This window comes from Phocoena sinus, chromosome 4 (assembly GCF_008692025.1).
Source record: "Phocoena sinus isolate mPhoSin1 chromosome 4, mPhoSin1.pri, whole genome shotgun sequence".
NCBI lineage: Eukaryota > Metazoa > Chordata > Mammalia > Artiodactyla > Phocoenidae > Phocoena > Phocoena sinus.
This window is the reverse complement of record NC_045766.1, coordinates 11077419-11147087: the sequence shown is the minus strand read 5'-3', so window position 1 is coordinate 11147087 and position 69669 is coordinate 11077419. Positions and strand designations below refer to the sequence as shown.

General features: G+C 40.3%; 1 protein-coding gene across 1 annotated transcript; it reads right to left on the bottom strand.

Annotated features, from left to right (window-relative positions):
- Positions 1-10024: 10024 nt before the first annotated feature.
- On the bottom strand, positions 10025-68063 carry LOC116753180 (collagen alpha-4(VI) chain-like). The gene is given in 18 exon segments (XM_032630704.1): positions 10025-10088; positions 18735-18911; positions 19371-19467; positions 21229-21561; positions 21564-21890; positions 23228-23318; positions 35897-36390; positions 39475-39511; positions 40895-40930; positions 42843-42907; positions 44191-44251; positions 44356-44391; positions 57548-57598; positions 59792-59854; positions 60852-60914; positions 61891-61953; positions 67884-67902; positions 68020-68063. Coding segments are annotated over 18 exon segments (2121 nt in total).
- Between the last annotated feature and the right edge of the window lie 1606 nt (positions 68064-69669).

Here is a 69669-nt window from a genome sequence, read left to right as displayed (position 1 = left end):
AAGAATATTAAACAAAAGAACAAAGTATTGAATATGATTGTCTTTGGAGAGCTTGAATTGAGGAAGTAAGGGGAAAGAAAATTCTATCCTCTGTAGTTACCTTAGTAGAACACATTGATTTCTTAATCTATGTACCAATAAAATATTATTAAAAATTTAAGTTAAATTTTAAGCAAAGAATAAATAAATACTGTGTGGCAGATTTCCAATTCCATTAATATTATGTGCTATATACAGATGTGGGGGGAACCTCTCACTTAAAAACAACTAGAAATATTGGTGAAATACACTAACATTTTAACTCTATACCTGAGTTTAAAGAAAGTGAGGAAATTCCTCCCCCCAATAAAACCAAAAAGAAACTGAAAGCATCATGGCATAATTTGCCAATTACAGAAACTAAGGGACTTAAAATTTAATGACCCCTCAGGGACAGGACAAAGCATTGCATCTATATAAGGCGTTGGAATGAGACCCCTACATAAAACCAAGACTCTCAAAGAGATACTCTCTTGTTGAAAGAGGGTACCAGAAAAGAGGGAGATGACAAGGAACTTATCCTCCTTGCCCTGGGCCCTGAGTGGAAGAACTGTGTCACCTGATAATTTATAGGTAAAAGCCCACTCTCACACAGCACAGGGGTTCAAATGTACTATGCATGAACTTGGATCCCCAAGTTAAGAGATTATCATAAAAAGTGTTGGATTAAAAACAACCCTGGGATTCCTGGCAAAAGCCAACACAAATCCTCTTTGGAGAGATGTATCCTTAACCCAGGGCTCACAGGATTCTGATGGATAAATTTCTGCATTAACATAGCCCAAAACAAAAGTAGAAAATAAAGTATAAAGTGACAAGACAGGAAACAAATATCAATCTACTGTGAACAAGACCCTTCAGAAGCAACATATACTAAAATTAGAGTCTCAAAACTTCAGTTAATGGAATTATAAGCAAAATACTAAGTATACTTGAAATTATTAATTAGTTAAAAGAATGAGAGAAAAAGAATATATATATATGTAAAACAATCACTTTGCTATACATGAGAAACTAACACATTGTAAATTAATTATACTTCAATAAAAAAATTTTAAATTTTTAAAAATTAGAAAAAAGAAAGACTGACAACATGAGATAGAAACAAGATAGCATCACAAATGATAAAGCAAATTTGAAAAATACATGTATAGTACATCTATATCTAAATGTCAGTGAAATTTAAAACTCTGTGAAGGAGTTTTTTTCAATAATACTAATTGAGATCATCACTCCCATCTGGATTGAAAGAATTGTTTCCTGGAATTTAACAGTTATTTAAACTGTCTCAAGAAGAGATAGGAAAAAATGAATTAAGTCCATGAAGGATGTTGACAAAGTTTCCAGAGAAATTCTCTCTTTACACTCTCCCAAACAAACAAACAAGAAAAAAACACAAAACAACAAAAGGTTCATATATCTTAGTCAATTTTTCAAATAGAAGTAAAGTACAAAGAGTTGATACTATTTAAATTGCTTCAGCCCCAGAGAAAGAAAATAAGCTTCCAAATTTCTTTTTAAAATTTTTTATTTTTTGTATTTTTTAATACAGTAGGCCCTTGCTGATTATCTATTTTAAATATAGCAGTGTGTACATGTCAATCCCAAACTCCAAGTCTATCCCTCCTTCTCACCCTTCCCCATCGTAACCATAAGTTTGTTCTCTAAATCTGTGAGTCTGTTTGTTTTGTAACTGAGTTCATTTGTGTCATACTTTAGATTCCACATACAAGTGATATCACATGATATTTGTTTTTCTGTGTTGACTTCACTTAGTATGATAATCTCTAGGTACATCCATGTTGCTGCAAGTGGCATTATTTCATTCTTTTTTGTGACTGAGTAATATTCCATTACATGTATGTATAACACATCCTCTTTACCCATTCATCTGTTGATGAACATTTAGGTTGTTTCCACATCTTGTAAATAAATGGCTATTGTAAGTAGTGCTGCTATGAACAAAGGGGTGTATTTATCTTTTTGAATTTTTGAAGCTTAGATAAATGGAACCATACAGCATGCATGTTTTTGTGTCTTTCCCTTTCTCTCAAAAATATTGTTTTAAGACTCAGCCATGTTACTGAATCTTAATTCAGCTTAATTCATTCATTTGCTTTGTTGTACACCTTGTTTTAATGTACCACAGCATATTCACCCATTCTACTATTAACAGACATGTGGATTGTTCATGACTTTGGGGTTTTAAATTATGCTGCTCTGAACATTGATCCTGAATGTGTATGTATCCCAATGATCACACACTTGAACTTCCAGGGAATATACTTAAGAATAAGATTAATGGTTCAGCATATTTTTGTTTCAATGTTACTAGAAAATGCCAAAATTCTTTCTTGTTTTCACTGTCAGCAGCCACATCTGAGAGTCCCCATTGCCATTTCTCTGTATCATGGAGAACAGGCTTGGTAATGCTGCAGTAACACCCAAATCTCAGTGGCATAAAATAACAAAGGTATTTTTCTCAAGCATGTTTCATGTCCATCACAGGAAGCTGTTGCATGATCATGGCAGAAATCTGGCTGATGGTGCAGGCTCTAACTGTAACATCGCTATGTCATATAACTTTTTACTTTTCTAGATATATATTGATGTCATCTACAAATAGAGATTATATTATTTCTTCCTTTCCAATTATTCTGCTTCTAGATGCTTTCTCTAATCTAACTGCATTGGGCTTTTATATATCTTGAGGCAATATTATTAGATGCATACAAATATAGAACTTTTTCATCATTAAGAAGCAACCCAAGGTCAGCCACCTGCCCCACACTGGCAGCTGCTGGTGGACAAATGAGCAAACTTGGCAACAAATTTTGTCAAATAATAATCACCTCGAACTTAAGGGCTCTGTTAAAACAACAGCCATTTATATAACTCATTGATGTGTGTTGGGCTCATTTGGGTGGGTTCTTTTGTCCTCAGCTGACATTGTTTCTTTTAGCTGCTAAAGATAAGAGATGGGATTTTTTTTTTTAAAAAGGTTTAGTTTGCATGCAAAATTTAGAGAGAATTTAGAGGGGCAAAAGGTGTTTCTTTCATCTCAATTTCCTCAGCCAGAAAAGACTGAGGCTCAGAAAAATGGAATCACTTGTGTAAGGTCACCAGGGAGGCTGGGGAGAGAGCCTGGTGCTGAATTCAAGTGCTTCAGGCTTGGAATTCCCATAACACCATAATGCCAGAACGGAACCCCAAGATGTATTAAAAATATACCTTTGGGATTGTTCAAAATTAAAGGAATAATTCATCATGAGATCACAAGATGGCAAAAACCAAACAAAGGAGAAACATTGGGAAAGTGCTCAGTCAGCATGACCTCCACTCCAGAGTGCTTGGTAAAAATCCTTGGACTCCACTATACACTTTGATAGATAGCTGGGAACTGAGCTCTGAGCCTACAATCCTAAACCCACCAATTTTCTAGGATCAGCAAAATCCCTTATATGATTAAAAGTACAAGCATTAAGGAGAAATTGACAGTAACACAATAATGATGGGGGAATTTAACACCTCACTACACCAATGGACAGATCATCTAGACAGAAAATTAATAAGGAAACACAAGCTTTAAATGACACAATAGACCAGAGAGATTTAATTGATATTTATAGGACATTCCATCCAAAAACAGCAGATTACACTTTCTTCTCAAGTGCACATGGAACATTCTCCAGGATAGATCACATGTTGTGTCACAAATCAAGCCTCGGTAAATTTAAGAAAACTGAAATTGTATTAAGCATCTTTTCGAACCACAGTGCTATGAGACTAGATATGAATTACAGGGAGAAAACTGTAAAAAACACAAACATATGGAGGCTAAACGATACACTACTAAATAACCAGAGATCACTGAAGAAATAAAAAAATACCTAGAAACAAATGACAATGAAAACACGATGATCCAAAACCTATGGTATGCAGCAAAAGCAGTTCTAAGAGGGAAGTTTATAGCAATAAAATTCTAGCTCAAGAAACAAGAAAATTTTCAAATAAACAATCTAACCCTATACCTAAAGCAACTAGAGAAAAAGAACAAAGAAAACACAAAGTCAGTAGAAGGAGAGAAATCATGAAGATCAGAGCAGAAATAAATGAAATACAAACAAAGAAAACAGTAGCAAAGATCAATAAAACTAAAAGCTGGTTCTTTGAGAAGATCAACAGCCTTTAGCCAGTCTCATCAAGAAAGAGAGGGAGAGGAATCAAATCAATAAAATTAGAAATGAAAAAGAAGTAGTTACAACGGACACTGCAGAAATACAAAGCATCATAAGAGACTACTACAACCAACTCTATGACAAAAAAATGGACAACCTGGAAGAAATGGACAAATTCTTAGAAAGGTACAAGCTTCCAAGACTGAAACAGGAAGAAATAGAAAATATGAACAGACCAATCACAAGTAATGAAATTGAAACTGTGATTTAAAATCTTCCAACAAAAGCCCTGGTCCAGATGGCTTCACAGGTAAATTCTACCAAACATTTAGAAGAGCTAACACCCATCCTTCTCAAACTCCTCCAAAAATTTGCAGAAGAAGGAAGACTCCCAAACTCATTCTACACAGCCAAAATCACCCTGATACCAAAACCAGATGAACTTGTCACAAAGAAAGAAAACTACAGGACAATATCATTGATGAATATAAATGCAAAAATCCTCAACAAAATACTAGCAAACAGAATCCAACAACACATTAAAAGGATCATACAACATGATCAAGTGGGGTTTATCCCAGGAATGCAAGGATTCTTCAATGTATGCAAATCAGTCAACGTGATACACCATATTAACAAATTGAAGAATAAAAACCATATGATCATCTCAATAGATGCAGAAAATGCTTTTGACAAAATTCAACACTCATTTATGATAAAAAAAAAACTCTCCAGAAAGTGGGCATAGAGGGAAAGTACCTCAACATAATAAAGGTCATCTATGACAAACCCACAGCAAACATCATTCTCAATAGTGAAAAACTGACAGCATTTTCTCTTAGATCAGGAACAAGACAAGGATGTCCACTCTCGCCACTATTATTCAACATAGATTTGGAAGTCCTAGCCATGGCAATCAGAGAAGAAAAGGAAATAAAAGGAATACAAATCAGAAAAGAAGAAGTAAAACTGTCACTGCTTGCAGATGACATGGTACTATACATAGAGAATCCTAAAAATGCCACCAGAAAACTATTAGAGCTAATCAATGAATTTGGTAAACTTGCAGGATACAAAATTGATGCACAGAAATTTCTTGCATTCCTATACACTAACAACTAAAGATCAGAAAGGGAAATTAAGGAAACAAACTCATTCACCATTGCAACAAAAGGAATAAAGTACCTAGGAATAAACCTACCTAAGGAGGTAAAAGACCTGTACTCAGAAAACTATAAGACACTGATGAAAGAAATCAAAGATGACACAAACAGATGGAGAGATATACCATGTTCTTTGATTGGAAGAATCAATATTGTGAAAATGACTATACTACCCAAAGCAATCTACAGATTCAATGCAATCCCTATCAAATTACCAATGGCAATTTTTACAGAACTAGAATAAAAAAATCTTAAAATTTGTATGGAGACACAAAAGACCCCAAATAGCCAAAGCAATCTTAAGAAAAAACAGAGCTGGAGGAATCAGCCTCCCTGACTTCAGACTATACAACAAAACTACAGTAATCAAGACTATATAAGTGGCACAGCTTCCATCATGAGGGCTTTGTGGCACAATAAATGCTACCAAATTAAAAAAAAAAAAGACAGTATGTTGCTGGCACAAAAACCAAAATATACATCAATGGAACAGGATAGAAAGTCGAGAGATAAACCCACACACATATGGCCACCTTATCTTTGATAAAGGAGGCAAGAATATACAATGGAGAAAAGACAGTCTCTTCAATAAGTGGTGCTGGGAAAACTGGACAGCTACATGTAAAAGAATGAGATTAGAACTTTTCCTAACACCATACACAAAAATAAACTCAAAGTGGATTAAAGACCTAAATTTGAGGCCAGACACTATAAAACTCTTGAGGAAAACGTAGGCAGAGCACTCTATGACATAAATCACAGCAAGATCCTTTTTGACCCACCTCCTAGAGAAATGGAAATGAAAACAAAAATAAACAAATGGGACCTAATGAAATTTAAAAGCTTTTGCACAGGAAAGGAAACCATAAATAAGATGAAAAGACAACCCTCAAAATGGGAGAAAATATTTGCAAACGAATCAATGGACAAAGGATTTACCTCCAAAATATATAAACAGCTCATGCCACTCAATATCAAAAAAAAACAAATCAACCCAATCCCAAAATGGACAGACCTAAATAGACATTTCTCCAAAGAAGACATAGAAATGGCCAACAGGCACATGAAAAGTTGCTCAACATCACTAACTATTAGAGAAATGCAAATCAAAACTACAATGAGACATCACTTCACACCAGTTAGAATGGGCATCATCAGAAAATCTGCAAACAATAAATGCTGGAGAGGATGTGGAGAAAAGGGAACCCTCTTGCACTGTTGGTGGGAATGTCAATTGATACAGCCACTATGGAGAACAGTATGGAGGTTCCTTAAAAAACTAAAATAGAATTACCGTATGACCCAGCAATCCCACTACTAGGCATATACCTAGAGAAAGCCATAATTCCAAAAGACACATGCACCTCAATGTTCATTGCAGCACTGTTTACAATAGCCAAGACATGGAAGCAACCTGAATGTCCATCAACAGACGTATGGATAAAGAAGATGTGGTGCATATATACAATGGAATATTACTCTGCCATATAAAGGAATGAAATTGGGTCATTGTTAGAAATGTGGATGGACCTAGAGACTGTCATACAGAGTGAAGTAAGTCAGAAAGAGAAAAACTAATTTCGCATATTAACATATATATGTGGAATCTAGAAAAATGATATGGATGAACCAGTTTGCAAGGCAGAAATAGAGACACAGATGTAGAGAACAAATGTATGGACACCAAGGGGGGAAAGTGGGGCGTGGGTGGTGGGGGGTTGGGATGAACTGGAAGGTTGGGATTGACATGTATACACTGATATGTATAAAATAGATAACTAATAAAACCTGCTGTAAAGCACAGGGAACTCCACTTCACTGTACAGTAGAAACTAACACAACATTGTAAAACAACTATACCCCAATTTAAAAAAAAGTACAAAGCAGTCAATTCACACAATGATTAAACCCTTAAACAGCAGAGTGAGCCAAGCAGATGCCAAATCACTTCCAACACATTTTAATTCTAGTTTTAGGCCACCAAGTGATTCATTGCATGAGATTTGATGTCACCTGACCTTTCTGTCTTAATACCTTCATCAGAAAAATGAATAACCCCGAAGCAATGCGTGATGATAATTAATGAACTGACAGATCTGAGAGAAATTTAAAACACGTGAAACTTCTTCCACTTGGCTGATGGGTTACTGTTGCCCTGGTGTCTGAAATAAACATCTAAAAAGCAGAGAGTTTTTCTAGAGCAAGAGATACAGAAGGGAAGAAAATGTCAAGTATTGTTGGGGGAGCATTTCTAACACTCTTTGAAGACAGGCAGAGAGTTAAAAAATCAGAACTGTTGGGCTCTACCTCACAGGCCTACAAGTCCTGTACTTGCCCAGCCTTGAGACTTAAGAAAGAGCCCAGAGTCAACAACAGAGACATCAATGGTTTCATGGATGGGGGAGCTTACATGTCTGATGTTCCAAGGTCCTGGAGCAACATCCCCACCTTGTGCGCTGAAGGCAAGCAGGACATGGCTGCAGTCTTCACTCCCTGGAGGAGGGGGTGGTTGCCAGTTATAGGGGGAGGTGACGTCAGGTTGGCTCATCAGTTACCAGGGAAACTAGCAGAGGGGCATGCCTCTCACTACCCCTTTGATAAGCTATCATAGTGGAGATATTCTGGTCTAAAGATTAGATCCATCACTAGCTGGGGCAGGGGCAAGTATGTAAGAAGGTCAGTCATGTGAGTAGGTGTAGGTGAAGCAGGCACTTGTCGAGCAGGGGATGTACAGAGAGCAAGAGAACAGCCATCTTGAGTGGCCTGATCATACAAAAACCAAAAGGAAATGTGTCAGCCCTGTACATGGCAGGCAATTCCAGGGTGAAAAGCCTTATGGTCTAAGGAGATGAATGGGCAGATATTATAAAAATGATGGGAAAGGGGCAAAAAGTGTGTACAGGAAGCCTATAGGATACAATGACTAATTATTTCTTGGAGGGATAATCAGAGAAGTTTTCACAGAGGCAATGAGTGCTGAGCTAGACTTTGACACAGATAATGGACCTGGTACATAGTAGATGCCTATTAAATATTTTTCAAATAAATGAATTAGAGCCATTACCCACAGGAATACCACCAAGGACAAGAGCATGGATGGATGGAATATGGAATTTCCAGGAAACTACAAGTGATTTATTTAGTATTATTGCTCAAGTGAAAATCTGGAGGGAAAGAACAACTTCTATCATTGGTGAGGTTGGAGATGGATGCAAAGCCCAGATCTCTGAGGGCTTTCATGACATACTCAAGTTTTTTGAGTGTGTCCTGTTGGATTTGGTCAGCTGTGGAAATCTGGAAACTGAATGCAAAAGGACATTTCAGGTGGAGGCACTATGATGGGCATGGAGATACACCACCCAGATCCCTCTTCAATGAAGGGCTCATTGTACCAGCTGCTGGTGACAGAGGAAGGGGGCAGGGCACAACCTTTAAAAGAATGATAGCCGTTGAGGATACGACATAAACTGGTTAGAACCAACTAGGTCCAAGATGGCAGATGAGTGACTTCTGCTAGACTTTGAGCCTCAGTATACGCTCATGGTAACACATCAGCACACTACATGACACACCCAAAGGCACCATGACAGTTCCAAGGCTGACCATAAAAGGTCAAAAAGTGGGTGGTGGTCCAATTCCTGGAAATCCCCACCCTTTCCCCAAAATAGCTGGAATACTCCTCCCACTCATTAGCCTATGATATTACCCACCCCTATAAAAACTGAAAACCCCATACCCTGACGCCTCTCACCTCCTGAGATGGCCCATACTCTGTCTGTGTGTTGTGTATCTCCCTGAATAAATCTTTCACTTTACTATGGCTCACTCTTGGATTCTTTCCTGCAGAAAGCCAAGAACCCACACTTCACAGCTGTCCCAGGGACTCAGCTGAGGCCCAGGACATGACTATCTTCTGGCGCCCCACTCTCTTTCCTGCAACACTGGGAGTGCTGTTGGCAGACAGCCTTCAGCTGAGACCCTGCAGTATCTGCCACAGCTGCAGAGCTGCCTCACCCATAAGCATGCCCTTCCTGCGGCAGCCCATATCCAATGGTCATGGGGGCAGGGGATACAGGCCCAACCATTCCACCTTGGGGCAACTGCTCTCTGTGGAGTTGGCCAGGCTGTCATGAGGATTGTCCTGCATCACAGCCCAATTTCCCTGTTTCTCCCCCAGCCTTAGGGCCAGACCAGAATCCCCAGGGGTTGGGGGTGAGGGAGCATCTGAGGCAAGAAAGGAAATTCCATCCTTCTGTCTCAGCCCTCCCTCCTTCCCTGTGGCTCTGACCTTTCAGGATTATCTGATGGAAGCTAATGTTTGGGAATGAATGGAGTAAAGCAAAAGGAGCCCTAGTGTTGGGGTCAAAAGGAGTTCAAGACCGGTTCCTATTATAGGTCTGGGTCAAGCCACTTCACCCCTCTGAGAATGGGAAGAACAAGAGGAAAAATTGGGAAGAATAAGACAAACATCCGAGATTTAGTGGTGGAAGTGAGTAAATTCATGAGATAATATGGGAAAGTGCTTCATAAACTGTATATTCATCATTTCAATGAAAACTATCTAAAACATCTGATAATTGTTTCTTTCCCTTGGTCAGATTGTGTCTGTGCCTCAGGGTTTTTCAGGTAAACTTTCTGCAGGGGTCAGAGGAGCTCCATGGAAGGGTACACCATCGCCTTGTCAACGATGGGAGAACTGCAGTGGCCCCTGTAAGCACGCCAAGGATGGGAACAACCAACATCCTTGAACGTGTCCTCTTACTATTGAAGTTTTGCCTTTGCATCCCCAACCCCAGGACATAAGAACGGCAGGGTACAAGTGAGAAGTGGAAAATAGATCCCAGCTCAAATTACATCCCATCCTCAGGATGGATAAGCTTGGTCCCTTTATGCCCAGGCAGCTGAGGCCATGCTTAAAACAGAAATGCATACACACCTCGGCAGAAGAGCAGCTCTGCTGGGCTAAACGGAACACCTGCTGTTTCTTTCCCATCACATAGATGTTTTAGCCAAAATTGGTTACCATGTAGTATGTTAAGGAAGAAAAAAAAACAGTATCCTAGGCATTAGAAAAAACCTGGGTTATACCAAAATGGTTACCTTTGGGAGAAAAGATGATAGGTGATAGTTATTTCTTCCATGTGCATTTCTGTGTTTTATGAATTTATTACCAGAAACACACAGTTACCCTTTTGTGATCAGATAAAATAATTGTCATAACAATAGATTAAAATTCTCATGTTTCTATGATCAAGCTTGTTCCCACTCCATTTGCAGTGTCAATGGGCTGAAAGGAGGAACAAAGAAATTCTAAAAATCACAGCTTTCATTACTAAACCAGGAACTTGCCAGAAAGCAATCTCCACTCTGGATACCTAGGGGCAACCACAAGCTGCTGGTGATCTGTCATGGACCAGATGTTTGTGTCCTCCCAAAATTTGTATGTTGAAGCCCTAACCTCCAATGTGACTGTATTTGTACTTGGCAATATGGCTTTTAGGAGGTAATTAAGGTTAAATGAGGCCATAATGGTAGGACCCTAATCCTATAGGATTAGTCTCCTTATAAGAAGAGTCAACAGACAATGACTTCTATCTGTGTCTCTGTTTCTCTCTCCACACAGGAAAGGCTATTTGAGGACATAGTGAGAAGGCAGTTATCTGCAACCGAGGAAGAGAGCTCTCACCAGGAACAAAATGGCCAACAGCTTGATCTAGAACTTGTAGTCTCCAGAACTGTGAGTAATAAATTTCTGTCCTTTAAGCCACCCAGTCTATGTATTTTGTCATGGCAGCCTGAGCTAATACATGAATGCTCCAGAGGCCCCGCACAAGGCACCCTCAATACCTGGTAGCTCTAGAATTCAATGTAGTTCAGTTCTGCCCTGAAGCTGAATCCAAGTTCAGAGGCCTGGAGAACTGAACTGTGAGCCAGAAGCTCTTGCAAAATTACAATCATCCTCACTATCTATTGGGTTGGCCAAGAAGTTCATTCAGGCTTTTCCAGACGATGTTATGGAAAAACCCAAATGAATTTTTTGGCCAAGGTGATATTGCAAAATATTTTATCCAGGGTGAACCTAGACCCTTAGTTCCATATATGTATTGACAAGATCAGCCTGAATTGTTGAAGCACCAAGTTTTGGAGGATAAGAGTCATTATAGTTGATGTCAAAGGATCCATCCCATAGCAAACTCACTGCTGTTTCCTCTCCATTAACTGTTACTTCACAAAGTATATCACAGATCACAGTGAGTGGTATCATATATGGTCTCACACCAAGTGATTTAATCTAGAATGCCTTTATTTTTACACTAGGTAGTAAGGATGAACTTCACATTAGATGTCCCCTTTTTTAGACCCCTACTTGACTAATGTTTCCATGTTCTCTTTCTTTTTTTCTTTTTTTTTTCACGGTACACGGGCCTCTTACTGTTGTGGCCTCTCCCGTTGTGGAGCACAGGCTCCGGACACGCAGGCTCAGCGGTCATGGCTCACGGGCCCAGCCACTCCGCGGCATGTGGGATCTTCCCCGACTGGGGCACGAACCCGTGTCCCCTGCATCAGCAAGCGGACTCTCAACCACTGTGCCATCAGGGAAGCCCTTCCATGTTCTCTTAATGATAAAAAAGGAAATCAAGTTTCAACTCATTTCCAAATTAGGTTTTACTTACAATGTCAAGAAAATTTCCTTTTTGCTATAATGCCAAGAAAATTTTTAGGTAAGGTCAAGTTCAAGTTTCTTTTTCATTCAGTTTTAAATCATTGAAATAACTTCCAGGAAAATTTTGGTTCATTTTCGAAACTACTAGAATGCAGTATTTTACAAATCATCTGGCCAAGCTCTCGCTGGCAGGAAAAACTTCACAGGGTGAGGAATCCTACTTCTGAGGTTGTGGCATGGGCTTCATTGCTTATGAGTTGAGTGGCACTGTCTCAGGAAAGTTTATCTCCATTTCATGAACTATTAAAACAGAGGCAGAAGCACTGACACTCTGCCTGCCTGTATAGGGGAGTTGGAACACACCGAGCCTTACATTCTCTCTTGGTCTCGAATTGGTTGGCATTGCCCCTGCAGCCGCTACACCAGAACTGTCAGCAAGCCTGTCCCTTTTCATTATAGGACCATTTCAGGACATAATCCTGGCACTCACTTTCCATTGGATCCAGGGAACAAGGACCTGCAAGAAAATGAATGCAGAGAGAGCTGAATTTCCTGCATGAGCATGACAGAAAAGAAGCAATGGTTTGGCATTCCAGACCTAAAAATGAATCCTAACCTCACCAAAAACTGGCTCTGTGACCTTCAGCAAGTAACTTACCCTCTCTGAGCCTCAATTTCCTCCATCATAAAAGCAATATTAAAAAAAAAAAAGCTACATCACAAGTTTGTTGTAAGGTGTCACAAAACACATATGAAAGGGACAATACGGTTAGAGCTATTATTTTGCACAGTGTCTAGTATATGGCACATACACCAGACAATGTGTAATGAATGAATGAATGAAACAATAAAGCTTTCCTCAATAAAATGCTAGCAAAAACCTAAACAGCACATTAAAATCACCATATACCATGATCAAGTGGGATTTCTCCCTGGGATACAAGGACAGTTCAACATACACAAATCAATAAACATGATCACCACATTAACAGAATGAAGGATAAAAATCATATGATCATCTCAATAGATGAAGAAAAGGCATTTGACAAAATTCCAGAGAACTACTACTCACTTGCTTATTATGCTTATTTCCCTCTTTTTTTCAAACTGTCTCAATCCCTTGCCTAATCCCCAAATGTTCCAGCCTTCTAATGGTCTAATCAAATCCAGCTAATTTATTACTGTACCCTGACAGTAGCCCAAGAAGTTAAGCTATCTATTAAAAGAAAAGCATGATGTTCCTGGAAAATAGCATTGAGAATAAACAAGTTACAACAAGAGCAAGATCTGGAATGCCTATTTTAAATTGTAAATCAGACATGAATTTACCCAGGTCTATAACCTCTGCCTTCTATGGAGAACAGATTTCCTTGGGCACACTCTATATCGGAGGAAAATATTCTTGTCTTGGGTCGGCCCTACAGCACAGAATGATGATATCTTCCAAATAGTTTCCCCTGGGCCTTCTAAGCACTCCCAAATAAAGAGGATATTGTCTTCAGAAAGCAATTCATGGTCCATTTGCAGGAAGTTGCCTACCCATCTCTCATTAGTATAATCAGCACAGACCAGTTTTCTTGAAGGGTTGGCCAGATGTGCTAGACCTCAGAGAATGAGATACATTCATGGGAATTGTCTTCTGCCTTGAACAAGCACATCGGAACTGGCCTGTTTCATGACTCCATGGAGGGTGTAAGACAGCAAGCAGTGAGAGCCCAGGAGAAGAAGCCAGAGCAAATGCTTCTCCAAAAACTTGGTGGGAGTAGGGGGGTGTCAACAGAAAAACACTTCAGTGGTGACCTCTTGACTCTACTCTGTATGTTCAACAAATGGATTTGGGGCTCAGCAATCAGCTGGCACCAACCTCTACCATTACAAACTGATTCCAAATGGACAAGCCAAGGACTAGTTTAAACAAAGCACTCACTTTTCCTAGTGACACTTTATGGCTTTGGTCTTTAGAAGCCCCACCCATGCCTTTAGTCTGAGAGATAATCAAACAGGGGTTGCTTCTTCTAGATTATACTTCTTAGGGCAGCACTGTCCAGTAGAACTTACTGCCATGAGGGAAATGTTCTATATCTGCCCTGTCCAATACAGTAGCCACTGCTCATGTGGCTGCTGGGCATTTGAAGTGTGGCTACTGCAGCCAAGGAACTAAATTTTTCATTTGATACCATTTCAAATTATTGAAATTGAAATGGAAATAGCCAGTGTGGTGCAGCTATAGGTGAGTAAATCCTTACTGCTTTGAACTAATTATCTCTAAGGTGTTCTTTGTAACCTAACACTCAGGAAGCCTCAGACTCAATTTTTTTATCAGTATGATATGGTATCAGGGGACATTTCACCCACGCAATTATTGATAGCCTCCAATCTTACATTTGGTGTTATTTTTACCATGAGTGGTAACTTTTGCCTTTTCAGAAGAACGCTGCAGCAGGGTCAGTTTTACTGAAACAAGTCCATGGAATCCAGGAAGGAAGGAAAGAAAAGGGGGGAGAGAGAGAAGAGAGCTGGAAAGGTATGGAGAGCAGCGACAGGGAAACTGCTGTTTTACCGAGGCCACTTCTCTCTCCTGATGTACGTCTTATAACATAGCCCTATTGGGAGGAGAAAACCACAAAATAGATCTGTGCACTCTGGAGATTACACTGAAATTGAAAATATATCAAGATCAGCCTGGCTGCTGGAAAGAGAGAGGACATTCATTTAATTCTTCACTAATAGATGCAGCAAAATGTGCCAGAGCTCCAGCAGAACTTGGCCTGAGATGCAAGGGCATGGGGTGGCTGTGGGAGCTCAACACTACTTGGGGCCAGAGAGGGCTCCAAGTCTGGGTAACACTGGCCTGAGCAGTAAAAGATGAGCAGATATGGTCCAGATGGGCGCTGTGGAGAGGATGCAGAGACAGGCTGGTGAGGGGAACGATGGCATGGGGACATGGGGTAAATACCAGGGTAGAAAGGCTACTGCAATAGCATGAAAAGTGTATGCAGGTCAGTGGCTGCCAGTGAGACCCTCAGGACCACGCAGAAGCCCTCGTGCTCTACCCAGGCACCCAACCATGATCTCATGACAATGGGGGAACCACAGAAGAAGAGAAATCACATGGCCAGATCTGCATTTTAGAAAAAACAATATGGTCTTCAGAATGCAATTGGGAAAAGGACAAACTGGAAGAAACAAGACCAGTTAGAAGGCACTGCAATTACATTTGAGGTGGATGGCAGGGTATGAAGAGGGAAGATGTGGAGAAGGGGATGGGTCCGAGGGATGCTGAGGAGGGCGCCACGCCAAGATCTTGTTCCCAGTTGGGGGTGCAGGTGGGGAGCAGAGAACAACTAGTGATGTGTGGGCTTGGCTTTCCATTTCTGGGCCAGTGTGGTTCCTTCCAGTAAAGGAATAAAAGAAGAGAAGGTTCCATGGGAAAGTCAAGACCAGTCTGGGTTTGAGATGACTGTGGGCATGTCCAATGATGTAGTCTGGAGGATAGTTGAACATTCTGGTCTGCAGCTCTGGAGAGAGTTAAAGGTGGAAAACATGGATTTCGAGTTGTTTATACAGAGGGGATAGTTGAAGTCACAGTAGGAAAAGTTGCCTGGTAGTGTGTGTTGACGGCTTTGAGACAGGACCGAGGGAAGGCATTGTGGATTTACCATGAAATTAATGAAGCCTAAGCTTCAGGGCCCCTTATGTGCATATACCTCTTCTAAATAAATATTTACTTTCATCCTTAATTTCAATGATTTTGTATTCTTTTTCTTACAGAGGGCCCCCTAAGTTGTATAAACTTCAGGCTCCATAAAAGCTGGATCCTCCTATGAGGATGGACCTGGGGAGAGGAGCTCACAAAGATGGACTGGTCAGAAGTGGAAGAAAAGATAATGATGTTGTCTCTGAAATGCAAATTGAAACTACAGTGAGGTACCACCTCACACTGGTCAGAATGGCCATCATTAAAAAGTCTACAAATAACAAATGCTGGAGAGGGTGTGGAGGAAAGGGAACCCCTCCTACACTGTTAATGGGAATGGAAATTGATGCAGCCACTATGGAGAACAGTATGGAGGTTCCTCAAAAAACTAAAAATAGAGTTGCCATTTGGTTCTGCAATCCCACTCCTGGGCATATATCTGGGCAAAAATATAATTCAAAGAGATACATGCACCCCAATGTTCATAGCAGCACTATTCAGAATAGCCAAGACATGGAAGCAACCTAAATATCCATCAACAGATGAATGGATAAAGAAGATGTGGTACATATATACAATGGAATGCTACCCAGCCAAAAAAAAGAATGAAATAATGCCATTTGCAGCAACATGGATGGACCTAGAGATTATCATGCTAAGTGAAGTCAGTCAGACAAAGACAAATACCACATGATATCACTTATATGTGGAATCTAAAATATGACACAAATGAACTTATCTACAAAACAGAAACAGACTCACAGACGTACAGAACAGACTTGTGGTTGCCAAGGCTGGGTGTGGGGTGTGGGAGAGGGATGGATTGTGAGCTTGGGGTTAGTAGATGCAAACTATTATATATAGAATGGATAAACAACAAGATCCTACTGTATAGCACAGGGAACTATATTCAATATCCTGTGATAAATCATAATGGAAAAGAATATGGATAAGAATATATATATATATACACATTGTATATATATATATATATATATATATATACACATTGTTTTTCATATTCTTTTCCATTATGGTGTGTATATATACACATTCTTTGTGTATGTATATGTGTGTGTGTGTGTGTGTGTGTGTGTGTGTGTGTGTGTGTGTGTGTGTATTGGGTTGGCCAAAAAGTTCGTTCAGGTTTTCCATAAGCTGTTTTGGAAAACTCGAATGAACTTTTTAGCCAACCCTATATATATACATATAACTGAGTCACATTGCTGTACAGCAGAAATTAACAGAACATTGTAAATCAACTATACTTCAATAAAAGAAATAAAAAATAAATTTTAAAAAGGATGTTGTCTCTGAAGCCAAGATAGAAGACAGCTTGAAGAGGAAGGCCGTGGGCAACAGTGGCCCAGGCCCGAGGCACTCCAGTCAGTGAGGTCTGACAGAGCTCTGTGGTCCTTCTTGGCATTCAGTACACCCTTGAAGACAAGAGACAGCTCCTTCCTCTGACTGGAGGGCAGGGAGGAAGGCTGTGGGCAACATAGGGAGTTGCAGGAGCTTGCCCTTGGCTACCTTTATTTGTGAAAAACAAAGTGCTAGAGGAGGAGACGTGAGGAGGTGGTGAAGGCTGAGGATGGCTTCGGGATGCGACCGGAGAGGGAGCTGGCCAGAGCCAAGGAGCAGAGCATGTGGGAAATGCTGGAAACCTTCAAGCCCCCTTGAGTATGATTGGATTCGACCACCTGGAAGCTCTCTTCCATCCCACTGGCCTTGATTAGGAGGGAAAAGATTCCTTCAGGCCGTGCTTCTCACTCTCGGTTGCTCAGTGGAATCACTGGGTCAGTCAGTCCCACACTCGGAGATTCTGATTGAATTGGTCTGGGATGAGGTCTGGGCGTTGAGAATGTTTAAAGATTCCCAGATGATTCTAATTTACAGCCAAAGTATTCCTTAGTATACATGGCATACATTATATACCAAAAACATAACAGTCAACAAGACAAGTTTTTCTGTGTTTAATGTTTAGCCTAAGGAAGTGAAATGTTACTGTCCCTGCTGGGAGTGCCTATTCCTGTGTCTGTCTGGTTTTCTTTCTTTCCTTCGGATATGTGGTTGCTTTGGAATCTAAGAGATAGGACATATCAGCATCTTAACAGCTAACTTGTATGTTTACTATGTGGCAAGCATAAGAATTATCAAGTTTTATTCTCAAAACAACCCCATGAGGTAGGCAGTCACATAATCCCTACTTTACAGATCAGAAAACTGAGCCACAGAGAGATTAAAATTGCTGTTCCATAGCCACCTAGATAAGAGCACGAGAGAGAGAACCATATAAGCACATCCAAAAACCTCTGGGTGGTGACCTCCCATTTAATCTAAGCAGGACTGACCACGCCACTCACTAGAAAGTTTCTCAGCTATCTTTTCCCTACCTTTTAGAAACTTCAGCATCAAATCCAGCCATTTCTCTTTCTAATGTGTTTACTGTTTGGCTTAATTTGTTGATCACACATAAGAGGTGGCAATGGCATTGGCTGTAATCCAAAATCTATGCTACAGTTGTTTTAGATGGATCCAAAATGTTCCTTAAACTTGGTCAGAACACACGTGGCCACTCACAGATGAAGGAGCCTTCTACAAGCTAGAGCATTTTCCCTCAAGGTCAGAAGTGCGTTCACCACTTCTACAATAGGTCATTGCTTCTCCACAAGGAAGTACAGACACTGCATGGGGTGAGACTCTGTAACACTCCCTGAGACAGCTTCCGTTAGCTCCAGTTTTACACTCAGATAAAAGTCAGTCTTCATATGTTTCCTTAAACTAGTTTCTTTAGCTGCATACATGAATCAGCATTTGCAAGGAGAGCTTGTAAAAAGCCAAAGTCTGCATGCTAACACAGTGCACAGGAATTTTTTTTTTATACTAAAAATTTTAGAAAGTAAATACAACCCAAGAAGCAAGGAGTAGTTGGGTTTTTACCAAAGGCAGTGCCTAAATTTCTTTCTTTTCCTGTTTCTTTTGGTTTAGTGGGCTTTTCTTGTTCATTTTCTTCAGCATCGTAGCCACTCTTTTCATAGTTTTTGAGTGCTTCTTGCTGAGTGAAAGATGTCATCATGGCTTTTCTATTCTCCTCTAGAAAAGAGCCTGTTGCTTCGAGTGTTTCCAAATCATCAACAAAGACACATTTGCCAAACTGGTGCTTGGGCAACCTGCATGGAAACAAAAAACATGAGAATGAGGGGGCGAGTCCCACCTGGTGTCCCTGGGCACGGGAGCTTCAGGCTTTGGCATTTCCTGATGACTTCGTTACCACATCACCTAGCTGTTGTCCTAGGTTTGCAGAGGTGTTGGGACAGGTATCAGAATAATATGTTTAGCATTATCAACTTTACTGCTGGGATATGGGTTTAGAGGATAGGTAATGCAGTGGAATCGAAAATCGTTATTGTTTGCTCTTATACACTTACGTGATCTTTGAATTTTTTATTGGCCCTGTATTGCTCTTAATATTGAAAAATAAGAAAAGAAAAACAAAACCATATCAGAGTTGTTGAACACAGGAGCATCTGGGTCCCAATGGTTGGAGTCAAGTCAAGGATTGGCTTGCCTGTGACCTAAGGGAGACAGTTGCCTGCAGGGGACAGAGCCCAGACCTGCCCTCAGCCTACCTCTTGACAGACAGGATGGGTTGCAGCAAGGTGTCCCCTCAGCTTGGGTCTCCACACTCTTCAATGAGCTCTGGGGGTGGGTACCGGTTTGTTCCACCTAAAAATAAAATAAAATATCAAATCAAATCAAATAAAGTGTAAAATAATATGAAACTCAACAGTAAAATGAAGTGAAAAAATGAAGTAAAATAAAACATAGACCATTAAGACGTAAAACTTAAGACACAAAATAAAATCAAGTAAAGCATAAAATAAAGTAAAATACACAATAAAACAAAATAAAGAGTAACAAGATAAAGTACAAAATCAAAAAGAATCCATTGACATAAAATCAAAAAGATGTAAAATCAAACAAAGCATAAAATAAATACAAAAATAAAAGCAAATAAAATACAAGCAAAATAAGAGAATAAAATACATCCTATTGTATAAGCAATATAAAATAAAATAACATAAAAGACTAGAACAATATGAAATACAACCTAATGTAATAAAAAATAAAGTGAAATTAAAACAGACTAAAAAACTAATCCTTTAGCCACCATCTCCCTCAAAGAAGCACTAGGCCGTCAGCCATCTATTACAATTCTCCCCTCCATCTTTTGCAAAGGTAAGGAATCTAAAGTTCAGGGTGGTCCACTGACCTTTCTAGATTCACACAGCCCATTAGTGGCAAAGCTCGGACTAGAACCAATTCATTAACGTCCATACCTCTCAAATTACAGAAGCACAAATGCTATGTCTCTACTTCTAAGATGTCCATCAGACTCCCTTTATTCCTTCACTGACAAATGGACAGATGTTCCTCAAGGATCCTAACAGGGTTGTCACACCCGCTTATAAACTGAGAAACTAATGTCTCCCAGCAAGAAGGGCAAGATGGCCTCCCATGTCACAAGGAGGCACCCCGCACATGAGTTGTTGTGAACTATGCACAGCTGGACAAAGCCCAAGACAAACTCCTGTAAATGTGACCAGGATAATACCCACCCCCAATCCTAACCATCTCCATCATCATGCTAGAGATACAGATTTGGCACCAGTTGCCCATGAACTTGGTTCAACTGGAAGTGAGGCTACTACAACAGGATGCAGGGAAGAATTTTGGCCAAGCTTCACTGTCACCGTGCCCTTCACTGGTGGCTTCATCTAGCCAACCTGAGGTGGGAGACCCCGGACTTCTGTCCTGTCTCCCTCACTTCCTGGCAAGTCCCTGAAGACCCTTGCTACTCAAAGTGTGGTAATCAGCATCAACCAGGAGCCTGTTAAAAATGCAGACTCACCACTTTGCTGCAGCAGAAATTAAACACAACATTGTAAATCAACTGCACTTCAATAAAATTTTTTTAAATGCAGACTCTCAGGCCCCAGCTCAGACCCATTGAGTCAGAATCCAAATTATAACTAGATCCCCAGGAAAGGCATGTGCATGTTCAAATCTGAGAAACACTGTTCTATAGCAATAGATTCTGAATCACTGGATACAGCAATAACAGTAACAATGTCTTATGTGTATACAGCAGTGGTGCTTTCAAGCAGGTATTTGAACGTAGGCTTCACAAATAGAGAAGAGACTGTAATCCTCATTCTGGTAAATGAGAAAATCAAAAGGTTCTGTGGAAACCTGAGGCCTCCCAGCCACCAGACAAGAAACCAACACTAGGCTTGGCACAGTGTCAGGGCAACATAGCTCAGGGTTTTCAGGAAGTGGTGTGCTCTCTGGGGGCTCCCTCAGAGAATTCGGGGCTGCCTACACCTCAGCAAGACTGAAGGTGCAATGGGCACCCATTCGCCCATATACCAGGCTCTGTATGTTCCTCTCCCCACCCAGCATCCCCAGGGCTCCCCAACTGCTCACCTTTTAGGAGGTTCAGGAAGGCCTGCGTGAAGCCCCGGGCATAGGTCACCTCCACGTCCGAGAGCCCCTCAAGGTGCAGCAGGTGCTGTTTGGAGGGGCCGCTGGCCACGCGGGTCCCCACGCCTAGGCCCAAGGCCAGCACAAACAGAGTGATGCCCTTGCACTTGGCCTCCAGGGACAGAGTCCTTAACTTCTCCCAGTCCCAGCTGCTGGTCTCACTGGCCACGATGGTAAAGAGGACCTGCACTTTCCTGGGCAGCAGGGCCACCAGGAGCACCTTCTCTGGCATCCACTCCAAGGTGTGGCCCAGGGCCGGGGCTCCCCGCAGGGCTGGTCCATGGCCTCGCGGACATGCCTCTGCATCTGCATCCGGCGGCCGTACGAGGTCAGGTGGAAGCCCTCGCGCACAGGTGGCCACCCCATGCCCCGCCAGAAGTGGGGGGTCGTGTGTGTCACCAGGGCTGTGGGGGCCCCGCGTGGGGACACGCTCGGCTGCGCAGCCATCTCCAGGTTGTCGAGCATGGTGTCCACCAGAGTCAAGGCTGTGCAGTAGAGGTCGGTGCCCATGCCGACGGAGCTGTCCACCACGAAGGCCACGTCCGCGTCCACCGCCAGTGGCCTAGGCACGCCCAGCCCGCACTTCGGGGCAGGGCTGCACTGATCTGCAGAGGAGAGGCGGGGAGAGGCGGGGTTACCACAAGTCCCTTCCCTTCCCATGGACACACAATTCCAGGTGCTCAGTAGGGAAAGCTGTTGCTGAGGGCTGCCTGCATGGGGTTGACTCTGCTAGTAGATGGGCACTGTCAATAAATGTGCCTGTTTCCCAGAAGGAAAAGTTGAGAGTATCTGACGCCTCGGTTAATGTTTCTAACCACTAGGCCATACGGCTTCCTAATCACTAGGTTCACAGACCCCTGCCTGGTTCAATCAGGCCTGACCTCTTATGGGGCTGTGTGACCTGGGGCAGATTACTCAGCTTTCCCACAGCCTCAGTTTCCTCATGTCAGATGGCGATAATGATAATAATAATAATAGCACCTCCCTTATGAGGTTGTTTGTGAAGTGTAACTTTAAAACTAGTTAATATATGTAAGGGCTCAGAACAACTCCTGGTGTGTAGTAAAAGCTCAGGCTCAATAAACCCCAACTAGATTTTTGCTTCTGCAGGAGGGGGTTGGAGGCCCAGAGAAACCACATGTCAAATAAGACGATGGATGGGAAAGCAGTTCATCGGCTGTAATATACTCTACAAATGACAGTTCCTGTATTTGACCCAACCAAGTTTTCAGAGCCAAATCTCTCATGGCAGTGTTAGGACTTAGTGTGGATCCAGTAAAGGAAACTATTAAGTCCCCTTTTGCTTTTACCTACAGGACTCACTCTGGCCCCGGGTGATGTGGGTGTGGTTGAGAGCTCTTCACACGTGGGCATGTGTGAGTTTCAGCATCACGTTCTTTCTGGCCCAGGCCAGTGTGGGATACAGTGATGAAAGCGGGGACTCTGAGACAGGGAACAACTTGCCAATACCCTGATGATGGCCAAAGGCAGTTCCAGGCCAAAAAACCAGGACTCCTGACCTTAGCTCAGTGGTCTTCCCTTTACACTAAGGTGCCACTGAGGAAGGAACACAAGCCCAGCCATCCACAGGAACCTGGCAGTACATGTAAGTAAGCAGAGCAGGCCAGGACTGAGAAGATAGGGAAGGGGCAGGGAGGGGAGGGTGGGGCACTAGCAGACACCCGCCCCTCCAAAGGGGGCTGGCACCACTCATCTCTGGCTGACTGTGGCCACAAGGGAATGCAGTGTCTGGGATTCTCCAGATTATTCTGACTTCCTAAGAAAAACTAGAAATTCAGACTTAATAGGAAATTCCCCAGTTCTAAAGTTCTTCACATACCAAGCAAATACACATCTGAGCAGCAGAAATGGCCTGTGGTCACCAGTTAATTCATCCTGTTCTGCAGACATCAGTCTGATCAGCAATGCCATCCAGGCTTACCATAGCAGAGAGTGCAGTGGGCCATGTTCTCCACGTCCTGCTGGTTCTCTGTCTCCCAGACATACAGATGAAATTTGTTGGTTCCATCCATCTAGTGCCAACACATACACAAGGTTATTGTTAGCTGAACTAAATCTCAGGCCATGTTTTTCATGCATCTCCCAATTCAGATGAGAAAAATATTGATATGCTATTTTTAAAGAACACATATAATTCTCTATGTCTAAATAATTTGGGACTTCTATTCCAGTTATTATAGTCACTTAGTTCTCTAGTCCTAACCTGGTGGCTGGACTACCATTGGTGTGGGCACAGGAGCTGTGGGTCTTCAGACTCCCAATGTGTGTAAAACTCAACAAACATCAGGTTGTGTTGGAATGAGGGTAAGGGAGTTGAGGCTTCAGTCATTTATAAATTCTGTAAATCTTTAGTGATTGTCCATGGTATGTGATGCCATGTGATGGGAGTTATTAACCATGAACATGCAGACCCTTCAAGGACACGGTCATAGATCTAGGCCCTAAACCATGAGGATGGAGAGAGGCAGAGACCACCAGGGAGGCCTCTCTAGAGTATTCCTGGTGGTCAGAGCTGGGAAGAGTGAGGGGGAATCAGAGAAGTCTTTGTAGGGATGGCAAATCTGTTTATCTCCTTCACCAAACCTTTCCAATTATGATTAATTTAATAATTGATATCAGGTTTAAAAGACAAATAATATTAACAGTAATAAATCCAACAAGATCCATGCGATAACTGGCTAGATAATCAACAAACCCATTCTCTCTTCTTCTGAGGGTCACGACTAGACTACATTTCCCACCATCCCTTGCAGTTAATTGGACCATATGACCAGGATCTAGCCAACAGCGTGTAGGTGGAAGTGATGAATGCCATTTCCAGGGCATGCACTAAGCTCCACTGCCTCCTCTGCCAGCCAGATGTAGAGGATCCAGAAAAGGTCTTGATGCCCTCAGCCATGTTGGGGCCATTGACAGAAGGAGCTCAGGTCCTAAATGCAGCAAAGCACCCCTTTCCTTCACCCACACACCCAGGGACCCACATCGCTGGTGACAGATGCAGAAATAACACTTTCTGGTGTTAAGCCCCTGAGACTTGGGCATGAATGGTTTCACAGTCAACCTGCCCTGGCTAATGCAGACTATTTGCAAGGTTTCCACCTCATAATGAAATTAGGAAAGTTTTCAGATGATTTCTCTCAGGAGTTGAGGTGTGGTTTGCAAAGAGCTGGATATCTAAGCTTAGTCATGGCCATCTCATTGTCCACTCTGTCAAAGCATGTAGGACAGCGCCTCCCTGAGGGTCAGCCCCACCTCCTGCATTGCTGTGGCCAGGGCCAAGCCGACCTGGACCCTCCTCTGGTAGCAAGGTGCTCAGGATATGAAGATGTCGTGCCCACCCTTGGGAATAGAGAACGGGAAGGGTCTACTCTGGAAAAGAACATTCTGTAACATACACTCCTTACAGATCATTCACTCTTCCTGTTTAGGATTGCGGCACATCCCAAACATGGTCCCTCACCTGAGCCTCCTTGATGGAAAAACCCTTGTGGGGAAAGATATATAAAAAGTGGAACTTTCACTTATGCTAATGTAACACAAAACAAACATGGGAACGTTCCTAATTCTTCCATGCCAAAAGCCATCTAAATTTAGGGTTTTTTCTGACTTAGAAATTCAAATCAACAAAGACTGATGAAATGGCTACTAGGTAAAAGTCTTAAGCCATTTGGAGACGCAAAAATGACACAGCCACACCTTCAAAGAGCTTAGAAACCTAAGTGGAAGGATAGACAAATAATGTTCAAGAAAGAAAGAGACCAGTAATATATTTTGGGAACACAGGAAGAGGAGATTCATTTCAAAAGGAATGAATAAAAGGAACCTGATGAAGATAATGGCATCTGGCACTTTTGAGAGAATGAGTAGGATCCTTACCTGGCAAAGAAGCAGGGGAAAGCATTACGGTGTGGAGGAACAGCAAGATAAATGCCCAGAGGTAAGCAGTGGTTATTTATGAATTCTTCTCAACGCCCCTACCCGCCAGACACTTGAGAAAACGCATCTGAATCCCTGGAACTCCCTGACAGAGGGAGGAGGCTGACAAGAACAGTGAGTGGAGAGTTGCCAACATTCGGATCCACTTCACATGGTCATAGACCAAACAAAATGGACCTAACAAATCGCTGAGAATTAGAGAGAACAATGTTAGCATGGGTATAACACATTAAGAGCTTTACTGGAAATCACATGAGGCAATCTGTAAGGCTTCTGAAACCAGGATCCACAGCAGTGCTCCAGGAGACAGGAGAAGACTGGAGTAACACAGGAACATCGACTTAACTCCAAGAGTTGTGGGGAGACACTAAGCTGGTGTACATTATTTTTAAACCACAGGAAGCATGGCTGAGGTGTGTTATCTAAAGAAGAATTGATGAGAATTTTAAAGGTAATATGAAAGACTTCAAATAAATTCAAACATACCCTCAAGTTTGTACAAAGGATTTGTTCACAGGAAAAAATCTATGCAGCACTAATAGACTAGGTGTCGGGAACTCGGGTCCTAATCCTTGGCCTGCCAGAATTGGCTGTGTGGCCTTGGACAAGCCTCTGGCCTATTTCCTCAACAACAGAGTTTAGGGTAGGAGTCAATGCTGCTGAGCTTTCTTCCTATTTCAACACAGCCTGGTCCCCCGTTACTGTCCTCTGTATTTGCCTCGTGTTCAGGACACTATGTTGACTTTTCTACTCAGCTCAGCTCTTCAATCTGCTGTTCGGCTGGTTGGAAAACAACCTAATTCAACTGAATTGGAATAGCTACAAAACTTGCATCTACTTTTTAACATCTTTATTGGAGTATAATTGCTTTACATTATTGTGTTAGTTTCTGCTGTAAAACAAAGTGAATCAGATATACGGATACATATATCCCCATATCTCCTCCCTCTTGTGTTTCCCTCCAGCCTCCATATCCCACCCCTCTACGTGGTCACAGAGCACCAAGCTGATCTCCCTGTGCTATGCGGCTGCTTCCCACTGGCTATCTATTTTACATTTGGTAGTGTATACATGTCCATGAAACTCTCACTTTGCCCCAGCTTACCCTTCCCCCTCCCCATGTCCTCAAGTCCATTCTCTACGTTTGTGTCTTTATTCCTATCCTGTGCCTAGGTTCTTCAGAACCACTTTTTCTATTTTTTTTATTTTATAGATATATATATATATATATTAGCATACAGTATTTGTTTTTCTCTTTCTGACTTACTTCACTCTGTATGACAGTCTCTAGGTCCATCCACCTCACTACAAATAACTCAATTTTGTTTCTTTTTATGGCTGAGTAATATTCCATTGTATATATGTGCCACATCTTCTTTATCCATTCATCTGTTGTTGGACACTTAGGTTGCTTCCATGTCCTGGCTATTGTAAATAGAGCTGCAGTGAACATTATGGTACATGACTCTTTTGGAATTACGGTTTTCTCAGGGTATATGCCCAGTAGTGGGATTGCTGGGTCATATGGTAGTTCTATTTTCAGTTTTTTAAGGAACCTCTATACTGTTCTACATAGTGGCTGTATCAATTTACATTCCCACCAACAGTGCAAGAGGGTTCCCTTTTCCCCTCACCCTCTCCAGCATTTATTGTTTGTAGATTTTTTTTTTTTTTTTTTTTTTTTTTTTTGCGGTACGCGGGCCTCTCACTGCTGTGGCCTCTCCCGTTGCGGAGCAACAGGCTCCGGACGCGCAGGCTCAGCGGCCATGGCTCACGGGCCCAGCCGCTCCGCGGCATGTGGGATCTTCCCGGACTGGGGCACGAACCCGTGTCCCCTGCATTGGCAGGCGGACTCTCGACCACTGCGCCACCAGGGAAGCCCTGTTTGTAGATTTTTTGATGATAGCTATTCTGACTGGTGTGAGGTGATACCTCATTGTAGTTTTGACTTGCATTTCTCTAATAATTAGTCATGTTGAGCATCCTTTCATATGTTTGTTGACAATCTGCATATCTTCTTTGGAGAAATGTCTATTTAGGTCTTCTGCCCATTTTTGGATTGGGTTGTTTATTTAATATTGAGGTGCATGAGCTCCATGTATAAATTGGAGATTAATCCTTTGTCAGTTGCTTCATTTGCAAATATTTTCTCCCATTCTGAGGGTTGTCTTTTCATCTTGTTTATGGTTTCCTTTGCTGTGCAAAAGCTTTTGTTTCATTAGATCCCATTTTTATATTTTTGTTTTCATTTACATTCCTCTAGAAAGTGGGTACAAAACGACCTTGCTGTGATTTATGTCATAGAGTGTTCTGCCTATGTTTTCTTCTAAGAGTTTGATAGTGTTTGGCCTTATATTTAGGTCTTTAATTCACTTTGAGTTTATTTTTGTGTATGGTGTTAAGGACTGTTCTACTTTCATTCTTTTACATGCAGCTGTCCAGTTTCCCCAGAACCACTTATTGAAGAGGCTGTCTTTTCTCCACTGTATGTTCTTGCCACCTTTATCAAAGATAAGGTGACCATATGCATGTGGGTTTATCTCTGCGCTTTCTATCCTGTTCCATCGATATATATTTCTGTTTTTGTGCCAGTACCATACTGTCTTGATTACTGTAGCTTTGTAGTATACTCTGAAGTCTGAGAGCCTGATTCTTCCACCTCCATTTTTCATTCTCAAGATTGTTTTGGTTATTTGGGGTCTTTTGTGTTTCCATACAAATTGTGTAATGTTTTGTTCTAGTTCTGTGAAAAATGCCATTGGTAGTTGGATAGGGATTGCATTGAATTTGTAGAGTGCTTTGCGTAGTATAGTCATTTTCACAATGTTGATTTTTCCAGTCCAAGAACATGGTATATCTCTCCCTCTGTTTGTATCATCTTTAATTTCTTTCATTATGGTCTTATAGTTTTCTGCCCACAGGTATTTTGTCTCCTTAGGTAGGTTTATTCCTAGGTATTTTATTCTTTTTGTTGCAATGGTAAATGGGAGTGTTTCCTTAATTTCTCTTTCGGATTGTTCATCATCAGTGTATAGGAATTCAAGAGATTTCTGTGCATTGATTTTGTATCCTGCTACTTTACCAAATACATTGATTACCTCTAGTAGTTTTCTGGTAGCATCTTTAGGAATCTCTATATATAGTATCATGTCATCTGCCAAGAATAATGGTTTTACTTCTTCTTTTCTGATTTGGATTCCTTTTTCTTCTCTGATTGATGTGGTTAAAACTTCCAAAACTATGTTGAATAATAGTCGTGAGAGTGGGCAACCTTGTCTTCTTCCTCATCTTAGTGGAAATGTTTTTCACCAATGAGAACCACATTGGCTTTGGGATTGTCATATATGGCCTTTATTATGTTGAGGTAATTCCCTCTATGCCTATTTTATGGAGAGTTTTTATCATAAAGGGGTGTTGAATTTTGTCAAAAGCTTTTTCTGCATTTATTGAGATTATCATATGGTTTTTAACCTTCAATTTGTTAATATGGTGTATCACATTAATTGTTTTGCCTATATTGAATACTTGCATCCCTGCCATAAACCCCACTTGACTGTGGTGCATGATCCTTTTACTGTGCTGTTGGATTCTGTTTGCTAGTATTTTGTTGAGGATATTTGCATCTCTGTTCATCAGTGATATTGACCTGTAGTTTTCTTTTTTTGTGACATCTTTGTCTGGTTTTGGTATCAGGGTGATGGTGGCCTTATAGAATGAGTTTGGGAGTGTTCTTCCCTCTGCTGTATTTTGGAAGAGTTTGAGAAGGATAGGTGTTAGATCTTCTGTAATTGTTTGGTAGAATTCACCTGTGAAGCCATCTGGTCCTGGGCTTTTGTTGGTTAGAAGATTTTTAATCACAATTTCAATTTCAGTGTTTGTGATTGGTCTGTTCATGTTTTCTATTTCTTCCTGGTTCAGTCTTGGAGGGTTGTGCTTTTCTAAGAATTTGTCCATTTCTTCCAGGTTGTCCATTTTATTGGCATATAGTTGAGAGTTCATGTGGTAAGGGACCCCAGCATGAGAAGAATAAGCTGGCTCTATGATCCCTACTGCACCAGAGAAGGAAATCTCACAGAGTACCTGAAACACAAGCCAAGTGATCTGCTTGAGGCTCAAAGCTTTATTATAGTTTGAATGAGCATTTTTCATGATTCCCTCAACCAACTTTGCTTCTGAATATCGAGTTGTGCTCTGATGAGACTAGTTGGGCACTAAGGACAAGAGTGTAAGGGGAAGGGGCGGGAGAGGATACAGCACAGGGATTTGCATGAACAGCCTCTTTTGTTTAATAGAAAGGTATGTTCTCAAAGGATACAGACAACACTCAAACCTCAGCCCCCAATATTAAAGAATGCCCTGTGGGCCCTGAGCTGGAGAAGCACACAGGGTTCAAGTCAATGCTTGACTGCTTCTGGGCTGAGCTGCCAGAGGCCAGGGAACAATGCTCATTCCTAGGACTGCACTGAGGAGGCTGTTGGCTCAGGCAAATGGGGGAGAGAGGAAGGAGGCAAGTGCTGAGAAGGAAGATTTGCCGTGGACGGAGGAAGGGCTGACCGGACCCTAAAGAGGGAGAGTTAGATACCATCTGGTGTCCAGTTTCAGCTCCTGCCAGATGGCATGGCCCCACCAGGAACGCCATGAAGCTGCTGACTCTTCCTGGACTCCCCAGTGAACACTGGGGGTCAACATTGGAGGGACCAGGGAACCAGACACACGGGAGTGTTGATTCAGGACTGTGTCATTTATAACAAGTCACTTCACCTCAGAGCTTCCCTCACTTTCTCTGGGAAATGTATTATTGTGGTTAACTTGTAGGATTAGTATGAGGATCAGCCCCAAATTCCTCAGACTTTAACATTCATGGAAACCTTCTGGGGATCTTATTAAAAATGCAGAGCCTGATGGATTAGATCAGGGAGAAAGCTTAAGATTTGGCATTTCTCACAAACCTGGGTGAGGCTGATATGCTGCTGGTCCCAGGACCACATTTTGAGGAGTGAGAGGTGAAGATGACAAGGCATGAAAAGCACATAGCATGGTGGCTGGAACTTCATAGGCGCTGTAAATAAATGGAAGCTTTCTGATTTAATATAGAGTTACTGGGAAAATGCACATTCCTGATGACCTTGAGGAGATAGCAATAACCATGGCCTGCATCGCGTATACACAGAAAGTGTCAGACGTCCCTGTGGACACTACTTCCTACAGCTCTCACAGCAAACCTGTGAGTTTATCCCCATTTTACAGGTGACTAAATTGAGGCACCAGTGCCAAATGACATGTCCAGATTACACAATGGACAAAGCCAGAGTTTGAAGCCTCATTGCCTAATTCCTTCCCTCACTACTAATCCTCACTCTAGGGTGGTAACAATCTAATCGAAAACAGCAGCCCACAAGGCCTCAGCAGCGAGTCATCCATGGCCTCTGAAAGGGGTGTCTGGACAACCCAACACTTCCTTCAAAAAAAAAAATGAATGTCCTCCTGCAACTTTTCTGAATTCTAAAATTATGCCAATTTTTAAAAAATTACTCCTCCCCTAATCCCATTGGCCTTCCTCTTAATATTTTCATCTGCTAAAGCTAATTGTTTTTTTCTGCATGATAGAAAGTATTCCATTCTTGGGATTTTTTTTTTTTTAAGAGCAGTACACAGAAATAGAAATAGGGCCAGTTCGTAAGTCTCTCTCATAGTGTTCTTGTATAGATAAAATTAATTAATACGTGGAAAAAGCTTAGAACTTCTCAACTATCTTCTTTTCCTGTTTTTGACTTTGAATTAAAATCTCATTGTGAATGGGGATTCCAGACCTTGAGCAAGTTTTTTAACTTCTCTGGGCCTCAGTTTCATCATCTGAAAAATGGACCCATAATAATAGTTATCTGTTTGAGTTGTTGTAAGGATTAAATGAATCAATAAGTGGGAAGATCTCAGAATAGCATCTGGATCAATAAATGTGAGCTATTTTCCTAGCTATTGTTTCAAAGGAACAAGTGCTAGATTTTTTATAAAGAAAAATGAAATTCGAAATGAGGCAAACAAATTGCATTTTCCCTATAATCCTCCACTTTTTGACCTTAAAAAAGAGGGGCACATTAAGTCTTATGTTTTGAGACATAAGGCAATTAGACAGTTCTTAATGGGATTAGGCAAGAATCGTCCAAATGCTATAATATTGCTTTATTTAGGGCTGAGGTTGGTTCAATGGATGGTTTAAGAAATCTTTCCAATATGCCCCATAACTTCCAAGCATGTTTAAATGGACGAGAAATTAGGCATCTGTTTATACAATCATTTCAAATTGAACAACCATCATTTTTCTAGAAGTATGGGGGTGTTGTTCTGAAAAATAAAATAACATAGAGGTGAAAGACAAAAGCCCCACAGATTGTCAAAGGGAGCCCTCAAGCAGATAATTCAGAAGGAAAATTACAGGACATTCCCACTCTCCTAACTGGATTCCACTAAGGATAAAGCACAGAGTAGGGAAGGTTATGAGATGCAATATGCCCAGTTGTGAAGAAATGAGGATTTGTTGAAAGTCTCTGAGGATGGGGTTATCGTTTTTATGGTTTCTCTCCTTGCCAATGTCACCAGAACTGAGGTCATTCACTACATCTGAGCTGGCAAGTACCATTTAACAACTTTCTAAATTGTTAAATTGAAGGAACAGACTCATCCCGCAGCATCTTGGGGCAAGAATATGTCTAAGAAATGAAGAGAAGAGCAGAAAGAAAGGACAGAACTGAGATGCAAGTACCTTTAAGCTGGCAGTTTCTTCTCACACACTATGTCATTCTTTCACTCTCACCTAAAGCAGCTGAGAGGGCCAGAACATCTTGACAAAGGACCATCCAGATGCTGTCTGCCCATGATCCCCTCTCAGAGAGCAGCACTGATGAACAATGGGGTGGGGTTAATCATAATTGTACCCTGAGTATCACTCTCCAAATGTTAGGGAAATGCCTTTTAAAAAGTAGATAATTACACCTGGATAGGAGCCTTAAATAACATCAAGTTGTGACACTCTCTCCATTTTAGAGCTGAGCAAAATGAGACTCAGAAAGACAAAGAGACTTTTTCTACAGCACCTTGTTATTGATGAAAGAGCCAAAGACAAAAGTTCCATCTCTAATTTAAACTGTTATGTATTTGAAACAAAAGCAAAAATAAACAAATGGGACTACATTAAACTAAAAAGCTTTTGCACAGTGAAGGAAAGAAACCATCAACAAAAAGAAAAGGCAGCCTACTGAATGGGAGAAGATATTTGCAAACCGTATATCCAGTAAGTATAGAAAGAACTCATACAACTCAACATCAAAAAGCAAACAAACAACCCAATTACAAAATGGGCAGAGGAGCTGAATATTTTTCCAAAGACATACAGATGACATTGGATACATGAAAAGATGCTCAACATCACTAACCATCAGGGAAATCAAAACCACAATGAGATATAACCTCATACCTGTCAGAATGTCTATCATCAAAAAGAGAACAAATAGATATGGGAACATATGTATATGTATAACTGATTCACTTTGTTATAAAGCAGAAACTAACACACCATTGTAAAGCAATCATACTCCAATAAAGATGTTAAAAAAAAACCCACAACATTGTAAATCAAATACCCTTGAAAATATTTTTTAAATGCAAAAAATTTTTTTAATTAATTTCATTGTGTGTGTGTACCACAGGTTCAATATATAAATTATGTCAAATTGATTACATTGTTTTTCAAAATAAAGAATTTTTGATAGTTAAAAAAAAAGAGAGAGAACAAATAACAAGTGTTTGTGAGAATGTGGAGAAAAGGGAACCCTCATGCACTGTTGGTGGGAGTGTAAATTGGTGCAGCCACTGTGGAAAACTGTATAGCAGTTCCTCAAAAATTAAAAATAGAACTACCATATGATCCAGCAATTTCACTTCTGGGTATTTACCCAAAGAAAACAAAACACAGATTCAAAAAGATATATGCACACTTATGTTCATGGCAGGATTATTTACAACAGCTACAAAATGGAAGCAACCTAAGTGTCCTTCAATAGATCAATGGGTAAAGAAGATGTTATATATATATATATATATATATATATATATATATATATACACACACACACACACACATAAATATATACATATATAGAGATGTGTGTATACACACACACACAATGGAATATTACTTAGCCACAAAGAGAATGAAGTCTTGCCATTTGTGACAACATGGATGGACCTAAAGGGTATTATGCTAAGTGAAATTAGTCAGAATGGAGAAAGAAAACTACCATATGATTTCACTCATGTGTGGAATCTAAGAAACAAAAAAAATGAACAAACGTAAAACAGAAACAGACTCATAGATACAGAGAACAAACTGGTGGTTGCCAGAGGGAGGAGCGTGGGTGGATGAGAGAAATAGGTGAGGGAGGTTAAGAGTACAAAATTCTGGGCTTCCCTGGTGGCGCAGTGGTTAAGGATCCACCTGCCAATACAGGGTACATGGGTTCGAGCCCTGGTCCGGGAAGATCCCACATGCTGCAGAGCAACTAAGTTCCTGCGCCACAACTACTGAGCCTGTGCTCTAGAGCCTGCGAGCCACAACTACTGAAGCCTGCATGCCTAGAGCCCATGCTCCACAACAAGAGAAGCCACTGCAATGAGAAGCCCGTGCACCACAATGAAGAGTAGCCCCCGCTCACCACAACTAGAGAAAGTCCATGCACAGCAAAGAAGACCCAATGCAGCCAAAAATAAATAAATAAAATAAATAAATTTATAAAAATAAAAAAAGAGGTACAAAATTCCTGTTACAAAATGTATGAGTCACAGCTATAAAATGTACAGTGTGGGGAATATAGTCAATAACTATGTAATATCTTTGTACGGTGACATATCATAACTAGACTTATTATGGTGACCATTTTGTATGTATAAAAATATCAAATCACTATGCTGTACACACCTGAAACTAATAAAATATTATGTCAATTATACTTCAATAAAAATAAAAAAAAATAAAGTGTGACTTGTTTCACCCTGCCTTTACTAATCCACTGAGAGTTGCCACCATCCTCCAACTCATCCCTGTCCAGACACCCCGGGAGGCAAGAGGGATTAACAGGGAACAAGGGACTCACCCTCTGCATCTTAACTTTATTTCTGAAAACTCAAGATATTTTGTCCATCCTTCCCAACAGTTCACAAGCTGTCATGATCTTACCTATTGATCTTAGAAGCATATTCACAGCTGTGTCAACAAAATCTCTCACCTAACACTCGCGCTACACACCCAACCTTCAGAGAAAATTAAATGGTCTAACACAGCTGAATTCCTTAGCTCTTAGGCTGAACCATATGACACTTCCGTTTTTGCAGATCAGAAACGGTTGAATATTGGCAATGGAATGTAGCTCAGTCTGATATTCATCAGCATCCTGAAATCACTTAAAAAGGAAATTGCCTTTCATTCTGATAAATCATCCCAGATGTTCCATGAGAATGTGTTACATGGGTTTCAGTTAGAAAAGTAAAGTCTAGAGAATAGATCAATAAATACATTGTGGTACACATAGAAAACAAACTTATGGTTACCAAAGGGAAAAGGAGAGAGGGATAAATTAGGAGTTTGGGATTAACAGATACATACTGCCATATATAAAATAGGTAACCAACAAAGATCTACTGTATAACACAGGGAACTATATTCAATATCTTGTAATAACCTATAATGGAAAAGAATCTGAAAAAGAGTATATATATATCTGAATCACTGCGCTGTATACCTGAAACTAACACAAAATTGTAAATCAACTATACTTCAATTTTAAAAAATAAAAATAAATTATGGTATATACACACACTAGAATACTTCAGAAAAGCAGTTAAAAAATTACTCATATAAACAACATGGATGAACAAACGAACAGACATTGAGTGAAAGAAGCCAGATATAAAGAGTACATTCTGTAGGATTCACATTGCACCAAGGCTCAGAACAGGTGACGGAAGCCGGAAAGGTCGTACTAGAAAACGTATAGAATGGCAAAAGTATTCAATATCTCGAACCATGTCTAGGTCACAGCGCTTTAAACATATACAAAAATCCATCTAGCTGTATCCTTAAAATCAGTGCCTCTTACCCACTTTGTATATGGATGTGGATTTTATACCCCAAATAAAAAAGAGGAGAGAAAATTACAGTCTGTGGACCCCCATGATACAGGTTAGCCTAGAGTGGTTAAGCACAGGCTGTGAAGGCAGATAAAATTGGTCTGCCCCCAACAGATACTTGATCTTTGATGATATACTTAACCTCTCTCTAAGCCTCAGTATTCTTATCTCTGAAATGGAGATCACAATGACATTTACCTTATACAGTTTGGGGGATAATTCAATAAGACAGTGTTTAAAAGGCACATGGCACAGAGGCTCAAGGATGGCCAGCAGGTACCAGCAGTAGCACTGGTAGCAGAGTCTGTAATGAGACATCCCCCCAACCCCGCACCTGCCCCCTCCCACGCATATACTTCAGTTTCTGGAGAATTCTTCCCCTGACCAGCTCTCACTCCTCACGTGCTCCTTGGCGGAGGAGCAGGAACCAGGCACTAACCCCCAGAACCCGGTGCAGCCGCGGTCCCCCACTTACCAGTAGGGCGTCTGGGAGGTTGTGGTCCTCTGTGAAGGTGATGACCGCAGAGGTGATGTCCAGCGCACTGAGCTCTGGCGTGGCTGTGCTGATGGAACCTGCATCCTGGATCCAGCCCGCCTGGAAGAGCACGGCCACCTTCCTCAGGAGGCGGTCCGCGCGCGCGCGCTTGAATACATGTCTCACCACAAACCTCATGGAGTCCCCAAGGTTCCTGCTGCTAGAGGACCCTGCCAGGGCGAGTCCCCTGACCTCCTGCAGGAGCGCGGGCCTCCCCTTATGGTCGGAGAAGCGAACCACGTAATCTGTTTTGCTGTCGTAGGAGACGATGGCCCCCCGGGCACCCGTGGGGCAGTTACTCCCATTGATTTCCGTCTTCATCAACAGAGGTAGTAAAATGCCTCTCATCCTCTCGAAATCCAACTGGGAGACGTCATTTCACACGTCCAAGACGAAGACCACCTCGGTCGGGAACACTGGGCATTCGGAAACACCTAGACACGTGGATACACAGATTTAGGATTGTCTGTAATGTCTGTAAACGGATGAAGGTTGGGAATAAGAAGAAATGTTATTTACCTGAACAGGCTAGAAGGGAAACGATTTTGGAGAGAAAAGACGTTGTTAGTTGACATAGACGAAGCCACGTTTGCCAGCTTCAGTATGAAAACCATCTCCTCTGAGAAATTCAAGCCTCTCCGAGTTCTGCCTGAGTGTGGCAGAGAGACCTCACCTTGCTCTCCAATATCTGCTCTCCCTTTTTTCCATGGTAACAGAAACCCAGTCTCTGGCTGCGTATATGGCTGCCTGGAACAAAGGGTACATTTCCCAGTGGGGTAGCATCTTACTAAGCTCTGGATAACAGAATTAGAACCATGGGAGGTACAACCTTGAAAAAGTATCCTCCTTTCCTTTACCTGCTGGCTGAAGCTTGATAGACATCTTGGACCATGAGGTGATTTCGGAAACAGTATCCCCACCCCAGTGGCAGTGCAGGAAAATATAAAGAGGCTGCATCCCTAGGCACACATCCCTAGGCACCATGGTGCTCCATCATCCCGGGACTGGCTACCTCCAGGCTGATTTGAGGACTATGTTGGTGTCCCTGCATTTGAGCACTGAGTCACACTGTACTGAACTTAAATCTAATACACTTAGCTACTCAGAAACTATATATACACACACATATGCATACACACATATCTTAAATTCTATATAATAAAATATAGTAATATTCGTAATTAATTATTAATATTATTATTATTAATTATTGTATTGTTGGTTATTAATATGTTTATTAATGTTAGTAATAATATTAATTGTATATTGCATATATTATGTATAAGTGTATATACACAAGCAATATATTTTCATGGAAAATACTAGAAAACAGTATATTAAAATTACCCTTAATTTATCATATATATGTGTATATATGTATATCTACCATTTGTTTTATTTCATTTTATAAGACTTGGAGCTTAGGATATGCTCTATTCTGAATCTTTTTTCACTTTATGATATTCCTTCCATCAGTAAATTTAGAGCAGTATCATCTGGTCTCCTATGATGTCTCATGATTTCTTCTGCCAACATCCCTTTGTGATGAGAATACTTGAACTTGTATCTGTTCATTTCTGTCCAATTACAGCTCCAAATAGGTCTACAATTATGACTTTTGATATGTATTGTCCAATGACTCTTCAGAAAAATTGTGCCAATTGACATGCCTACATTTCTCAACTCTGGATAGGGATTTTTTTTCCTCATCTTAAAAAAATTTCCAATTTGAAACAAAAAAAAATCTTATTGTAATTTGTATTCTTTGACTTCTTGTGAGGTCAAACATTTTTACAGGTTTATTGTATGTTTTTCTTTTCTGAATCCTCCATTCATGTTTTTGGCCCGTTTTCAATCTAAAAGAGTTTTTTACACTTAGGTTTAGCAAATATGAAATATCTGTGTTTGTAGATGAAAATGATTGAGTAGCAGTGATTTTATATATTTCAACATGATAGAGTAAAGAAGCTAGGGCCTTTCCCTGGGTTCATTGCTTATATTGCATATATTTTCCCCATTTTTCTGTTTGTTTTTGACTTTACAGTGCTCCTGAATGTAAAAGAGGTTTAACTTTTAACTCTGAAACTCTTTTCCTTTGTGGTCAAGGTGATGGTATTATTCTTTATGATTTTTAGGAAAAAAAATTCCAGAATCTCCCTGAACAGCAACTGGATGGGAATGGACAGAATATGGGAGAGTCAGCATAATAGTGGTGGGATGATTGTGGAGAAAACCCAAACTAAACAATTTGCCAAGTCAATGTTCACTGCCTATTGCCAGTAAGTGGAGAAATGTGTATATTATAGGATGCAAATATCCTGGAGTACATTGAAGACAAAGAATTACAATCTGGGAATGTGACAAAGCATTACTTAAGATTTGATGATTCACAGTTCCATTTTTAAAACACAAATGTTAATTTTAAAAGACCCATTTCTTACTGAAGGCTCACTGTTGATTCCTCTTGTTTAAATGGATGAAATAAAAGAACAGAGCTTCTCTTTGCCTGTTTTGTGATAAGAAGCACCAAGATGTGCAGGTGTGCAATTATCATTGCATTGCATGAGGTGCCAATTGTAGAGGACTTTTTCTTCACTGGTGAGATGGCATGCCTTTCATCCACTTCATTTCTTTTAATTTAATTTTATTTTACTGAAGTATAGTTGATTTATAATATCGTGTTAGTTTCACGTGTACAGCAAACTGATTAGTTATACACATATATGTATCATACATTCTTTTACAGATTTTTTTCCCTTATAGGTTATTACAAAATATTGAGTATAGTTCCCTGTGCTATACAGTAGGTCCTTGTTGGTTATCTATTTTATGTATAGTAGTATGTATATGTTAATCCCAAACTCCTAATTTGTTCCTCTCCCCTTTCCCTTTTGGTAACCATAAGTTTGTCTTCTATGTCTGTGGGTCTATTTCTGTTTTATAAATAAGTTCATTTGTAACTTTTTTAGATTCCACATACAAGTGATATCATATGAGATTTGTCTTTCTCTATCTGACTTACTTAGCATGATAATCTCTAGGTCCATCCATGTTGCTGCAAATGGCATTATTTCATTTTTTTTTAATGGCTGACTAGTATCCCATTGTGTATATGTACCACATCTCTGTCCATTCATCTGTCGATGGACATTTAGTTTGCTTCCAGGTCTTGGCTATTGTAAATAGTGCTGCAATGAACATTGTGGTGCATGTATCTTTTTAAATTACGGTTTTCTCCAGATGTATGCCCAGGAGAGGGATTGCAGGATTGTATGGTAGCTCTGTTTTTAGTTTTTTGAGGAACCTCCATACTGTTCTCCATATCATCCACTTCACTTCTGAGACCACGTTGGGGAAGATTACTTACCCAGTGGGGACTGAGCTGTATATGTTAAATTATAAGAGCTTCCCATGATGGACCATGGCACCTCCAAACCCCAGGTGACTTATGTTCTCAGTGCATGATCCATTCCCACTTCACACCCCTGGCTCCTTTCTAGCCTTTCCCAACAACTTACAGCAAATTTCATGACCAAAATTGATGATTTCACAAGGCTGTTAGAAAAATGGAGAAAGAAAGGAAAGAGTACTTAATTTGAAGCATATTCCTCCTCACCGTCATGACTTAGAAATGTCGTATGGATGTTATCCCAGCTTATCTGAAGCTTTTTAATCCACAACAGAAAACCTCAAAGTTATTACAACAGATGGAACTTTCCAGAAGTTATATTTCTGGATCCAGTGGATATTTTTAAACTATTTTATATACAATATACTGCCCATACTATTAGAGATAGGTAGATAAGGGGAACGCTTCTTTTTTAAAAAAAAATCTGCCTCACAAAGGAATGGAATCAAATCTGATTTTGAAGAAGTTTAATTCCAGGAATGTCAGCACAGAAGGCAGAAAAATGCCTTAAATTCTTGGATCTCTACCTTAGCGATTTCTGTAACATTTCTTTAGAATGACAGGCAAGATATTCTACCCCCAACACCTCCCCTAGAATTGTTTCATTCCTTTGATCCCTTCCTCTCTGTTCTGTTCTCCCCTTGACCCCATCACTTCCTGCTCCTCAGTTGCCCCACGTCCTTCCCTACCCTCCCCTCAATAGTATTTTTGTACTTGGGTGATGAAAAATCATCATAAGACTGAGATCATTTTCAGGTGTGCCATAAGACACAGTGGCCTGTACTATACTATGTGTTGGCTTATGAATACTTTACAAGCAATTTTTGAACATTACAAAAAGCCTTTCCCCCCCCCCACCTCCACTGGGGTAGTAACCTCAAAGTCTTTCCTTTCATGCCAACTGGTATTTCTCAAAAACATCCAGATTTAAAATATTATTTTACTCTTGAAAATATTTAAAATATTGTTTAAATATTTAAAATATTATTCTACTCCTTTTATTTGATTTGGTTACAACCTACCAGAGTAAAGTCTATAAACTTAAAGTACTAAGAGAACTTACAAGAGGAGAAACTAAAGAATCTTTACAGATTTCTATTTTGTGAAAGTGGAAAGTTTTGTGTTTTAAAATTTACAATTAAAATCTTCACACCAGGGCTTCCCTGGTGGCGCAGTGGTTGAGGGTCTGCCTGCCGATGCAGGGGACACGGGTTCGTGCCCCGGTCCGGGAAGATCCCACATGCTGCAGAGTGGCTGGGCCCATGAGCCGTGGCCGGTGAGCCTGCGCGTCCGGAGCCTGTGCTCCGCAACGGGAGAGGCCACAGCAGTGAGAGGCCCGCGTACCACCAAAAAAAAAAAAACTAAAAAAAAAAAAAAAAAAAAAAAATCTTCACACCAGCAGAAACAACAGATTCTGTAACTATTTCAGATATTGGAATAATCAGATAGAAAATATAAAATAACTACGTTTTGTATGTCTGAAGAAATAAAAGATATCCTTGAAAATATTTTTAAAAATTTTCACCTACCATCATATCTATCACACCTTTGGGGCCCTTGATGCCCTGGAAAGAACAGAAATGGGTTTCACATGCAAGATTCTGGAAGTTCAACACATTATTCTGAAGAGTTGGCAAGAGAGTTTGAGAAAGCTCACCATGCTACAGAGACCTCCTTCTGCCTTGCTCCTGGGCCTGAAGTTCTGTCTGACTCCTTAAGGAAGGAGGTCAGAGTGTCTAGGAGATGTATCCCAGACCTCAGAGTCCAGGGTGCCCAGGGAGATGCTACAGAAAGACTCTTAGGAGACCAGGTTATTTTGAGACTAAGCTACAGATTTTTTTGGTTTTTTGTTTTTTGGGTTTGTTTTTTTTAATTAATTAATTTTTTTATTTTATTTTTGGCTGTGTTGGGTCTTCGTTGCTGCACACAGGCTTTCTCTAGTTGCAGCGAGCGGGAGATAATCTTCATTGCACTGCGCAGGCTTCTCATTGCGGTGGCTTCTCTTGTTGCGGAGCACAGACTCTAGGCGCATGGACTTCAGTAGTTGTGGCTTGCAGGCTCTAGAGCACAAGCTCAGTAGTTGTGGCACATGGGCTTAGTTGCTCTACAGCATGTGGGATCTTCCTGGACCAGGACTCAAACCAGTGTCCCCTGCATTGGCAGGCGGATTCTTTTTAATTTTTTTATAGTTGTGTGTGAACTTTTTTTTAAATTTATTTATCTTATTTATTTATTATTTTTGGCTGTATTATTTTTGGCTGCATTGGGTCTTCATTGCTGCACACAGGCTTTCTCTAGTTGCAACGAGAGGGGGCTACTCTTCGCTGTGGTGCCGGGGTTTCTCATTGTGGTGGCTTCTCTTGTTGTGGAGCACAGACTCTAGGTGCACAGGCTTCAGTAGTTGTGGCTCGCGAGCTCTAGAGTGCAGGGTCAGTAGTTGTGGCACACGGGCTTAGTTGCTCCACAGCATGTGGGATCTTCCTGCACCAGAGCTCGAATCCATGTACCCTGAATTGGCAGGCAGATTCTCAACCACTGTGCCACCAAGGAAGCCCCAAGCCACAGTTTAGGATCAAATTCAGGAAAAGGCCATTCAAGATCCCAGGACCACTTATAGGCAGTTCTAAAGTGGACCCCTGTCCTCCCCTACCTCTTCTCCTCAGGCCTCCCACCACCGCCCTATCTATTCCCTAGCATTACACAAGTCTTCCCTGGAGCCCTTCACAACAGATCCGCCTGACTCCAGCCACTCTGGGAGTCTGGAGAACCTCGTGCTTATTTGTACTCTACGAGGCAGTCATTTGTGACTTCCTGCAGCTCACTATAATCTCCTCAGCCTTTGTTTCTTTATCTGTAAAATGGGCATGGTGGTCCTTCTTCTTTTAAGATTTTTGTGCATCTCTCCAGCAAACCCTAAACTGCAGTGAAACCACCTGGTTCAACCCGCAGCTGACTCACTGCACCTTCCTTCACGGATGATGGCCTCATCTCTTAAGACAGGCATGGGGCAAAACGACAACCACCTCTAGTCTTTCCTTTCATACCAAATGACCTTCCAAGGAATTTTACAAATATCTGTGGGCTCGCAACATTGTCAGTGTGGATAAGATTATATAAATGTCAGATTTTGTTAGGATTTCTTTCTGGTTTTTGCAGAAATGTTGCCGCTCATCTTGTTTACACTGATAAACGCACTTTCCAGTGAGCTTTACGTATTGTTTTATGTTTTTAGACAGATCCATGAATCTGCAGCCACTCCATATCTTCCCCATGTTCAAGTCAAAATATCTATATTTAATAAATACTATACTGTGTAAGAACTTGAAGCTAATGTCCTCCAAAGTGAATTTGGCACATTCCCTATATAGCTCCTCCTGTGCATTTTAAATGTTTGTTTCTTCTTAGAGATGTCTCATCAAATCCTTATTCAATTTTACACAAAGGTTGAAAATAAAAGAAAGGAGAAATCCATGTTACCACTGGTCCTGGAGGGCCTGGGTCACCTGGAGTTCCAACGAATCCAGGAAATCCAGCATTACCCCAAAAATGACCAAACCAAAGGGATAAGCTTCCCCCTTGAACACGACTTGATTAAAACCAATAGACCCACCTTGAGATTCCAAATTGTCATTATATCTGAGTCTAATGAGTCTGCTATGGACCAGTTAGTTCATGAACCGTCATCAGTAGAGTGAGACATGGAGACTGGGCGGTGGGGGGGATGGGGAGGTCTTTGTGGGAACCATCTAAGTCCCCCCCATACATACCTAACCCCAGCCAACATGTGTAAATTCACACAAACACTTAAAGTATGTCTTGATATTCAGCTGAGGCTCCAGGTCATATAATTAAATGAATGCAGGAAATGTGTATTGAAGGTCAGGCATCAGGAGAAAGGAATCTTCTGGTCTTCAGTGTCTCAGAAAAGGTCTATGCTGACCATGGACTCACTGCTTATCTGACAGGGATTTGAACTGACACAGCATTATCTGCGTATAATTGACACTTTATCTTTTTTTAATTTTAAAACAAGAGAGAGAAGTTTAGCTGAGCAGGGTAATATTAGCCAGTAGCAAGCCAAGTTAGACATAGTTCAAATTTTCCTTTATGTCCTTGCCAGTTTATGAAAATACCAGTTATGGGGTGCCCAGACAATATACATTCTCTTTCCGTTCCTCTCTTCTACATTGAACACTAGTCCATGTTCTTTTCCCAGAAGGCCTTGCCCTCTAATGTATATCAACTAAATACTACCAAGTTGTTAGGTATCCACAGGGTTACTCTTTCCAAAAAGAGATGGTAGTGATTGTGGCTCTTCAATACTGAATCTTCTGAACCTGAAGGAATGGGTTTTATTGGTAGACTCTATAAAGCACAGAGAAAAACTTGACTCCAAGTCCACCAAGATGGCAGCCACATTCTTGAGAGTTTAGTCCTAGAATAGCTAAGAGAAAGTAAAAGCTTGGAAGAATCTTAAAGAAACAGTAATATTTGCCCTGCAGCTAAACCAATACTTTTTCAAATGATGTCTAGATTTACCAAAGACAGAAGTGTCTCCAAACTTGTTCTTTAAAAGGTTGATATTACATAACTGAAACTCCAACTTGAATTTTCTGTTGTTATGGTTTGGTGAGCTGCATTTGCATTCAGAAGATAAATGATAATGGGACTAAGTGGGGAGTGACCAGGAAGGTGTAGAATATTCTGACGAGCACATGGGCTTCCTGCTAAGAAGTCCATTAACCCAGTGGAAGTATAGTCCTGTGAGTAGACTGTCATGATGTGGGCCTCTATAGATCTGGGGAAATTCCTTTGGTTCTTACCCTCTTCCCTCTGATTCCCTTTGCCCCCTTCTCTCCTTGGTGGCCCAGGTCACCATCTTCTCCCTTAATAGAATCAAAAGTAGAACGATGAGTGTAAAGAAAAATAAGTACAAATAAATGACACATGCTGCATACCAGATGTCAGGCCCTAAAAGATATCTTCTTACTTGTGCGCCAGGGTAGCCAGGAAATCCAGGTTCCCCCTAGTTTCAGAAATGAGATAAGGTCTTGTTTAGTGTCATGTGATTAAGTCTTTCTTTGGCATTCCTTGGGGGAAAAAGAAGATACTATAATTTTGAGAAAACAAACTCAAAACAGGTGCCAGAAAAAACAACTATCGCAAAGGCTGTTATCTTAAGCTACTCCCAAGTGGCCGTATTTTATTTCTATAATTCAATACAAAGCAACATGCAAGTGATTTTTACAAATTCTTCCTCCCTTCTTGATATATTGTGTAATAAAACTTTCTTCTTGTGCATTTTTATTTATCTATCAGTTTAAATAACCAGAGATATGATCCAATTGAAACCAAGGGAAGGGCCACCAAATTGACTGCTAGGAAGCAGATGATCATTGCCAGACCAAAGACATACTACCAAGCAAGTATTCATTCAAGAAGTATTTATTTAGCACCTACTGTGTGCCAGGCATGTCTCTAGGTGTTGGGAATTCCATGGTGAACAGAACAAAGACCCTGCTGTCAAGGAACTTACCTGCTAGTGAGAAAGAGATGTAAAGTCTGCCAGGGTAAGATCAATGCTATTCCAGAAAAAGGATTAAGAAATAAAGAATGTAAGGGTGAGGGGTTAGCTATTTTATATAAGGGGGTCAGGCAAAACCATTTTGTAAAGGTAGCATTTGGGTAAAGACCAGCCTGAATTCAGGAAGCAAGCCAAGCAGATGTGTGGAAGTAGAGCATCCCAGGCAGAGGAAAGAGTATGTGAAAACCATAAACAAGGGTATGAATGTGTGCTGTGTTTGGCCAACAATGAAGCAGAATAATGGGATGGGGAGGGGCAGTTATGTAAAATCTTGTGGGCCACATAACAGTGGGGTTAACTCTGAATGCCATCGGGAGCCATGGCTGGGTTTTGTGTAAAGAAGTGACATGACCTGCCTCTGTATTTACAAGATGGTTCTGGTTCCTTCAAAGAAAGCTAACTAGAAGGGCAGAAGCAGTGGGAACAGTTAGGTGGCTCTGACACTAATCCAGGTGCTAAATCATGTTGGCTTGCCCAGAGTGCAGCAGTGGTGGTGGTGAGACAGAATGACATGCTGTATATATTCTGAAGATAGACTGACCCTTAAGTGTTGATGGATTAAATGTAAGGGGTGAGAGAAAGAGACTTATTAAAGAGGAAACAAGCATCTGTTTTAAGTAACTGGTGGGATGGAGTCTCCACTTTCCAAAATGGGGAAGGCAGGAGGAAGGGCAGGTGAATCAGTTTGGGCTGACTGGATGTTTGATGATATTAAAGGATCATTGCTCATTCTTAGGTGTGGTGATGGTATTGTGGTTATATTTTTAAAGAATCTTTTAGAGATGCAAGCTGAAATATTTATGCATGAAATATATGATATCTGGTATTTGCTTCAAAATAATTGGGGGGGGGAGTGGGAAAACGTGAGTAGGACTATAAATAAAACAAAACTAAATTGGCCAAGCGTTTTTCATTGTTTGAGCTAGGTAATATATACACAGGAGGAGGTATCATCATATTAGTCTCTCCACTTGTATATATGTTTGAATTTTTCCATAATAAAAGATTAGAAAACAAAAGAAGAAGAAAAAATTTGCTTGGGGACATGCCAACTTTCAGGTGCCTAAGAGATTAGCAAGTAGAAACATATTTGGAGCTTAAGAGATTGGTCCAAGCTAGAGAAGTAAACTGAGATCAGAGGACAGATGGCACTTGATGCTAAGAGACTGGATAAGGTCACCTGAGGAGTGAGTAACGAGGGAGAGAAATATGAGGATAGAGTCTTGAGTCCTCAACATTTAGAGTTCAAGAACATTCAGAAGATCCAGCCAAGATCAGCCAGGAAAAACCAGGGAAGTGGTATGTGCTGGAAGTTGAGTGAGCAAAGGTTTAAAGAACAAGCCCATTATCATCTCTGTCAAATGCTGCTGAGACACGGAACACAATGAGGGCAGAGAACTGACCACTGGACTTAGCACCATGGGTTTTTCTGTTTTTCGTTTTTTTAAAAAATATTTTGATCTAATTTATTTTATGTTTTTATTTACTTTCAGCTGTGCTGTGTCTTCGTTGCTGCACACGGGCTTTCTCTAGTTGCAGTGAGCGGGGGCTACTCTTCGTTGTGGTGCGTGGGCTTCCCATTGCAGTGGTTTCTCTTGTTGTGGAGCACGAGCTCTAGGTGCACAGGCTTCAGTAGTTGTGGCACGAGGGCTCAGTAGTTGTGGCTCATGGGCTCTAGAGCGCAGGCTCAGTAGTTGTGGTGCACAGGCTTAGTTGCTATGCGGCATGTGGGGTCTTCCCAGACCAGAGCTCGAACCCCTGTACCCTGCCTTGGCACGTAGATTCTTAACCACTGTGCCACCAGGGAAGCCCCTGGGTTTTTTTCTTCTAATTTTTATTTTATATTGGAGCATAGTTGATTAGCAGTGTTGTGTTAGTTTCAGGTGTACAGCAAAGTGATTCATTTATATATATACATGTATGTATTCTTTTTCAAATTATTTGTCCATTTAGGTTATTACAGAATATTGAGCAGAGTTCCCTGTGCTATACAGTAGGTCCTTGTTGGTTACCTATTTTAAATATTGTAGGGTGTACATGTCAATCCCAATTTCCCAATCAGTCCCTCCCCCACCCTTCCCGCCCTCCACGTCAGGAAACGTAAGTTTCTTCTCTAAGTCTGAGTCTGTTTCTGTTTTGTAAATAAGTTCATTTGTATCTTTTTTTTTTTTTTTTTTTTTTCGGTACACGGGCCTCTCACTGTTGTGGCCTCTCCCGTTGCGGAGCACAGGCTCCGGACGTGCAGGCTCAGCGGCCATGGCTCACGAGCCCAGCCGCCCCACGGCATGTGGGATCTTCCTGGACCAGGGCACGAACCCATGTCCCCTGCATCGGCAGGCGGACTCTCAACCATTGTGCCACCAGGGAAGCCCTGTATCATTTTTTTGATTCTTCATATAAGCAATAAATGATATTTGTCTTTCTCTGTCTGACTTACTTCACTTAGTATGATAATCTCCAGGTCCATCCATGACATACAGATGGCCAAGAGGCACATGAAAAGATGCTCAACATCACTAATTTTTAGAAAAATACAAATCAAAACTACAATGAGATATCACCTCACACCAGTCAGAATGGCCATCATCAAAAATCTACAAACAATAAACGCTGGAGAGGCTACGGAGAAAAGGGAACCCACCTACACTGTTGGTGGGAATGTAAATTGCTACAGCCACTATGGAGGACAGTATGGAGGTTCCTTAAAAAACTAAAAATAGAGCTACTGTATAATCCTGCAATCCCACTCCTGGGCGTATATCTGGAGAAAAACATGGTTCGAAAGGATACAGGCACCTTAGTGTTCACTGCAGCACTGTTTACAATAGCCGAGACATGGAAGCAACCTAATGTGCATTGACAGATGAATGGATAAGAAGATGTGGTTCATATATACAATGGAACATTACTCAGCCATTAAAAATACTGAAACGATGTCATTTGCGGCAACATGGAGCACTATCGGTTTTACCTCGACTAAAGCAGATATGGTTGAGCAGGGAGAGTCAAAGGGCGAAGGCTCAACAGTCATCAGTTACAGAGAACAAGAGGAAAGAAAGTGGTGTTTCTAAACCTTGACATTACTGACATTTTGGACCTCATGGTTCTTTGCTGTGAAGGGCTATCCTGTGTATCACAGGATGAAAACACCTCTGGTCTCTACATACTAGATGCCAGTAGCATCTCTTGCCACAGTTCTGTTTTTTTTTTTTTTTTTACTTTATTGGAGTATAATTGCTTTACAATGGTGTGTTAGTTTCTCCTTTATAGCAAAGTGAATCAGCTACACATATACATATATCCCCATATCTCCTCCCTGTTGCATCTCCCTGCCATCCTCCTCATCCCACCCCTCTAGGTGGTCACAAGCACCGAGCTGATCTCCCTGAGCTATGTGGCTGCTTCCCACTAGCTATCTATTTTACATTTGGCAGTATATATAAGTCCATGTCACTCTCTCATCTCATCTCAGTTTACCTTCCCCCTCCCCCTGTCCTCAAGTCCATGCTCGACATCTGCATCTCTATTCCTCTCCTGCCCCTATGTTCTTCATAACTTTTTTTTTTTAGATTCCATATATATGTGTTAGCATATGGTATTTGTTTTCCTCTTTCTGACTTACTTCACTCTGTATAACAGACTCTAAGTCCATCCACCACACTACAAATAACTCAATTTCACTTCTTTCTAGAGCTGAATAATATTCCATTCTATATATGTGCCACATGTTCTTTATCCATCATCTGTCAATGGACACTTAGGTTGCTTCCATGTCCTGGCTATTGTAAATAGAGCTGCAATGAACATTGTGGTACATGACTTTTTTTGAATTATGGTTTTCTCAGGATATATGCCCAGGAGTTGGATTGCTGGGTCATATGGTAGTTCTATTTTTAATTTTTTAAGGAACCTCCATAATGTTCTCCATAGTGGCTCTATCAATTTACATTCCCACCAACAGTGCAAGAGGGTTCCATTTTCCCCACATTCTCTTCAGCATTTATGGTTTGTAGATGTTTTATCATGGTCATTCTGACTGGTGTGAGCTGATACCTCAATGCACTTTTGATTTGCATTTCTCTAATGATTAGTGATGTTGAGCATTCTTTCATGTTTATTGGCAATGTGTATATCTTCTTAGTAGAAATGACTATTTATGTCTTCTGCCCATTTTTGCACTGGGTTGTCTGTGTTTTTGATATTGAGCTGCATGAGCTGCTTGTAAATTTTGGAAATTAATCCTTTGTCAGTTGCTTCATTTGCAAATATTTTCTACCATTCTGAGGGTTGTCTTTTCATCTTGTTTATGGTTTCCTTTGCTGTGCAAAAGCTTTGAAGTTTCATTAGGTCCCATTTGTTTATTTTTGTTATTATTTGCATTTCTCTAGGAGGTAGGTCAAAAAGGATCTTTCTGTGATTTATGTCATAGAGTGTTCTGCCTATCATTTCCTCTAAGAGTTTTACAGTGTCCAGCTTTACATTTAGGTCTTTAATCCATTTTGAGTTGATGTGTATGGTGTTTGGGAGTGTTCCAATTTTATTCTTTTACATGTAGCTGTCCAGTTTTCCCAGCACCACTTATTGAAGGGGCTGTCTTTTCTCCACTGTATATTCTTATCTCCTTTATCAAACATAAGCTGACCATATGTGCATAGGTTTATCTCTGGGCTTTCTATCCTGCTCCACTGATCTATATTTCTGCTTTTGTGCCAGTACCATACTATCTTGTTTATGTAGCTTTGCAGTAGAGTCTGAAGATAGGGAGCTTGATTCCTCCAGCTCCATTTTTCTTTCTCAAGGTTGCTTTGGCTATTTGGGGTCTTTTGTGTTTCCATATAAATTGTGAAATTTTTTGTTCTAGTTCTGTGAAAAATGCCATTGGTACTTTGATAGGGATTGCACTGAATCTGTAGATTGCTTTTGGTAGTATAGTCATTTTCACAATGTTGATTCTTCCAATCCAAGAACATGGTATGTCTCTCCCTCTGTTTGTATCATCTTTAATTTCTTTCATCAGTGTCTTATAGTTTTGTGCATACAGGTTTTTGTCTCCTAGGTAGGTTTATTCCTAGGTATTTTATTCTTTTTGTTGCAATGGTAAATGGGAGTGTTTCCTTAATTTCTCTTTCAGATTTTTCAGCGTTAATGTATACGAATGTAAGAGATTTCTTTGCATTAATTTTGTATCCTGCTACATTACCAAATTCATTGATTAGCTCTAGTACTTTTCTGGTAGAGTCCTGAGGATTTTCTATGTATAGTATCATGTCATCTGCAAAGAGTAACAGCTTTACTTCTTCTTTTCCGATTTGGATTCCTTTTATTTCCTTTTCTTCTCTGATTGCTGTGGCTAAAACTTCCATAACTACATTGAATAATAGTGGTGAGAGGCAACCTTATCTTGTTCCTGATCTTAGAAGAAATGTTTTCACTTTTTCACCATTGAGAACCATGTTGGCTGTGGGTTTGCCATATAAGACCTTTATTATGTTGAGGCAAGTTCCCTCTATGCATATTTTCTAGAGGGTTTTTATCATAAATGGGTTTAAATTTTGAGAAAATCTTTTTCTGCATCTATTGAGATGATCACATGGTTTTTATACTTCAAATTGTTAGTATGGTGTATCACATTGATTGATTTGCATATATTGAAGAATCCTTGCATTCCTGGGATAAATCCCACTTGATCGTGGTGTATGATCCTTTTAATGTGCTGTTGGATTCTGTTTGCTAGTATTTTGTTGAGGATTTTTGCATCTATGTTCATCAGTGATATTGGCCTGTAGTTTTCTTTCTTTGTGACATCTTTGTGTGGTTTTGTTATTAGGGTGATGGTGGCCTCGTAGAATGAGTTTGGGAGTGTTCCTCCCTCTGCTCTATTTTGGAAAAATTTGAGAAGGATAGGTCTTAGCTCTCTCTAAATGTTGATAGAATTTGCCTGTGAAGCCATCTGGTCCTGGGCTGTCGTTTGTTGGAAGATTTTTAATCACAGTTTAAATTTCAGTGCTTGTGATTGGTCTGTTTATATTTTCTATTTCTTCCTGGTTCAATCTGGGAAGGTTGTGCTTTTCTACGCATTTGTCCATTTCTTCCAGGGTGTCCACTTTATTGGCATATAGTTGCTTGTAGTAATCTCTCATGATCCTTTGGATTTCTGCAGGTCAGTTGTTACTTCTCCTTTTTTATTTCTAATTCTATTGATTTGAGTCTTGTCTCTTTTTTTCTTGTTGAGTCTAGCTAATGGTTTGTCAATTTTATTTATCTCTCAAAGAATCAGCTTTTAGTTTTATTGATCTTTGCTATTGTTTCCTTCATTTCTTTTTCATTTATTTCTGCTTTGATCTTTATGATTTCTTTCATTCTGCTAACTTTGGGGTATTTTTGTCCTTCTTTCTCTAATTGCTTTAGGTAAGGTTAGGTCGTTTATTTTAGATGTTTCTTGTTTCTTGAGGTAGGATTGTATTGCTATATACTTCCCTCTTAAAACTGCTTTTGCTGCATCCCATAGGTTTTGGGTGGTCGTGTTTTCAGTGTCATTTGTTTCTAGGTATTTTTTTATTTCCTCTTTTATTTCTTCAGTGATCTCTTCGTTATTTAGGAGCATATTGTTTAGTCTCCATGTGTTTGTATTTTTTACAGATTTTTTTCCTGTAATTGATATCTAGTCTCCTAGCATTGATATCTAGTCTCCTAGATATGATTTCAATTTTCTTAAATTTATCAGGGTTTGATTTGTGACACAAGATATGATCTGTCCTGGAGAATGTTCCATGAGCACTTGAGAAGAAAGTGTATTCTGTTGTTTGGGGATGGAATGTCCTATAAATATCAATTAAGTCCATCTTGTTTAACATATCATTTAAAGCTTGTGTTTCTTATTTATTTTCAATTTGAACGATCTGTCCGTTGGTGAAAGTGGGTTGTTAAAGTCCCCTACTATGATTATGTTACTGTCGATTTCCCCTTTTATGGCTGTTAGCATTTGTCTTATGTATTGAGGTGCTCCTATGTTGGGTGCATAAATATTTACAATTGTTAGCTCTTCTTCTTGCATTGATCCCTTGATCATTATGTAGTGTCCTTCTTTGTCTCTGGTAATAGTCTTTATTTTAAAGTCTATTTTGTTTGATATGAGAATAGCTACTCCAGCTTTCTTCTGATTTACATTTGTATGGAATATCTTTTTCCATCCGCTCACTTGCAGTGTGTACGTGTCTGTAGGTCTGAAGTGGATCTCTTGTAGACAGCATATATACGGATCTTGTTATGGTATCCATTCAGCCAGTGTATGTCTTTTGGTTGGAGCATTAATCCGTTTACATTTAAGGTAATTATCGATATGTATGTTCCTATTACCATTTTCTTAATTGTTTTGGGTTTGTTATTGTAGGTGTTTTCCTTCTCTTGTGTTTCCTGCCTAGAGAAGTTCCTTTAGCATTTGTAAAGCTGGTTTGATGGTTCTGAATTCTCTTAGCTTTTGCTTTTCTGTTAAGGTTTTAATTTCTCCATTGAATCTGAATGAGTGCCTTGCTGTGTAGAGTAATCTTCATTGTAGGTTTTTCCCTTTCATCACTTTAAATATGTCCTGCCACTCCCTTCTGGCTTGCAGAGTTTCTGCTGAACGATCAGCTGTTAACCTTATGGGGATTTCCTTGTATGTTATTTGTTGTTTTTCCCTTGATGCTTTTAATATTTTTTCTTTGTATTTAATTTTTGATAGTTTGATGAATATGTGTCTTGGTGTGTGTCTCCTTGGATTTATCCTGTATGGGGCTCTCTGTGATTCCTGGACTTGATTAACTATTTCCTTTCCCATAGTAGAGAAGTTTTCCACTATAATCTCTTAAAATATTTTCTCAGTCCCTTTCTTTTTCTCTTCTTCTTTTGGGACTCCTATAATTCGAATGTTGGTGTGTTTAATGTTGTCCCAGAGGTCTCTAAGACTGTCCTCAATTCTTTTCTTTCTTTTTTCTTTATTCTGCTCTGTGATAGCTATTTCCATATTTTATCTTCCAGATCACCTATCCGTTCTTCTGACTCAGTTATTCTGCTATTGGTTCCTTCTAGAGAATTTTAAATTTCATCTATTTTGTTGTTCGTCATTGTTTGTTTGCTCTTTATTTCTTCTAGTTCCTTGTTAAACATTTCTTGTATTTTCTCCATTCTAAGAATTTGGATCACCTTTACTATCATTACTCTGAATTGTTTTTCAGGTAGACTGTCTATTTCCTGTTCATTTGCTTGACCTAGTGTGTTTTTACTTTGCTCCTTCATTCGTTGTGTGTTTCTCTGTCTTCTCATTTTGATTAACTTACTGTGTTTGTGGTCTCCTTTTCTCAGGCTGCAGGTTCATAGTTCCCATTGCTTTTGGTGATTGCCTCCAGTGGGTAAGGTTGTTGTAGTGGGTTGTGTTGTCTTCCTGGTGGAGGAGACTGGTGCCTGTGTTCTGCTGGATGAGGCTGGATCTTGTCTTTCTGGTGGGCAAGACCACATCCGGTGGTGTGTTCTGGGGTGTCTGTGACCTTAGTATGATTTTAGGCATCCTCTCTGCTAATCACTGGGGTTGTGCTCCTGTCTTCCTCGTTGTTTGGCATAGGGTGTCCAGCACTGTAGCTTGCTGGTTTTTGAGTGGAGCTGGGTCTTAGCATTGAGATGGAGATCTCTGGGAGAGCTTTCACCATTTGATATTATGTGGAGCCTGGAGGTCTCTGGTGGACCAATACCCTTTACTCAGCTCTTCCACCTCAGAGGCACAGGCCTGACAGCCAGCCGGAGCCCCAAGACCCTGTGAGCCACACAGCTCAGAAGAAAAAGGAGGAAAACAGAAAGTCACAGAAAAATAAAATAAAATAAAAAGGGTATTCAAATAAAAAATAATTTTTAAGAATAAAAAACTTAAAAAGTAATAAAAAAGAAGAGAGCAACCAAACCAAAATATAAATCCACCAATGATAAGTGCTAAAAAATATACTAAAAAAACGGACAGGCAGAACCCTAGGACAAATGGTAAAACAAAGCTGTACAGACAAAATCACACAAAGAAGCATACACATACACACTCACAAAAAGAGAAAAGGAAAAAATATATATATATATTGTTGCTCCCAAAGTCCACCGCCTCCAGTTTGGGATGATTCATTGTCTCTTCAGGTATTCCACAGATGCAGGGTACATCAAGTTGATTGTTGGAGATTTAATCCACTGCTCCTGAGGCTGCTGGGAGAGATTTCTCTTTCTCTTCTTTGTTCCCACAGATCCTGGGGTTCAGCTTTGGATTTGGCTCTGCCTCTTTGTTTAGGTTGCCTGAGGGCATCTGTTCTTCGCTCAGACAGTAAGGGGTTAAAGGAGCAGCTGATTAGGGGGCTCTGGCTCTCTCAGGCCAGGGGGAGGGAGGTGTATGGATTGCAGGAGGAGCCTGCAGTGGCAGAGGCCGGCGTGATGTTGCAACAGCCTGAGGCACACCATGTGTTCTCTTGGGGAAGTTGTCCCTTGATCCCGGGACCCTGGCAGTGGCGGGCTGCACAGGTTCCTGGGAGGGGAGGTGTGGATAGTGACCTCTGCTTGCACACAGGCTTCTTGGCCTTAGCGCTTCATGCCCGTCTCTGCGGTCCACGCTGATGGCTGTGGCTCGCGCCTGTCTCTGGAGCTTGTTTAGGTGGTTCTCTGAATCCCCTCTCCTCATGCACCCTGAAACAATGGTCTCTTGCCTCTTCGGCAGTTCCAGACTTTTTTTCGGACTCCCTCCCTGCTTGCTGTGGCGCACTAGCCCCCTTCAGGGTGTGTCCACGCAGCCAACCCCAGTCCTCTCCCTCGGTTCTGATCTCTCAAGCCCGAGCCTCAGCTCCCAGACCCCGCCCGCCCCAACGGGTGAGCAGACAAGCCTCTCGGGTTGGTGAGTGGTCGGAACCGATCCTCTGTGCGAGAATCTCTCTGCTTTGCTGTGCTCTCCTCTGTGGCTCCAAAGCTTCCCCTCGCCACCCCCCTGTCTCTGCCAGTGAAAGGGTGTCTTAGTGTGTGGAAACATTTCCTCCTTCACAGCTCCCTCCCGAAGGTGTATGTCCCATCCCTATTCTTTTGTCTCTATTTTTTCTTTTTTCTTTTGCCCTACCCATGTACGTGGGAAGTTTATTGCCTTTTGGGAAGTCTCAGGTCTTCTGCCAGCATTCAGTAGGTGTTCTGTAGGAGTTCTTCCACATGTATACGTATTTCTGTTGTATTTGTGGGGAGGAAGGTGATCTCCATGTCTTACTCTTCTGCCATCTTGAAGGTCTCTCTCCTCTTGCCCCAGTTCTGACAAACAGCACATCTCTAGATACTGCCAAATGTCCCCTGGAGGGTAAAATCACCCCTTATTGAGAACCACTGGTACAGACTACTCCTTCAAAGAGTTTTATCAGAGAGAAATGGGGTGATGGGAGTATGTAATTAAATGAGGGTTTTTTTGTTTTGTTTTGTTTTCAGATGGAAGATATTCCCACCTCTTTGTATACTCCTGGGAATGGTCTATGGTGAGGGAAAAAAATTTGATGATGCAGAAGAAAAAGGTGACCCTTGCAAGAGCTAGGGCTTTAAGGAAGCAAAAAGAGAATGGAATCCAGTCCACAAGAGGAGAGATGAGGCATACAGACACATAAGGGCACTGACTCTCATCCAGTGCAGTGGAAGGGAAGGCAGTACATGTAATCACGGAGGCAAGCAGGTGGCCTCCATTGTGGTGGATGTATGTAGCAGTTTTCTTCTCAATGATTCTATTTAATTAATGAAATAGGAAGCACAGTCATCTGCTGAAAATGTAGAAGAGAAAGCAAGTCTTGGAGGTTTGAGGGGAGAGGAGAGGGTATAAAATAGTCAACTTGGAGGGAAGAAGAGTGAACTGACTAGGAGAACGTTGTCGGCTAAGCAGCAGTAGAGCCATAAGGGAGACCATGATGTGTTGCCAGGAAAAAAATCATGCAAATGTAGACTGACTCTCTGTGTTCCACAGTGTTAACTCTATCACAGTGAGCACAGTCTGTCCTTGTGCTTAGCTCACAGCTGGCATGTGGCTCAAAATGTGCCTGTTTGAGTTCTACCCAGAATTCCCTGCTATGCAAACTCTCTCCTAAAGAAGAAAGACTTAATTTGCCAGGATGGGGCTCCAGTGGCTAGCTTCTACACTCAGCTCTGTCTCTAGCTGTGTGACCATAAGCAGGTTACTTCACTTCTCTGAGTCTCCATGTTCTTATCTGTAAATAGACAAGGCTAAGCTAGATGATCACTGATCTAGATGATCACCCCCTTGTCCCATCATTCCACAGATATTTACCAAGAGCTTACTGTGTTTGGGGCCCTTTCCTGCTTGATAAAATGGCAGTGGTGCCATCCTGCAGCCATAAGGGAAACAAGAGAATTGAGACAAGTCAGCCCAGAGTCCTGTTCAGTAGCTGAGCATCACTACACATTCCAGTGATTTCCTAGTTTGTGAGGCAATGAATGTAACTCATAGACTGAAGAATAACTGTAGCTAATGACATTTAATTCATTCAGCAAGCTTCACGTGGCTTCCATGCTTCAAAACCTGTCAGTGACCCGTGAACTACATGTTAAAATACCAGCTTCTTATAGGAGTGGAAATATTCAAATATACTTATTGAATACCTACTCTCTGCCAGGTTTTATTCCAGCAATACAAAAATGAATAAAATGTCTAGAAAAATGATACAAATGAACTTATTTACAGAAATAGACTCACAGACATAGAAAACAAACTTACCAAAAGGGAAAGTTTGGGAGGGATAAATTAGGAGTTTGGGAGTAACCTATGCACACTACTTTATATAAAATAGGTAACTAAAAAAGACCTACTGTATAGCACAGTGTACTGTACTCCAAAACTTGTAATAACCTATAATGGAAAAGAATCTGAAAAAGATTTATATATATATATATATATATATATATATATATATATATGTCACTTTGCTATATACCTGAAACTAACATAATGGCAATTTTTAAAAATAAATTAATTTAAATAAATTAGTTAATTAAATACTTAAGGAATTTTTAAATGAATAATATGCAAGCCTGCTGTCAAGTTCACAAACTGGAAGTAGACACGGGGATAAATTGTAATACAACCTAGATGGGAAAGGCTACTATAGAAATATGAATGATGGGCTTTAGGAACACAGAGCATAGCACAACAATTTCTGTCTGGGGAAGCCCAATAGGGCATCCACAAGGAGAAGCTGATATTTGAGTTGGTTTAAGAAAAGGAGTAAAAATGGTCCAAAAGAGGGAGATGGGGAAGGACATCCCAAATAGAGGCAAGAGCGTTCGCAAAGGCAAGGAGTTGGGACAGGGTCTGGCATGCCTAGAGCTGGGGTGGGGCCATCTGGCACAGGTGGAAGATGAGGTAGGGAATTTGGTTTTTCAATAAGGGAGTAACAAACCCAGCTTTTATTTTTTAAAGCTGAAACTCTGGCAGCTACAATATGTCATAAACAACATGTAGAAATCATTCCTGGCATACCACTTGGGTAATAACACTTATTCTAGTGAAATAAAATAAAAACTACAGTCTTTAGTTGAGAAAAATCTGTAAGGTAACCCTCACCTTTGTTCCTTTTCTTCCTGGACGTCCATATCCATCTGGACCAGAAAGACCCTAAGAAAATGATACACAATGAATTGTAGAGTCATCCACATCAACACTTGGTCAATAATATTATCCGAACTCTTGGACAAATCAGCAGGTGCAAGGAGGTGGAGAAAGCAGAAGGAGCTTGGTGGCAGGTTGGAGGGGCTTGGTGGAGGTTTACCCTACCTTTACAGGATAAACACTAGATTGCCTTCATAGGCTAAGGAGGGGATAAGCGTTTAAAATTTTTAAAGACTATGAGATAAAACTTTATAAGACTATGAGATAAGTTTGTGTGTGTGTGTGTGTGTGTGTGTGTGTGTGTGTGTGTGTCTTAATTTTTAACCCTCTTTTCAGCAAGATTCTGACCTCAGCAAGATGCTACCTTGGTTGTAGGAAGCCAAGTCACTGTACAAAGTTCCCCCTGGGCTAACCTTGCTTTCTTTGTAGGATAAAATAACAATGGAAGAAGTTCCAGAATTCCTAAACCTCTAAGGATAAAGAGAAGTCTGGGAGGTGGGGAGAAGACTGGGATAGAGGCAATGTCGTGCATATGATATAAACCCAGACAGACTTGAATTTTTATGCCACTTCCAGCACTGGTTCTATGAGTGACCTTGGTCAGGTTACTCAGCCTCTATAAGCTTCAGCCTCCTCATCTTTTAAATGGTGATAATAATATCATCTATAAAGCATGGCTTTTGGAAAGATTAAGTGGAATTGCGCATGGAAAGCACTTAGCATGATACCAGGCACAGAGAAATTACTTGATAAGTGGCCATTATTCTGCTGCTGGTGGCGGCTGGAGTATCGGTGATGTTGGCAGAGGAGTGTAATGGTGGTGGTGACGGTAGTGGTAGAGGGGTGGTGATTCATGGTAGTAGTGGTCATGGTGATGGTGATGTTGTTGGAGGTGGTGGTGGTGGAATTTGACATGGTGTTGATGATGATGGTCGCTATGAAAATGTGGACGATGCTACTGGGATCTTAGCATCTGTACATATAGACAGTGAGCATCCTGTAATAAAGAGTGAATTCAGAACCTTTTAGTTGTTCTTTGCTGAATGGACAAAGACTGTGCCTAAATCAAGTAGATCAACTGAGGAAAAATTTTTTGTTTTTTTTTTTTAATTTTAAGCCACAAGAATCATGGCTATGACCTAAGGAGGAAAGTTTGAAATATTAGAAAATAAAAAGGAAGGTTAAAAAAAAAATGCCAGAAATAAATTACTAAGGGGGAAAAAGGATACAAATGAGGTTCAATTGCTGTTACACCAGCTTCCCTCTGCTTAAGGACATGCAGGGCCTCCAGCATCTTCAACTCCAGAGGCCCAAACTGTATATTTTGGAGATTCCCCCTCTGATGTGATACCTTCAAGAAAGGCATTGCTTCCCGGCTTTTTCTGTCCCAGGGAGAGGTCAGCAGGCACAAGCTTTGCATTATTTTAAGTCAAGATATTTTAAAGCTAAACAGTGTTAACTTCATCATCTGATTTGAGTGTAGATGCATTTGATAGTAATACTATTTTTTTTCCCTTTCCGCATTTAAGCTTCTTAGTCCTGTTTTTGTTTCCTCTCCTTGCTAATAGCTGCAAGTTCAGTGCGGAGGGCAAAACAGCTGCAGGTCCTTCCTACTGTTGATGAAAGAAATCTCAGAAACATGAGTTGGAAAGACAGCATTACTCTGTATTATAAAGCTAGTTCCAGTGAGGTAATGAATTGAAAATAGTCATGAAATAACTAACTTGCTCTCATGTTCAGAGTGATGACTAAGGTAAAAATACACAGCCCTGCAGATCATCCCTGGTCTCCAAAGATTAGTGTTGTGCTCTGAATAATCAAACACAGACCCTTAAAAGTTTGCAACGCTGATTGGCTGTCTTACTTGTTTTTTTGGAAAAGAAAAGTTTAATTGAACATCTCTGTATTCCTAAAGACTCAAATGCTTGTAAAATATCTTTGTCAAACAGAAGAGTCTCTTTGGAACTTCCCTCTTCAACAACATGTCAGAAGGCAAAATAAATCCTGAGACACCTTTGGATTCTTTATTGATATAAGAAGTTTGGGAGTCTCTGAACTATGTAGATTCACAACAGCTCTACTGATGATCATATCATATTTGTGACCCCAAATATTCATCAAGAATGTTAGAATTTTGTGTGGAACAAATAAAAAGAAATTTGATTAGGAGTCCAAACTAGACTTACAAACTAGACTTACAGGTTTCCCCCTTGGTCCTTGTAGACCTGGCGGTCCTCTTTCTCCTGCATCACCAAGCTCTCCCTTTTAAAATAAAAGGTAAAAATTAAATTAATTTTCTGCTATGAGTTCATGCAATTTTATGTCATTTTCCTTAAAGGTTTTATACTCCTTTCAAGTCCTCTTGGCATCATCCTACAGTCTAAGGTCAATATCTTCCTCTAGACTTTGTTAAATACAGGTAACTAACAAATATAGTGAAGATTTTGGTACTGAAAATTAACAAACCAGGTATGCAGCACGAGTTAAAGAATTTTATATTACTATGGCTTTTTCTAGGTGTAAGTGTATGGATCTATATTTGTGCTGAGTCTATATGTTTATCTATCTATTGATGTATCTTTGTCTACTAATATATGTGTCCATCTAACCATCCATCCTTCTATATGTCTGTCTAAATATCTTTCCTTCTCTGTATGCATCTATCCAGCTACAAGATAATGGACTGTCAATATCACCACCAAGGGACTTCCCTGGTGGCACAGTGGTTAAGAATCCACCTGCCAATGTGGGGGACACGGGTTGGATCCCTGGTCCTAGAAGGCCCCACATGCCGTGGAACAACTAAGCACATGTGCCACAACTACCGAGCCTGCACTCTGGAGCTCCCAGCCACGAATACTGAGCCCACGCACTGCAAATACTGAGCCCGCATGCTGCAACTACTGAAGCCCGTGCGCCTACAGCCCGTGCTCCACAACAAGAGAAACCACTGCAACGGGAAGCCCGCACAGGCTAGAGAAAGCCCGTGGGCAGCAACAAAGACCCAATGCAGCCCCCCCCAAAAAAAATCCAAAGCCATATCAAGTGTCTATTATCACAGAGTACTTATAAAAAAAAAAAAAAGCCATGTCAAGTGTCTATTATCTCAGAGTACTTATAAATATATATATTTATATATATATATATATATAATTACCAAGAACATCAGACACTCATGTTGGAAATGATCATATAAGGAGATATTCATATAAAAGATTCCAAGTTGCAGTCTAGGAAGAGTGTTTTTTCTGACATTTACCTTCATTCCTCTTGGTCCATCTTTTCCTTTTGAACCATTTGGCCCTGGAGGTCCAGGATTCCCCTGTAATAAGACCATGACCCAAATCATCTCTAATGTTTGATACAATTAATTTTACCCTCCAAAGTGCATAATAGACACATTTAACCTCTGAGCTGGGGTTTGAGGTAGGGCAGTAAGGTGTTCTGTGCAAGAGGCCACGTCCTCCACATACCAAGAATTGGAGGAATTACCTGTCTACTAGAGGGAAAAATACCATCTGATTAAGACACTGGGAAGACAAAAGCCTGGACTTTTACCCACTCCAAATAGAAAATATGATCGAATGAGAATGAAAATGATACAATCAGTTATGTGGCTTGACTTTTCCCAACCAAGAGAGAGATGGCTTAGGCCATTCTGAATCTCCAGATACACTAATCCCTGGCTTAAATTATGCTGCTTGGGTTTTTAAAGCTATCTCAAATGCTCCTTCTGTAGGAAGCCACTCCTGATTGCCTGATCTGACCTGATTGCCTCAGCCTGATCTGACCCTTCTATGAACCATGGGATAGCTAGTGAGGGAGTCACTAAACAGGCACTAGAAAGACCCAAGCTGGTGGCCAGTTCATCCACCTACTACCCAGATGAAAAGTTATTTGATCCCTTTGAGCCTCAGTTTTCTCCTCTACAAAACTGGGATAATTTTAAGCAATGCTTCCTTTTATGTTTGTAAGGAATAAATCAGTCATTTGTGGCCCTTTGATACTACTATTTTTTTCTTTCACTATAAGTAAGTATGAGCATGTGTTACACACCCCTGTGGCTCAAACCAATCTCATTCATCACTATATTCCAACAATATACTTAGAGAAGAAGGGGTACATAGCTGGTGATCAATGTCTACTGCCTCGAATTAGCTATTTCTAGAAATTCCTGATACCCACAGATCCTAGAACAAACAGTATAGCTTTACGTTATTTGTCCAGGGACATGCAGGACTATGAACTGACCATTGGTAATGAGCAGCTGTGTTGAGCTGTTACTTTGTCAAACCTACCTGAGCACCCAGTAAGCCTTTTTCTCAAGAAATTCCTGGTGGTCCTCGCCTTCCTCTTGGTCTCTGGTCCACAGATGAAATTAAAATTCAACCAATTTTTATAGAGCTATTTATTTTCCACGTAACCACAAAATTATCTTGGATGTTAATGGAAGTACAAATTAAGGTACTCTGGCCCATCACTATCCCATGTACCACACTTGAATCAAGCAGCCTCTGCCCTCCGAAGCACCCCAATTCACTCACTCACTCCAAACTCCCTCCATCTGAAGCAGGATGTATCTATATTTTTAACCACCTCTCCAGTTGAAGCTGGTGAACACTAAAGTTTGAAAATTGCTTTTATATTTTAATTCACCCAACTAATTTTACATCCTAAAAGGGAAATGAGAGGAGCTGCTGGGATACTGATCTCCTTTGAAAAATCAACCTTTCCCTTATCCACACAAGGACTAAGGACAAGCGTTCGCATTCTGATATTACCAAGAACCCAAACACATCTAAGTGGCCTAATCTCACTGGGTACATTGCTGAGGAGCTGTTCATTTTCTCCCCAATCTATTTTACTTTATCGATTTTTGACACTTTAATTTTTCTCCAGCTTTTCTGAGAAATTCTTTCTATTAGAAGCATTGATCCTGGCTTCTATACTCCTGGGTGAGGTATTGTAATTATCTGTTTAAACAGACCATCATACCCACACCCCAGGTGGGGTATGGTGAGAATCAAGAGGAGTTTTTATGGATTATCTTACTCATGGTTGCTCCCCTTACATTGAGCTGTATAATAAAGTGAACTTAAAGAAGTCCAGGACACAACAACGGTGGGGGGCAGGGGGAGTGCCCACATTTGAATTAAGCCAGTGATCAAAAGGAAAGCCAAAAATATCTCTCAGTTGTTTCCCCCTAGATTCAGATACTATCTTCTATCATAAATATGTACTTATCATAAAATTAGTACAATTTCTAATAACACTTGATAACCCACTTCTTTCTTTAGTACTTTTGTCAAGTAGAAAAAACAGCAGAAACCTTCTCAATGACAATCTGACACTCATAAGAATTTCAAAATTGTGGAGAATGATTCAATGTGTTAGTAAAATCTTTTGTTTTAAAGTTCTCCTTTTGAGGATCCTTGGAAACAATTTGGCTTTCAAAATAAAGATGCAGAAAGTGTTCCAGAAGGGTTTACAGAATGACATATTTGGGTTATGCTTAGAAGATTACAGAAGAACTGGTTGGAGGTTTAATTTCTGGTTATTATCAATAGCTTGCAATGCCCCACTGGACTGAACTCCTTCAGGGCAAGACCCTTGCCTTAATGGTATGAATGACCCAGGCATATTTGCAAAGTGCCCTCTGTATACCTGACACTCAATAAACATTTTGCTGATTTTTCCTGCCAAATTGAATACAATTTTAATGAATTAAACATTATTTGATTAATTTGCATACACAGCTTCAGAGGCAGTAGTTAAGAGCATAGATTTTATAACTAGACTGCCTGAGTTTGAATCCCATGTCTATCACTTACAAAGCTATGTGAGCTTGGCCAATTTACCTAACTTCTCCATCCCCACTCCATTTCTCCCCTGTAAAATGGGGATGATAAAACCTCCCCATTGAAGGATTGAATGAGCTAATACAAGTGCTAAGGGTCATACATAGGACATAGTAATTGCTCAAAAAATATTAGCTACCAGGGTTTAACCTGCCCAGAAGAGAGGCTATACAATTTTCTTTGGGATGCCCTGGGAGGGAGGCATCCTAGACCATTCTGATACATGTTAAATCCCAATCAAATAATTTAAGTTAAAAATTCAAACAAGTAGTCTTCAGCACTAAAAATAAGTTCCCTGATACAATCTGTGAGCCTGGATACCCAAGTTCTCCTTTGTAACCCCATTCACCAGATTCTCCACGCACACCCTGTCAAAACGAATAAAACTTAGTGAGTTCGCTAGGCACCTTCAGTGTCCCTATTGAAGGCAACCTTCCCTGCAAGATGTCACTTGAAAGCCATAAGAGAAAGGCAAAAAAGATCTGCGTGTCTGCGTTCAGCCCCCTTAGGATCAGAGTTGGAAAGGAAATTGCGGGGGTTGGGGTGTGGTTCCCACTTATTTGGTTAGGAAAATGCAAAACCACATTTTTACTGTCTTTCCCAGTCTCCTTCCAATATCTAAGCTAGTGGTGGAAGCAAAAATACTTTGTTTAAACAACCCAAACTCCCGTTTTACATAATAACTGGTTCCTAAAAGTGCATCCACTCCTTTTAAGGGACGTGGGCTAAATGCTTGCTGGTGTTAAGGATGCTTATCCCATGTGAGGAAACTCAGAATGTTGAGCACAGCGACAACTGTGACATTTTGGAACGAAAGCACAAAAAGCACACAAAGAAATAGCAGAAAACTGGCTTTAAAACCCTACAGATTCTTACAGCATTAAGCTAGTTTTCTAGGCAAGGGGTGAGCTGTTAAACTGATTCATCCGGTAACTGATTTAATTTCTCCCTCAAATATCTTCATTTCTACAGAGGAGATGTGTTTTCTAAAATTGAGGGTAATACCCACTCTGTGAATGATGCTGCCTTCTTTCTCATGTTGCTCACATGTTGACTAGGTTACTGATTATTCATAGATTTGCAAGAAGAAATCCTAAACTAATAATTAGTCAATTTGTGGATCAAATACTAGTGCTTCTTAAGTTTTTTAGACCATTCAGATAAATAAGAAGCACTTCTATTAATCATTATGGTTAAATCATTCTGTTCTTTAAGAGTTGATATCTAGATTTATAAATGTGAATCAAGTCTTAAAAAGCATGTAGCTAGAAATTTTGAAACAGGTTGTGAAATGTTGTTTAATGTGCACATCACGTTAGTGACATTCATGGTGCAACACTTCGGAAAACAATATGGCTCTATACAGCAAAGGTCAGACTCTTTTATTGTAACTCCATGCCTATATTTTTTTTTAACTTTTTTAAAATTGAAGTATAGTTAATTTACAATCTTGTGTTAGTTTCAGGTGTATATACATTTATATTTATATATATATACACACACATATTTATATTCTTTTTCATGTTCTTTTCCTTTATAGGTTATTACAAGATATCAAATATAGTTCTCTGTGCTATACAGTAGGTCCTTGTTGGTTATCTATTTTATATATAGTAGTGTGTATATGTTAATCCCAAACTCCTAATTTATCCATGCCTGTACATTTATATTAAGGAAATTGTCAACGAAGCAAAAGCAAGAACAAAACAAAAACCTTGTAATACAGCTTTTCTTTACGTCACTGACCATGACATCTAAAAAAATAGAAATACCTAAATGTTCAACATAAAAATAGTTTAGTAAGTCATTTTTCTTCAGCAGAGTAAGATATAATGTTTTAAAGTGATAATAGGAAGATTTGGAAACACAGAAAATCAGATATAAAATAGTGTATTCATTATAATAACCCCTTATTATCTATGCAAGTAAAGGAAACACACAAAAATAATTGCAGGACAGTGGTGAGTTAGTGGACATTTTAAAAGGTAATGATATTCTTAACTTTATCATAATTAACACATTAAAATTTTCCCTTATTGCCAAAACAATCTATGCATTGATTTATTTGCCATAGTACAATCTTTTCCATAAATAAAATATTAGTTAGACTTTCATTTTATTATGTATCTTGCAAAAGCCAACATATTTAATTTTATAGACAATAACAAGCCATATTTTCCCAAGGTCAAAGGAATGCTGTAATTTGGAGTTCAGCACCTCTGTAAGCTATATTCTTCCAACAGTACTGGCTGCTCTTTAGCAAGTTATAGCCTCAAAACATAAATTAGTCTATATGATCACTGCTCCAACACTGGGTTAACTAGCAAACCATTGGCTTGTTATATAAACCCAGTTCACCCTGGAGTCTGCAAATAGTTATGAATTTTATCTCTTACTAAAAAATCAAAGCTTGAATAGAAAAAAGAGTGAAGAACTATAGGGATTGTTGAAAAAGAGACAAAACTATAGGGATTCATCAAGATAACAAGGTATTAATGGGAGAGGCTTTCTATTAAAGATGGCAGTGTGCACACACTTTGCTCCCAAAATGAGAGGTTGCTGTTCCCAAAGCTGTCCCCAGAAGACAACAGTGCAGAGGCCCAGAGAGACATCAGCCTGGATGAGAGGAGGAGGACAGATGGCCCAGGAAGGAGGAATCTAAGAAAAATAAACCTCACATGTTTGAGTATATTGGGAGGTTATCAGTTGTGTCAAAGAGCTTTATGATTAACTAGTAATAGGCACACAGAACACAAAGCAAATGGGGAGAGAGGGTGACTCAAGGAATATCACAGTTAGATAGCTGTAACTGCTATTTATCAGTCAACATCTGAATAATGAATTGATTTGAACAAAAGTGGAGAAAATAAGTGTATTTTAAGAATGAGTTGGGGGGAAGCATATGGAGGAGATGGACAGGTTAAGAAAAATCTTTATTCCTCACTGGAAGAAATCAATAGAAAAACATCTAAAACTGAAAACCAAGAAATAGCAAACTAAGTATGTTCTTTAGAAAAATGGCAATAATACCAGAAGGAACAGCCCCAAGAGATGAAAATAAGTGCTCCTGAAGACCTGGGAAACAATGGGCAGGGAAACGTTTTTCATTATATGCTTGCAAGTGCAATTTGACTTTAAATTTACCACAGGTTCAGCTCTGGTTTCAACTAAATAAAAAGGAAAAACACAGGAGATGGAGTTCAGTTTAGGGAACCAAAAGTAACCAAGACCCAAGTGAGCAGAGGACCCACTGTCAATGGCTATTTAGATAAACTGCACATAGCATTGCAAAAGTATTAAATAATTTAAGAGTAGGAAATTCCTTCCACTGCGTAGAGTCACTGAATTTCCCTACAACTTAGCCAAGTCAACTCGTAGACTATTTCTTTCTGCCTTTTGGGGGGATAAAAACAATAGGCTAAAATGATAGTTCAAGACATTATTTATGTCACAAGTGCTATAAAACTGCATTCAAAGCACAGGAAATGGTCTATTTAAGAATTTATTTCAATCTTAACATTTTATGAAACAGATTAAGATTTTACTTGGTGTCAACAGAACTTGTTTGGATTTGTGAGACTTGGGATTTCTCAATAGCTATGCTTTCCAACATGTTTGGTTTGAAGCCACATACACACGCACTCATTCCCAGGCTCAGAAATGACATAAATCAGTCTCTGAATTTTCCTCCATCTCTAAATCATGAGAATGCTAGAAAAAAATACCAGCAGAGCATGACCAGAATATGTTAGAAAGGAATCTACATAACAAATTTAACTCTCATTTTGTACAAAAATTTTGAAGAGTTTCCTAATCTTTGGATTTGAATCCAAAGCTATGTGGCCTCTAACAACTAACTTCACTTTGCTAAACCTCTATTTCCTCTCTTAGCCCTAAAAATTAATTAATGATGCTCATAACTCCTGGGGTTGCAGAAAGGTTTACATGAGGTCATATAAATAAAGGTCTAGTGCAGTGACTGGTGCTAGGTAAATGCTCAGTAAAATATGATTCCCCCACAGAGATATCCCATTCTACCCTGAAATCACACCATTCCTTCTTTGGGAATAGTAAAAGTTCGATTTTTTACCTTTATTTAGTGACTATGAGATCCCCTTATGCACCCACAGGAAGTCCCACTTCTTTAAATGGAAAAATCATTATTTCAGAGGTAAAAGCAATTCTTTAAGATGTTAGCTTATTTTCCATCTAAATGAAATATTATAGCAGGTTGGCGAGGGAGCAGAGAAGAACCATACAGACTTCTCTTTCTTCATGGAAAAGGTCTCCATAGAAATTTCCCAGGGATCATGCAGCCTCCAACAACCCAACCAACACTCCGCTTTATATGAGAGAACTTATATAAAGTAGCCATATATGTGGAACAAGAAACCACTCTTCTCAGAAAGCACTGACCTTCAGCCCTGGCAGACCTCGTCTTCTTCTTGAACCCTAAGGAGAGAAGGGAAGCAGAGACCTTACAGAAGGAAACAAGCCAGTTTTCACCCCATCCTACCTCTATCCTCCACAAAAGCAGATGAAATACATCCCACAAGTGGCTATACCTACCTGAGGGCCAACATTTCCCGTTCCCGTTTCCCCCTGAGGTCCATCGATACTAGAAATTCCCTGGAAAGAAAGAGGTAAAGGAAAGACCAGTTTAGATGTCTACACACTTCTGAGTTGACTCTCTAGTCATGGGCTGCCCCATACAGAAGCCACTAACTAGCCCCATTTGGCTACTAAGTTTAAATTAATCTAAAGTAAATTAAATTTAAAATTTTAGTTTCCTCAGTTACAGTAGGTACATTTCAAGTGTTCAAAACCACATGTGGCTTGTGGCTACCATATTGCGTAGCACGGATATAGAAAATTTCCATGATCTCAGAAACTTCTATTGGTCAGCACTGCTCTAGAAGCAAATGGATTTAATTCTGTTGTTTTAAAATATCCATGTCATAAGCATTCTTTACCCTAAGATTGTTTGACAACACCTCAGGGTTCCCCATGCTGGGACAGTAGTCATAGGTGTTCTCCAACAAGCCATGCTTAATGCTTGAACAATGCTGGCACTTCCCTCTCTAAATGCATCATGTAGGGTACAGCTGGAAAATGGAAACAGGAGGCAAAAGAGTGTGTCTCTGCACACATGGAGTAATGTCTCTGCACACATCTCACTTACTTAGGGTCAGAAAATGAGTGGTGTCCAGAGAAAAAAATGAGTCCAAGTTTCAGGAGAAATGGAAAACCCCCTTGGATGACAAGTAGGAATATTTTAGATAACTATTCAGTGAAGTCATATGTTAACTCAATAAGAATACATAAATTGGGAAAGAATATGAAATACAGAAACAAAAAAATTTTGGACAAAGCCGTTCTTCCAACTGTTATTTATAATAGATAAAATTCTGAAGCAATTTGAATATTCCACAATACTAGGGAAGTGTTATTTAATTATGGTAGAAACACTTATTGAAATTACTTTTACCAAAAATTTATATGGTAGAAAAAAATTGTGCTATCATGTCCTTCTTTTCAAGTATGCTAGATTTTGTGAAAAAATAATTTATCCCAAACAAGGAGAAAGACAAAATGATGACTCCTCACTTTTCTATATTGTTTTTTGTATTGTTTTCTATATTGGACATTTTTTAATAAGCTCATGAGATCCTCATCTGACTTTCTCAGGGAGAAGAACTTTGGCATCAACAAGTTAGGAGCAGAGATTGGTTCAAGATGGCTGAGTAGAAGGATGTGTTCTCACTCCCTCTTGTGAGGGCACCAGAATCACAATTAACTGCTGAACAATCATTGACAGGAACACACTGGAACTCACTAAAAAACAGACCCCACATCCAAAGACAAAGGAGAGGTTACAATGAGATGGTAAGAGGGGCACAATCATAATAAAATCAAATCCCATAACTGCTGGGTGCATGAATCACAAACTGAAGAACACTTATACCACAGATGTCCACCCACTGCAGTGAAGGTTCTGAGCCCCACATCAGACTTCCCAACCAGGGGGTCCGGCAACGGGAGGAGGAATTCCTAGAGAATCACACTTTGAAGGCTAGCAGGATTTGATTGCAGGACTTCGACAGGACGGTGGGAAACACAGACTCCACTCTTGGAGGGCACACACAAAGGAGTGTGCATATCAGGACCCAGGAGAAGGACCAGTGACCCCATGGGAGACTGAACCAGATTGACCTGTTA